This window comes from Lethenteron reissneri, unplaced genomic scaffold (genome assembly GCF_015708825.2).
Source record: "Lethenteron reissneri isolate LAM-NWPU_2019-01 unplaced genomic scaffold, ASM1570882v1 scaffold_1938, whole genome shotgun sequence".
In the NCBI taxonomy this organism is placed as follows: Eukaryota; Metazoa; Chordata; class Hyperoartia; order Petromyzontiformes; family Petromyzontidae; genus Lethenteron; species Lethenteron reissneri.
Genome location: NW_026891705.1, coordinates 482,976 through 554,849, shown reverse-complemented (window position 1 = coordinate 554,849; position 71,874 = coordinate 482,976). Strand labels below are relative to the sequence as shown.

The 71,874-nt window shown below is 48.6% G+C and overlaps 2 protein-coding genes across 7 annotated transcripts; one reads left to right on the top strand and one right to left on the bottom strand.

Annotated features, from left to right (window-relative positions):
* The first annotated feature begins 13,562 nt into the window (after nt 1–13,562).
* LOC133339661 (uncharacterized) lies at nt 13,563–28,270 on the top strand. Of its 3 annotated transcripts, none has more exons than XM_061547820.1 (6): nt 13,563–13,839; nt 22,316–22,370; nt 24,004–24,188; nt 24,719–24,920; nt 25,701–25,911; nt 27,063–28,270. In XM_061547820.1, exons 2-6 carry the CDS (start codon nt 22,331–22,333, stop codon nt 27,142–27,144), a joined length of 720 nt encoding a protein of 239 aa, XP_061403804.1. In that variant the 5' UTR covers nt 13,563–13,839; nt 22,316–22,330; the 3' UTR covers nt 27,145–28,270. The 3 variants fall into 3 exon arrangements, with proteins under 3 accessions (XP_061403804.1, XP_061403806.1, XP_061403805.1); XM_061547822.1 differs by lacking the exon at nt 13,563–13,839 and adding an exon at nt 19,311–19,398 and having other exon boundaries at nt 22,319–22,370; XM_061547821.1 differs by lacking the exon at nt 13,563–13,839 and having other exon boundaries at nt 22,275–22,370.
* Nucleotides 28,271–54,788: 26,518 nt separating this feature from the next.
* On the bottom strand, nt 54,789–64,133 carry LOC133339637 (myelin protein P0-like). Of its 4 annotated transcripts, none has more exons than XM_061547788.1 (6): nt 63,780–64,133; nt 62,895–63,060; nt 58,749–58,906; nt 57,464–57,656; nt 56,597–56,638; nt 54,789–55,374 (listed from the first exon to the last, which is right to left on the bottom strand). In XM_061547788.1, the coding sequence occupies exons 2-6, from the start codon at nt 62,917–62,919 to the stop codon at nt 55,160–55,162; spliced, it is 633 nt and encodes a 210-aa protein (XP_061403772.1). In that variant the 5' UTR covers nt 62,920–63,060; nt 63,780–64,133; the 3' UTR covers nt 54,789–55,159. The 4 variants fall into 4 exon arrangements, with proteins under 4 accessions (XP_061403772.1, XP_061403769.1, XP_061403770.1 ...); XM_061547785.1 differs by having other exon boundaries at nt 54,789–55,395; nt 63,780–63,879; XM_061547786.1 differs by having other exon boundaries at nt 54,789–55,395; nt 63,741–63,803.
* Nucleotides 64,134–71,874: the final 7,741 nt, after the last annotated feature.

The following is a 71,874-nucleotide window of genomic DNA, read 5'->3' as shown; positions in this document are numbered from 1 at the left end:
GGCAGTCATTTTTTCCACATGTTCCCAATCCGATGTGGACATTGTTACACTCAAAGATAAGTGTGATTTGTAGAGTGTCTTGTCTAACTGATCTAGTTCGGTGCGCGTAAGTCTGATTTTCTCTGAGATAAGAGCTAAGCTAGTTCTAGACAGAATTCGTTTCGCATTAGAAGAAGTTACAGCAGCAGATGTTAGTGTAAATGCGTTTGGTATTACCTTAGAGTCGCGGCATCTCTTCAGAAAGGTGAGAGACTCGATTAGCTGAGCCTTCTTATCCCGGAGCTTGTTGAAGGATCTCAAAGTTATGTGGAAACCCTCCCCGTAGAGGCGGTTAAATTTCGATTTAAAGCTTTCGTGACTGCAGGGATTCATCTTCTTGTTTCTTTCGGTAAAGTCACGTAGAAGGGAAGTAATAAAATAATAAAAATAAAACATAATAAAACAATTCTCACGACGTTTCGGCTACAACGCAAGCAGCCGTCTTCAGGTGAAGAATGAGACACTACCAAACTAGGAGCTTATATATAAGCTGCATTGGGGGTTGAAGAGCGCCTTAACAAAAAGAATGTGCATGTGAAGAGGAATTTAGCATATTCATGGGAAATGCGTAGGCGTTGGGCGGGGGGGTGTCAAAGTCATATTATGCCCATGCATTATGCAGGATCAGCAGCAACCAAGGGGGGTGCAGGGATTAGCAGTAACAAAGGAAAGGAATGTTAATGATATGTAGCTGCAGTTACTCAACAACCACGTAGAAAACTAAAGTATAAACTACATAAAAAACTAAAGTATAAACTGCATCGCACCATCAGTATACTTACTATACTCTATAATAAGCTGAGTTACTAACAGCAAGTAATACATTACAATTCTACCTCGTAAAAATTCTATAATATGCTTCCATCTAAACCTTATTCTCTTACATCACACGAGCATATACCGTACTATATACTGCCATAGATAAACCCAACATTAAATTATATACTGTATTGCTGTAAACCAACCTATATCTTATACATTTAATATAACACTATGTATTATTCTACACACCCTAATGTGTATCGAAATGGTTTATTACGTCCTTCCAATGATTGCTGAGCCAGAATCCATCTTCTCGGTTAAAATTGTCTCTGTGTTTGTATATGTGGATCGCCTCATGAACGAATCTCTCATGATAGCCAGATGGCTTGCAGAGAACCTCTGTCTTGGAGAAGTCAATATCATGTGAGCCCACTGAGTTGTAACAGTGATCTGCCACGGCTGAGGTGTTTGTCCTACCGTGTTTCAGGTCAGCTTTATGTTCACGGATGCGGTCCGAGACATGTCGTTTGGTTTCCCCAATGTAACTGCTACCACAGAGGCAACTTAGTTTGTAGACGCCAGGGTACTGTATGTCTGGAACCACATCTTTTACAGACGGTACCAGATCACGGATTTTATGTACTGTGTTGAATCGGACCTGGATCTTGTGTTTAATCAGGATTTTGGAGATCTTTTTTGTGACCCCAGCAATGTAGGGTAAGGTGATGGTCTTGAAAGGCTCCTCAACAGGATCCTTCTTGATGGTTGGAGTGATGGCTTTGCGGATTGTATAGTCGGAGTAACCATTTGCCTTAAGAGCTTGGCGTACGTGTTTGAGTTCACTGGAAATGTGTTCATGGTCGGAGATGCATTGGGCTCTATGATATAGAGTCTTGATGAGGGAATTCTTCTGGGATGGATGGTGGTGGGAATCCGGTTTTAGATAAGCATCCGTGTGGGTGGCTTTCCTGTAGACAGAGTGGCTCATTGAACCATCAGGTCTCCTTTTGATTAGGACATCCAAAAAGGGTAGCTTGCCATCATTTTCGACTTCCATGGTGAATCTGATGGCTGGGTGTATGGAATTGATGTGGTCGAGAAATTGGTCTAGAGCAGGCCGGCCATGTGGCCAGATGACAAAAGTGTCGTCTACGTACCTCTTCCATAAGGTCGGGCGTAGAGTGGCAGTCTGGATAGCGTCCGTCTCAAATTTCTCCATGAAGATGTTGGCTACAACCGGAGATAGGGGGGAGCCCATTGGGGTGCCCTCAATTTGCTTGTAGAAGGTTCCATTCCAGGTGAAGTATGTATTGGTTAAGCAGTGTCTCACCAGGGGGGGTACCCCAGCATTCAGTCCTTGATGAACCAAGTCTTCAATGATTGCGATGGTGTCAGGCACAGGTACCTTGGTGAACAAGGAAACCACATCAAAACTGACAAGCAGGTCGTCTGGGGACAGGGCAATCCCCTTGATTGTCGATACCAGGTCAGTAGAGTTTAGTACTGCAGAGGTGGTTTTTCCAGTGAAAGGCCGTAGGATTTCGGACAAAAAACGAGCCAGTTTGTAAGTGGGGGAGTTGATAGTAGAGACAATGGGACGAAGAGGTGTATCTTCTTTATGTATCTTTGGCAAGCCGTACAATCTTGGTGGTCTGGCTGCAGAAGGTTTCAACGAGAACTGTTTGGTCTGATCAATTAATGCGGTTGAAGCAGAAATGATGTTGTTGGTTTTGGAGACGAGGCTGTTGGTGGGGTCTCTTTTTATTTTTGTATAGCTGCCATCGTTTAATAGTTCTTGAATTTTGTTGTTGTATTCTATTTTGTCCATGATGACAGTGGCATTGCCTTTGTCGGCTGAGAGGATGACAATGTCATCCCTCTTTTTTAATTGAGCTAATTCAAAACGCTCCTCTTTGCTGATGTTGCTAGCTGGCATCTTAGCGTTTTTGAGGGTTACAGAGATTTCAGATCTTGCTACGTCTGCAGCGATGTGACTCAAGCCCTTGAGAGCTACATCTACTCGAGCAATTATATCATTAACTGGTATGTGTCTAGGTGTGACTGCAAAGTTTAGTCCTTTAGCTAAAACGGATTTCAAACCTTCAGAAATAGGACTGTTACTGCGATTAATTACGACTTTGTTAATATCTAGCTTTTCAATGTGTGGGTCCGGTTTCTTGTTTGAGAGGCGATTGAATTTGGAAATCAAGTTGTCCTTACATTTAGTCGACATAGCGGCAGCTGAAGAGGCAGTCATTTTTTCCACATGTTCCCAATCCGATGTGGACATTGTTACACTCAAAGATAAGTGTGATTTGTAGAGTGTCTTGTCTAACTGATCTAGTTCGGTGCGCGTAAGTCTGATTTTCTCTGAGATAAGAGCTAAGCTAGTTCTAGACAGAATTCGTTTCGCATTAGAAGAAGTTACAGCAGCAGATGTTAGTGTAAATGCGTTTGGTATTACCTTAGAGTCGCGGCATCTCTTCAGAAAGGTGAGAGACTCGATTAGCTGAGCCTTCTTATCCCGGAGCTTGTTGAAGGATCTCAAAGTTATGTGGAAACCCTCCCCGTAGAGGCGGTTAAATTTCGATTTAAAGCTTTCGTGACTGCAGGGATTCATCTTCTTGTTTCTTTCGGTAAAGTCACGTAGAAGGGAAGTAATAAAATAATAAAAATAAAACATAATAAAACAATTCTCACGACGTTTCGGCTACAACGCAAGCAGCCGTCTTCAGGTGAAGAATGAGACACTACCAAACTAGGAGCTTATATATAAGCTGCATTGGGGGTTGAAGAGCGCCTTAACAAAAAGAATGTGCATGTGAAGAGGAATTTAGCATATTCATGGGAAATGCGTAGGCGTTGGGCGGGGGGGTGTCAAAGTCATATTATGCCCATGCATTATGCAGGATCAGCAGCAACCAAGGGGGGTGCAGGGATTAGCAGTAACAAAGGAAAGGAATGTTAATGATATGTAGCTGCAGTTACTCAACAACCACGTAGAAAACTAAAGTATAAACTACATAAAAAACTAAAGTATAAACTGCATCGCACCATCAGTATACTTACTATACTCTATAATAAGCTGAGTTACTAACAGCAAGTAATACATTACAATTCTACCTCGTAAAAATTCTATAATATGCTTCCATCTAAACCTTATTCTCTTACATCACACGAGCATATACCGTACTATATACTGCCATAGATAAACCCAACATTAAATTATATACTGTATTGCTGTAAACCAACCTATATCTTATACATTTAATATAACACTATGTATTATTCTACACACCCTAATGTGTATCGAAATGGTTTATTACGTCCTTCCAATGATTGCTGAGCCAGAATCCATCTTCTCGGTTAAAATTGTCTCTGTGTTTGTATATGTGGATCGCCTCATGAACGAATCTCTCATGATAGCCAGATGGCTTGCAGAGAACCTCTGTCTTGGAGAAGTCAATATCATGTGAGCCCACTGAGTTGTAACAGTGATCTGCCACGGCTGAGGTGTTTGTCCTACCGTGTTTCAGGTCAGCTTTATGTTCACGGATGCGGTCCGAGACATGTCGTTTGGTTTCCCCAATGTAACTGCTACCACAGAGGCAACTTAGTTTGTAGACGCCAGGGTACTGTATGTCTGGAACCACATCTTTTACAGACGGTACCAGATCACGGATTTTATGTACTGTGTTGCATCGGACCTGGATCTTGTGTTTAATCAGGATTTTGGAGATCTTTTTTGTGACCCCAGCAATGTAGGGTAAGGTGATGGTCTTGAAAGGCTCCTCAACAGGATCCTTCTTGATGGTTGGAGTGATGGCTTTGCGGATTGTATAGTCGGAGTAACCATTTGCCTTAAGAGCTTGGCGTACGTGTTTGAGTTCACTGGAAATGTGTTCATGGTCGGAGATGCATTGGGCTCTATGATATAGAGTCTTGATGAGGGAATTCTTCTGGGATGGATGGTGGTGGGAATCCGGTTTTAGATAAGCATCCGTGTGGGTGGCTTTCCTGTAGACAGAGTGGCTCATTGAACCATCAGGTCTCCTTTTGATTAGGACATCCAAAAAGGGTAGCTTGCCATCATTTTCGACTTCCATGGTGAATCTGATGGCTGGGTGTATGGAATTGATGTGGTCGAGAAATTGGTCTAGAGCAGGCCGGCCATGTGGCCAGATGACAAAAGTGTCGTCTACGTACCTCTTCCATAAGGTCGGGCGTAGAGTGGCAGTCTGGATAGCGTCCGTCTCAAATTTCTCCATGAAGATGTTGGCTACAACCGGAGATAGGGGGGAGCCCATTGGGGTGCCCTCAATTTGCTTGTAGAAGGTTCCATTCCAGGTGAAGTATGTATTGGTTAAGCAGTGTCTCACCAGGGGGGGTACCCCAGCATTCAGTCCTTGATGAACCAAGTCTTCAATGATTGCGATGGTGTCAGGCACAGGTACCTTGGTGAACAAGGAAACCACATCAAAACTGACAAGCAGGTCGTCTGGGGACAGGGCAATCCCCTTGATTGTCGATACCAGGTCAGTAGAGTTTAGTACTGCAGAGGTGGTTTTTCCAGTGAAAGGCCGTAGGATTTCGGACAAAAAACGAGCCAGTTTGTAAGTGGGGGAGTTGATAGTAGAGACAATGGGACGAAGAGGTGTATCTTCTTTATGTATCTTTGGCAAGCCGTACAATCTTGGTGGTCTGGCTGCAGAAGGTTTCAACGAGAACTGTTTGGTCTGATCAATTAATGCGGTTGAAGCAGAAATGATGTTGTTGGTTTTGGAGACGAGGCTGTTGGTGGGGTCTCTTTTTATTTTTGTATAGCTGCCATCGTTTAATAGTTCTTGAATTTTGTTGTTGTATTCTATTTTGTCCATGATGACAGTGGCATTGCCTTTGTCGGCTGAGAGGATGACAATGTCATCCCTCTTTTATAATTGAGCTAATTCAAAACGCTCCTCTTTGCTGATGTTGCTAGCTGGCATCTTAGCGTTTTTGAGGGTTACAGAGATTTCAGATCTTGCTACGTCTGCAGCGATGTGACTCAAGCCCTTGAGAGCTACATCTACTCGAGCAATTATATCATTAACTGGTATGTGTCTAGGTGTGACTGCAAAGTTTAGTCCTTTAGCTAAAACGGATTTCAAACCTTCAGAAATAGGACTGTTACTGCGATTAATTACGACTTTGTTAATATCTAGCTTTTCAATGTGTGGGTCCGGTTTCTTGTTTGAGAGGCGATTGGATTTGGAAATCAAGTTGTCCTTACATTTAGTCGACATAGCGGCAGCTGAAGAGGCAGTCATTTTTTCCACATGTTCCCAATCCGATGTGGACATTGTTACACTCAAAGATAAGTGTGATTTGTAGAGTGTCTTGTCTAACTGATCTAGTTCGGTGCGCGTAAGTCTGATTTTCTCTGAGATAAGAGCTAAGCTAGTTCTAGACAGAATTCGTTTCGCATTAGAAGAAGTTACAGCAGCAGATGTTAGTGTAAATGCGTTTGGTATTACCTTAGAGTCGCGGCATCTCTTCAGAAAGGTGAGAGACTCGATTAGCTGAGCCTTCTTATCCCGGAGCTTGTTGAAGGATCTCAAAGTTATGTGGAAACCCTCCCCGTAGAGGCGGTTAAATTTCGATTTAAAGCTTTCGTGACTGCAGGGATTCATCTTCTTGTTTCTTTCGGTAAAGTCACGTAGAAGGGAAGTAATAAAATAATAAAAATAAAACATAATAAAACAATTCTCACGACGTTTCGGCTACAACGCAAGCAGCCGTCTTCAGGTGAAGAATGAGACACTACCAAACTAGGAGCTTATATATAAGCTGCATTGGGGGTTGAAGAGCGCCTTAACAAAAAGAATGTGCATGTGAAGAGGAATTTAGCATATTCATGGGAAATGCGTAGGCGTTGGGCGGGGGGGTGTCAAAGTCATATTATGCCCATGCATTATGCAGGATCAGCAGCAACCAAGGGGGGTGCAGGGATTAGCAGTAACAAAGGAAAGGAATGTTAATGATATGTAGCTGCAGTTACTCAACAACCACGTAGAAAACTAAAGTATAAACTACATAAAAAACTAAAGTATAAACTGCATCGCACCATCAGTATACTTACTATACTCTATAATAAGCTGAGTTACTAACAGCAAGTAATACATTACAATTCTACCTCGTAAAAATTCTATAATATGCTTCCATCTAAACCTTATTCTCTTACATCACACGAGCATATACCGTACTATATACTGCCATAGATAAACCCAACATTAAATTATATACTGTATTGCTGTAAACCAACCTATATCTTATACATTTAATATAACACTATGTATTATTCTACACACCCTAATGTGTATCGAAATGGTTTATTACGTCCTTCCAATGATTGCTGAGCCAGAATCCATCTTCTCGGTTAAAATTGTCTCTGTGTTTGTATATGTGGATCGCCTCATGAACGAATCTCTCATGATAGCCAGATGGCTTGCAGAGAACCTCTGTCTTGGAGAAGTCAATATCATGTGAGCCCACTGAGTTGTAACAGTGATCTGCCACGGCTGAGGTGTTTGTCCTACCGTGTTTCAGGTCAGCTTTATGTTCACGGATGCGGTCCGAGACATGTCGTTTGGTTTCCCCAATGTAACTGCTACCACAGAGGCAACTTAGTTTGTAGACGCCAGGGTACTGTATGTCTGGAACCACATCTTTTACAGACGGTACCAGATCACGGATTTTATGTACTGTGTTGAATCGGACCTGGATCTTGTGTTTAATCAGGATTTTGGAGATCTTTTTTGTGACCCCAGCAATGTAGGGTAAGGTGATGGTCTTGAAAGGCTCCTCAACAGGATCCTTCTTGATGGTTGGAGTGATGGCTTTGCGGATTGTATAGTCGGAGTAACCATTTGCCTTAAGAGCTTGGCGTACGTGTTTGAGTTCACTGGAAATGTGTTCATGGTCGGAGATGCATTGGGCTCTATGATATAGAGTCTTGATGAGGGAATTCTTCTGGGATGGATGGTGGTGGGAATCCGGTTTTAGATAAGCATCCGTGTGGGTGGATTTCCTGTAGACAGAGTGGCTCATTGAACCATCAGGTCTCCTTTTGATTAGGACATCCAAAAAGGGTAGCTTGCCATCATTTTCGACTTCCATGGTGAATCTGATGGCTGGGTGTATGGAATTGATGTGGTCGAGAAATTGGTCTAGAGCAGGCCGGCCATGTGGCCAGATGACAAAAGTGTCGTCTACGTACCTCTTCCATAAGGTCGGGCGTAGAGTGGCAGTCTGGATAGCGTCCGTCTCAAATTTCTCCATGAAGATGTTGGCTACAACCGGAGATAGGGGGGAGCCCATTGGGGTGCCCTCAATTTGCTTGTAGAAGGTTCCATTCCAGGTGAAGTATGTATTGGTTAAGCAGTGTCTCACCAGGGGGGGTACCCCAGCATTCAGTCCTTGATGAACCAAGTCTTCAATGATTGCGATGGTGTCAGGCACAGGTACCTTGGTGAACAAGGAAACCACATCAAAACTGACAAGCAGGTCGTCTGGGGACAGGGCAATCCCCTTGATTGTCGATACCAGGTCAGTAGAGTTTAGTACTGCAGAGGTGGTTTTTCCAGTGAAAGGCCGTAGGATTTCGGACAAAAAACGAGCCAGTTTGTAAGTGGGGGAGTTGATAGTAGAGACAATGGGACGAAGAGGTGTATCTTCTTTATGTATCTTTGGCAAGCCGTACAATCTTGGTGGTCTGGCTGCAGAAGGTTTCAACGAGAACTGTTTGGTCTGATCAATTAATGCGGTTGAAGCAGAAATGATGTTGTTGGTTTTGGAGACGAGGCTGTTGGTGGGGTCTCTTTTTATTTTTGTATAGCTGCCATCGTTTAATAGTTCTTGAATTTTGTTGTTGTATTCTATTTTGTCCATGATGACAGTGGCATTGCCTTTGTCGGCTGAGAGGATGACAATGTCATCCCTCTTTTTTAATTGAGCTAATTCAAAACGCTCCTCTTTGCTGATGTTGCTAGCTGGCATCTTAGCGTTTTTGAGGGTTACAGAGATTTCAGATCTTGCTACGTCTGCAGCGATGTGACTCAAGCCCTTGAGAGCTACATCTACTCGAGCAATTATATCATTAACTGGTATGTGTCTAGGTGTGACTGCAAAGTTTAGTCCTTTAGCTAAAACGGATTTCAAACCTTCAGAAATAGGACTGTTACTGCGATTAATTACGACTTTGTTAATATCTAGCTTTTCAATGTGTGGGTCCGGTTTCTTGTTTGAGAGGCGATTGAATTTGGAAATCAAGTTGTCCTTACATTTAGTCGACATAGCGGCAGCTGAAGAGGCAGTCATTTTTTCCACATGTTCCCAATCCGATGTGGACATTGTTACACTCAAAGATAAGTGTGATTTGTAGAGTGTCTTGTCTAACTGATCTAGTTCGGTGCGCGTAAGTCTGATTTTCTCTGAGATAAGAGCTAAGCTAGTTCTAGACAGAATTCGTTTCGCATTAGAAGAAGTTACAGCAGCAGATGTTAGTGTAAATGCGTTTGGTATTACCTTAGAGTCGCGGCATCTCTTCAGAAAGGTGAGAGACTCGATTAGCTGAGCCTTCTTATCCCGGAGCTTGTTGAAGGATCTCAAAGTTATGTGGAAACCCTCCCCGTAGAGGCGGTTAAATTTCGATTTGAAGCTTTCGTGACTGCAGGGATTCATCTTCTTGTTTCTTTCGGTAAAGTCACGTGGATTGCCATGGGCTATGGCCCATAGCCCATAAGTTCAACCAGTCCTCTTGACCCACACCTCCCAACGGTAAACATAGACAGTAGTAAATATGCAATCTCAAGGCACATCTGGAATTGCAGAGCATAGTGCACGTAAGACACAGTCAATAAATAACGTGCCAAACAGTCCCAGTGTGGGAACCTCTTTGAGTCGTCAGACTCGTGCATTCTGTGGGCAATGCACACAGATTCTGGTCCCTTAACACCACACACACAACTGTTATTACACCACAACCACACTCCAATACCACCCCCTCTGGCTCACACATACACAAGGAAACACACACAACTCACACACCCACTCAGGTTCACACACAGACACACAATGCTGACACATTAAGTGGAGCAGGAAGCGGCTGTAGGGAATCTGCAGGGAGCTCACGGGAGATGGAAAACAGCGGTGGTGCAGCCCAGGTGAGGAGAGACAGATGGAAAGATGGAAACGTCTGGAGCCTGGACACGAGCAGGGGGAATCTGCGGTGAGAGCGGCGGGGTGCCATGGAGTTGAGGATTCACGAATCACAGATTTGTGAGATTCCCCTGAACCCACTGGGCTATGAAGTGGCCATAAAAAGGTAGTGGGGCAAGTGGGACTGACTCCGATCTGCGTGAATTAAAGGTTACTCCAGTTACCTCCCACGTGTACAAAACAGTGTCTTGCGACTCATGGATCCTCGTTTAATGATTGGGTGAGAATAAGCGACCAGACATTGAGGGGTTGACTGAGGGTTTTGACAGAAGGCCTTGTTGGCTGGAGTGGAGAACATGTGGTGGGGAGTGCAGGAGGTCCCTGATGTTCATCGTCTCGATATACGCACACCCTACCTTGTTTCGCACTCACGTCGCTGACATGTTGAGGAACGTAATGTAACATTTCATAAACAATGTATGTTAAGTTAACATTTTTTTAAAAAGCTGTTCATGATTTAGAGCTTTTTTCCACTAAAAATAGTTTTCTGCTAGAGTCTTTGCATAAAACTGTCCCAAATTCGTTTTTCTGTTAAGAAAAGGAAAACGGTTTAAAGTGTAGAGGGCTGCTTCGAAATGCTAATAAAGCTGGTTTTCAATAAAGTGCTTGATAAGTTTAAACGCTGTTTAACAATTGTTGAACTCATAATTGGTTATAAATGTGTGTACACTGTGTTGTAAAGTTCTGTACACATAGAGTATGTAGTTGTCTGTACATGTAAAGTACGTATTTTGGTTGCTAGGAATGAAACACAACACATTTCCCTAAGGTACGGTCCCTATCCCTACCTTATTCCATTGTTTCTTATGGGACAAACTGCTCCACTTTGTGTCGCATAGGCAATGTTTATGCTCTCACAGTCCCCATCTTCCCTCCATTAACACGGAGTAGTATTACTATGAGGGAAAAGTCCCTGCTATACATCGTATTGTTATAAGTCGCAACATTTCTGTCTATAACCCTGACCTATATTGGGGACCCCCTGAACAGAGAGACGAGAGGTAGTGGAAAGTCTATGGAGGATCGTGTCGGTGCAGAGTGCGATGTCTCAGTCGATTGGGGACCGGATTCGGAGCCAGTGGGGGGATCTGAGGATTGGGATGATGAAATTTAATTTACAGAAGCTGTGATGGGAGGCAGCAGTACGATTCTGGATCGTGTGGAATTTAGCGGTGAGGGATTTGAAGTGGTCAAAGAGGAGTGTGGAGAGTCACAGAGAGGGAGAGAGATGACAAAAGCAAGGTCTGTAAACAATCAGCTCATGAACCACAGGCAGTCAGCACTGCACTCCCGCATGGCACTGTGGGTAAGAGCGGCTCCACGTGCCGGCCAGGGTGGTCACGGGGGAGCCCACAGAAGATTTCTTCAAACGGCGTCCCTGCCTTTGTCTCCGTTGTCCCCCTTGTGTCCATTCACCATCATCAGTGGGTGCCCATTCTCCTCCACATCACCGTGCACATCTGCTTGCCCATCGCCACTGAGGAACAAGAACACGAGTTTACAAACCGCACGGTGGCTGCACCCAGCAACAAATGAACACAGTTCACGGGGAATGAATGCTAAGAGCGTTATCAGCGGCCCTCATTCCGTGCGAGAGGATTTCAAAGTGTGACAGGGAGAGGGCAATCTAACTTCCTGCTATCTTTCGGGACGCCCAGAGATCCACTCCACTCCTACCAATATGGTTGTCGTAGCAGCTACGTCCCAGTTACAGAGACAGCCCTCCAAGAATTTAATCTTCCAAGGAAGTTGAGCCACACTGCCCTTCCCTGTGGACTTGCAGCAGAGCAGCAGATTCTGTAAAACTGGTCTCACGGTGGTCTGGATTCCTGTTGTCCACGCTTGTTTTATAAATATAGGAGATCAAAGGCTATTGGTCTTGCGTCCACCCTCCTCATCCATCAGACTCTCACACACCCCAAGCTGTAATTTATTCCACTCTGTCAGACCCCTGTTTCTATCTTTTTTGTTTTGTTTATACATTCGCATAATTTTGGGAGGTGAAGCAGCCCCCATTGAAACTGTTTTTATTTCTTTAGTTTTCATATTACTCGTTGACCTACATCGCATTAGCAGAGAGGCCGGCAGTCTCCATGCATTCTCACCTGGTAAATACCGGCGATTACTCTGACTGCCTTGACCGTCCATTCTATAAGAATACAAAAGCACTGCAATGGACTCCTCCCTTATTACAGACCAATTCAGACCTTATTGGTCTCTCTGTGCCCTTATAAATCTCAACGTTCATCCTACAAAGTCCCATCACAAGGCAGAAACAAAGACAAAAATGTCGTGTTTTTTTGCTCGTATTGAAACGGCTGTACGCCGTATGGACCTGAAAACTCAATTTCCTTGTACAGGAATACAGGTGAACCGTATGGGTTGACAGGTATAGGTCAGTGTTTTTTGTGAGATTTGGTCTCCTGATGTTTGGGGTATTTGAGGCACACAATGACACACTTTGGCTATACCAATGAGTCAAGTGTGGAAGAAAAACAATTCTGCCACTTGTAGAATCAAGAATAAATATATGTCCCAAATTCTTCACCTTCTTTTTATGGTCACCAGAAAGCGTAAAGGAATCCCATGTGGGCAACATGGGATATCTTTCGCAACGTTCAGTCACGACACAGACAGCAGATGAACTCCAAAGTTGACCCGGACTGCAGCTCTGGAGACGTCCGCCCATGCCCTCTGCGAGTCTCTCTGGATCCAGGAAGCTCAGCGGTGTTGTCTCCTCCAGCCACGTCTAGCCCCACGGGGTGCTGTCACCTCACCATCACCACCACCGAATGCGTAGGCAGTGAAACAACGACAGATTGGGCCAGAGGTTAGCATCGCCCTCACAACACCACGGTGGCTAGGAGATGTAAACTACCTCGCCTCGTATACAGGAGGCCATGTGTTCGATCCAGACGCCTGCTGTATATTTGAAGTTTATGTGCCTCTCATCAATACGGTGGCTAGGAGATGTTAACTACCTCGCCTGCTATACAGGAGGTCGTGGGTTCAACCCTGACGCCTGCTGTATATATTGGTCGCGTGGATTTGTCTTCGGGCTTTTCCGCCTCATTTATAATTAACATCACGCGTTTAGAGTATTTGGCTGCTGCTGCTATAAGAGCCGCTTCGTTAAACTTTCATTTGTGGTGGCCAGGCCGCTTCAGCAAAAAAGAGCGACTCAGTACGGCCGGGGCCTTTCCTGTTGCAATCAAAATGTTGCTGAGTCCGCCACGGGCTCTACCAACCACGCAGAGGCATGAGGGGTGGGGCACTTTGTCGTTCGGGCTGCACTGTAAACTGTGCAACTTAAAAATAAAACGTGTGATTGCGTTGACAGTGGACTTAGACATATTTTTGTTGAGTGCTTTACTCGGTGTGAATACTCTGTAGTGTAGGAGTTGGTACAATCAGGTGAAGCATTTCATCAATAACCCCCCCACACACACAGTGAGAATGGACGCGCCCAGCTTCACGGGCGCCATCTTTAGGGCATTGACCTTGAGTGAGGCGGTCGTGTCTGTGAGCTCCCCTCGGCTTCCTCACCACCCTCACTCTCATCACTATCATCCTCACTACCCTCACTCTCAGCACCACCATCCTCACTACCCTCACTCTCAGCACCACCACCCTCACCACCCTCACTCTCATCACCACCACCCTCACTATTCTCTCATCACCACCACCCTCACCACCCTCACTTTCATCACCACCACCCTCACTCTCATTATCACCACCACCCTCAACTACGTCCCAGCAACAGAAGCTGTAGGCCTCAGCAAGGTAAGGTAAAAGTTAAAATGTAAAAAACAAGCCTACCTTACCTTTTACCTTACCACAATACAATCACTCTACCCTACCTTTTACCCTTTAGCAGGTAAGGTAAAAGGTAAAAAGTAACGAGCCTACTTTTACCTTTTACCCTTACCCCATACAAATAACCCGATTACAGGGTAATTACTGAGGTACTACTACACATGAACAAGGTTTATAACGGTAAATGCTGGGTAGAGCGCTTCATTCGTATAGAATACTCTCGATGATTACAATTTTACACGCTTGTTGTCGTCTTTGTTGTCGTTGTCGTCTTTGTTGTTGTCGTCTTTGTTGTTGTCGTATCCTCAAATATTGTAACTCAATTTTAACCCACTTCCCAATGTGGTATCGACTGCAAACTTGGTATACTTATGTCATACTGATGACAATATATTCTATCATAATATATATATTTTAAAACATTTTTTTATAAGTTATGCTTCGGCTTGTGTCTAATTGTCCACGGTAAACTGACGTTAGCTGTAAATCACCACGGTCCCTTACGTTATGGCAAGCTTCCGGGCCACTTCCTGGAGTCGTGGAGTTCTGCCATTACGAGTACATTTCATAAAAGCGTGTTTTTAATAAAGTTTTTTAAAAATATTACTTATTAAATGGAAGCCACGGACTGCGCCACGGAGTTTTTAGCAGTAAACAAGGTACCGTATTTACCGGGTAATACTTCGCGCTACCTTTACCAGACCCTTGACCTTACCCCTTGGCATGTCGACACCTTTACCCTTTTACCCGGTAAAAAGGGTAAATTACCTTACCTTGCCGAGGCCTAAGCAGCCACCATTCGCAAGTGGTGGTGACGTCACCAAGGCGCCTGTGCCAAGCTAGGTGCATGTTGAGGCTACCACGTGAAGTGTCGACGGCTCTCTGCTGACAGGAGGTCACGGGACAGACTGCCATGGGTTGACGGTGTGCGTGTGGGGTGGTGGTAGTTGGTGTGGGTGATGGTACTTTGTGTGGTGGTGGTTGCTGAGTGTCGATGGTGGTGAAGAGGCAGAGTCGACTTCCTTTGCAGTGAACGACAACACACAGGCATCCACACACCACCACCACCATCCACACACCACTACCACCCATTGGCTGTGAGTGAATTCTCCATCACATTGAGAGACCCGAAGATGGTCCACTCGGAAGCAACCTCCCAGCTGTGCCCCCCCACAATGTGAATGGACGCGCCCAGCTTCACGGGCACCATCTTTAAGGCGTTGACCGTGAGGCTGTCGCATCTGTGAGCTCCCCTCGGCTTCCTCACCACCCTCACCCTCATCACCACCACCCTCACCATCCTCACTCTCATCACCACCACCCTCACCACTCTCACTACACTCACTCTCACCACCACCACCCTCATCACGACCATTCTCACCACCCTCACTCTCACCACCCTCACTACCCTCACTGTCATCACCACCACCCTCACTACCCTCACTCTCACCACCCTCATTCTCACCACCCTCACTCTCATCACCACCACCCTCACTATCCTCACTGTCATCACCACCACCCTCACCACCCTCATCACTACCACCCTCACCCTCATCACTACCACCCTCACTACCACCCTCATCACCACCCTCACCACCACCACCCTCAACTACGTCCCAGCAACAGCAGACGCCATTCGCAAGTGGTGGTGACGTCACCAAGGCGCCTGTGCCAAGCTAGGTGCACTTTGGGGCGACGTGAAGTGTCGTCGGCTCTCTGCTGACAGGAGGTCACGGGACAGACCCAGCAGGTGACATGGGTTGACGGTGTGGGGTGATGGTGTGTGGGTGGTGTGGGTGATGGTACTTTATGTGGTGGTGGTTGCTGAGTGTCGGTGGTGGTGTGGCTGGTGGTTAAGAGGCAGAGTCGACTGCCTTTGCAGTGAACGACACCACCACCACACACCCCCCACACACCACCACACACCCACCCACACATCCACACACCACCCATTGGCTGTGAGTGAATTCTCCATCGCATTGAGAAACCCGACACTCGGAAGCAGCATCCCAGCTGTGCCCCCCCTCCCCCCACAGTGAGAATGGACGCGCCCAGCTTCACGGGCGCCATCTTTAAGGTGTTGACCGTGAGGCTGTCTCGTCTGTGAGCTCCCCTTGGCTTCCTCACCACCACCCTCACCACCACAACCCTCACTACCCTCACTACACTCTCCACCACCCTCACTACCCTGACTCTCATCACCACCCTCACTATCATCACCACCACCCTCACTACCCTCACTCTCATCACCACCACCCTCACTCTCATCACCCTCATTCTCACCACCCTCACTCTCATCACCACCACCCTCATCACTATCCTCACTCTCATCACCACCACCCTCACCACCCTCACTGTCATCACCGCCACCCTCAACTACGTCCCAGCAACAGCAGCCACTATTCGCAAGTGGTGGTGACGTCACCATGGCGCCTGTGCCAGGCTAGGTGCACTTTAGGGCGACGTGCAGTGTCGACGGTTCTCTGCTGACAGGAGGTCACGGGACAGACCCAGCAGGTGCCATGGGTTGACGGTGTGCGTGTGGGGTGGTGGTGGTGTGTGGGTGGTGTGGGTGATGGTACTTAGTGTGGTGTGGATGGTGGTTAAGAAGCGGAGTCGACTGCCTTTGCAGTGAACAACACCACACACCCATCCACACACCACCATCCACACACCCTTACCACCCATTGGCTGTGAGTGAATTCTCCATCGCATTGAGAAACCCGCGGAAGTTCCACTCGGACGCAGCCTCCCGGCTGTGCTCAGAGAGATCCCTACAATCAGCCCGAAGTGGCACAGATCCCAGTCGTGGCGGATAAATTGAGTACCACTGTCAGAATCGACTGGGGGTGGCCCCACAGAGGAGAGAGTCTGGCCCCCGACAGGGCAATGTGGAATTTCCGGCACCGGCTCAACCACCGCTCCCGAGAGCAGAAGGCGACCCTCCACTTTGCCGTGGCGAGGTTCCACGTGGAAGAGACGCGCGCGGCCTTCCGCGGATCTTTAAAGCGAGTGGCTGGACCAGCGTGGCCGTGAGCATCACGTGTGATGGTGTCGTCACTGTTAACAAAACTTAGCTTCTCAATTTGCTGTTTTGGATGCACTGGGCCCCGCCACGGGAACGTCCCGTGCCTCTGCATCGCGCGGTCTCTCAATAAATCACTGAGGGCAACGGATCCGTGAGGCGATCTCCCAGCTGTGTGGAGTCGCCCATAGCACCAAACACTCAGTAGGAGCACTGTGACCCCCCTCACCCCTCTCTCTTACACAAACTGGGTTGTAGACACGTAGAGTGGGACAATCACAGGCGTAGAAAACAGACTGAGAGATGCCAAGATGTGAAACTTTACAACGAACCCCGAGAATACATTGAGTGATAGCCACACATACACAAGCCCACATCGACACACCGTGATGGACATACAAGCACACAACGGCGTTTCTGCATAACAGCGGCAGCCGCTGCTACCACGATCACGACGACCGCCCCTGCCGCAGCGACAGTCGTGCCACTTGCACTGCTGTGCGACTGTGGAGCAGCAGAGACACAGACGGCGGTGTCAAGAACCTACACAGAGAGGGGGGCTCAACGAGACCCCCACCCAGCGACTCAAAACGGCTTCACGTGCAGCAGGGAGAGAACACTCGGCTTCATATGCACCAGGGAAAGACCACTCGCTCAACACGGCTTCACTTGCAGCAGAAAGACACTAAATGCAGGGACACAGACCAGATTCGCTTCCATCAAGAGTATCTGCCGAGACTACAATGACCGCTGTCCAGCTCTGCACCTTCTGGGACCCTTGACCACCCAGCCACCACCGTCTGCACGAGCGACTGTACGAGTTACAGCGCCACCGCGTGGTGAGCACGACGCTCTCATTCACCTGCAGCCGTCACGTTCAGCTCCACCTCTCCTTCGCCCTGCTCGTCATCTGTCCCACAGCTGTAACAGTAGACATGGCACGTAAACATGGGGCCGAGGATCCTGGAGATGTTGAAGAGCCTAATGGAGCATTCGTAAAGAGCCAAAGGGAGCAGTTGCCCTTCTCTCCCGCAAACTTGGACACGAGGCACAAGATGTGAATTGCAGAGCTGGAATGATAAGGATACCGACTCCTGTGGTAAGCCATTTTGTAGAGCTCGTGGGCGGCTGACCTGCTTTCCGAGATGGACGCGAAATTGTTGTTCGCCGAGTATTACTGGCGATGATGCAAACCATTTTAAAATCCTTTATATTAAGTTCACTTGCTTGCTTGCTTGCGCGTTTACGACCGTGCAAATCTTTCGGTCGTTTTTTATTTAAATCCTTTATATTAAGTTCGTTTGCTTGCTTGCTTGCGCGCTTACGACCGTGCAAATCTTTCGGTCGTTTTTTAACCCACTTCCCGTGATCCAATCGAGCTGACATTTTCCACACAGACTCGTTGTGCGTGACAATTTTCGTGAAAATGTTTTTCCAAAATTTTACACTTTTTAGGAAAAAAATAAATTATATTTAATTACCAATTGCTTAATGGTTCCAGGCAATCATCTGACCCATAGGTGGCAGCCATCTCAAGCCAGAGGACGAGAGGACTCTTTCCGCCACGCATATAAAGGATTTATAGTGAAAAACTTTGTTTTTACGGGTTAATTTTTTTCACACTTGATGCTGCGGAGGCACATTTCTGGTGGTATTGTTGCAAAGTCTCAAGTATTAACATTTTTTTTGAAGCACCCTGTCTTGGCTAGATAATTATTGAACACAATTTATCATTCTGTTGCGGGATTAATTTTGTCCTCATGTAGTGAAACACAATCCTTGTGAAGATAGTACCCCGTGTGCGAGGGAATTGAGGGGCAGTGTGGTAAAAGATGTGGCACCACAACAGGGAACTCCAGGGATGAGACTTCCAACTCGTGGTGCTGAACGTGAATACCAACAGCACCACTGAGTGGACAAGAGGTCCGCCCCTACAGCTCGTAGGTGTCACGAGTGTGAGTAGTGGACAGTGAAAATAAAAAACATGCAAAAATAAGATTAGTAGGTATTTACCCTTTCTGGCAATAAACCAGGGAGTTGTGTTAAGATAATCTTTGGTTCTTTTGGTAAAGTCACGTAGGTATAAAATAAATAAATCACGACGTTTCGGGCACAACACAAGCATACGTGACTTTACCGAAAGAACCAAAGAAAATGGATTCCTGCAGTCACAAAAGCTTCAAATCAAGATGGTGTTAAGATGTTCAAACACCAAATAGAATAAAACCATTTGCAAGGAATAATGTCTGCATTAACCACACGTGCTTGTGGTTAACATGTGAGTCGCGTTAAGGGGAGGAGGGGGGGCTGGAGGGGGTGAGAGCGAGGCGCTGCTCTGGCGGCAGGGAGTGCGACGAGAGCGGAGTTCACTCCTCCCCCAGCGGCTCCCAGTGGGGGAGCTCAACCCCAGCCCGGGGAACATGGCGGTGACCGCGTTGGTGATGTCGGCCGTGGGTGAGCGGTGACCCAAGTTCGACTGCCGCTCGCGGCCACCAACATCGGTGACGAACGTCTGAACCCGGTCCTGGGCCTCCCCTACGTCGACTCGGCCTCAAATGAGTCGGGGAAATCGCCACTGGGGGGTGACTCAAAACGTCGGAACGGCGCCCTCCGCTCATGTGCCGTTCGTCCTTTAATAGGCGCTCGCTAACAGCGCTTGCACACCCGGCAGTCTGCAGAGACGGTAGTTGGGGCAGCGGGCGACGACGATCATGGTGGTTGGTGGTGATAGTTGTGATGGTGGTTGGTGGTGATAGTTGTGGTGGTGGTTGGTGATAGCGGTGGTGATGGTGGTGACGGCAGGCCAGGCTGCGTTGGCTGGGCTATGTAGCCTGCATGCCCAATCACCGCATGCCCGATCTCCGCATGCCCAAACAGCATTTGTTTGGCCGGATCGAGGGGGATAAACGGGCGCGGCACGGGCGAGAGAAGAGATGGAGTGATGTGGTACAGGAGGACGTGGAGCTGAGTGGACTTGCCGATGACTGGTACCAGCGGTGTCAAGATCGGCCTCTGTGGAGGAGGCTCGTGAAGGACGCTACTGGATAGTTGGAGGCAGTCGCCCTCCAACAACGGAGGGCGGAGGAGCGACGCTCACAACGAGCGGAGCGCCGGGTAGCTAAAGCACAGCAAGTTGGCACAGTAGGGGGCACAGGTGGTACATCAGCTAGTCATCTCGGTCATCTCAGTCGACCCATGGCACCTGGGTCTGTCCCGTGACCTGGCCTCAAGGTGCACATGGCCTGGCACAAGCGTCGTGGTGACGTCACTGCCACTTAGTGGCGAATGGCGGTTGTTGATAGTGGTGGTGGTTGTTGATGATCATGGTGATGATGGTGGTAGTGATGTTAGTGGTGGCGATGATGGTGGTGGCGATGATGGTGGTGGTGATGATGGTGACAACGCGAAGCGGGATTCGTTGTAAAGAGGTCGAAGCAAGAGCGGTCGTGATCGAGGAGCGCACTCACTTCCACCTCCGAGTCGCACGCGGCTACACAAATCATCACACCCCCCCCTCCCCCCGTGAGTGGTGACCGACGCAGTCACCGCTGTTGGCACGGCTCGAAGCGGGACCCGTGCGGGAGGTTTCACGCAGACGACAACGCTCAGCGCAGCAGGGAACGACTCCACCGTGACCATTTAAAGAGGGCGTCCTCTCATGCAGCAGGACGCGTCCATTCTCACGAAGGGGGAGGGGGGTAATGGCGACCACGCAATGCCACCACGTCCCGTGTAGATCTGTAGTACTCTAGGTTTGGGTTTTGTGTGTGGGGTTAGAGCACGTAAATATAAATGTGCCGTTAAACCAGCCGCCACCCGACACAGACAATTGGTAAGCTTTGTGTCACGTAAGCAGAACGTGCCAATGAGTTCCGAGTACAGGTTGGGGTGCAAATCCACAACATTTACAATCTCGGCATTTACAACCTTATTAACAATGGTATCTGTCGGGTAGTGGCGGGTTTAACGACATTTATATTTACACGATCTAACCCTCCAAAAAAAACTACAATACGGATGATATTCCTCGCGAAAGCGTGGTGTAAAACTGACGTACGTTGACGTTATACTATCGTGTACTGTTCACTACACCGGCGAATATCGAAGTGGCACGCTAATATACACGCGTTACTGCACTGTCAACACCATAGCAAGTTGTTGTTTTTGTTTACAATTAGTTGGTATAAACTCCACGGAGTCCCGTGTCGGGGTGGTCGCTGCCGTCTAAACGGGAACACCCCCTTCCTTAGGCGGGAGTTGGTAGAGGCCGACGGATGGTTTAGAAGTGGATACTTCCGATATGAGGGGGTGGGTGGCCAGCACCACGCCCGGCCGCCTTTGTCTCCCCCAGTGGCGTTCTTTACACATCGCCCCTCGGTACTGATTTGAGGCTGAGTCGACCTAGGGGATGCCGAGGACCGGTTCAAATATTCGCCACTGTTATTGGCGGTGAGCAGGAATCGAACTCGTGCTCCACATTGCCGGCCTTCATAGGTGCTCGCTAACAGCACTTGCCCCGACAGTCTGTTAAGGCTTTACGGGGGATCTTTGTCTTTGTGTGTGTAGATGTGTGTGGCTGTGTAGGTGTGTGTGTAGATGTCGTGCGTTGGTGTGGGTGTGTAGATGTGTGTGGGTGTGTGGGTAGGGGAGAGCGATGGTGGAGTGGTTAGCGCTACGCTGCGCTACGAACCCGGCGATCTGGTTTCGATTCCCGCTGACGGCCAACACCAGTGACGATTATCTGTACCGGTCCTGGTCCTCCCCCCAGGTCGACTCAACCTCAAATGAGTACCTGGTGTTGTAGTGTAGTGAACATTGCAGCTGGGGAGACAAAGGCGGCCGGGCGTGGTGCCGGCCACCCACCCCCTCGTGTGCCGTTCCGGCCTTCACTTGCCCCAACAGTCTGCTCAGGCTGTACGGGAGATCTTTGTCTACAAATATCTCTGTGTGTGAGATGTGTCAAGAAGAAAAACGAAACAAATTGTCTGCTCCTTGTTCTTCTTTGAAAGGTTCCCAGCCTACGCAACATCAACGCCGCTTAGCTACGGTTGGCTCCGTACGGCGCGAAAGAAGTTCAACATCCACACGAACCAGATGCTTTGTCGCGCCTGTGTGTGCAGGATTCGACTGCAGTGTCCAGTTCAGGCAGCAGGGCTCGGGGTGTGATTCGGTGACAGGATGACTGTGCCTTGGCATACACAGAACATCGTTTTATTTCACTTGTAAACCAGTGCCCATGCAGCACGATGACAGTGATAATTTATATTATTGCAGATGGGAAAACCAAATCCAAAAGATGCATCTCATCTCTGACGTTACAGATGTTAAGATGTAGAAGCGGAGTGATGTGAAAGTGAGGGAGCATTGGAGTGAGGCCGTGAGATGGACTAATGACTCATTCTCTTTTGTTATCATCAGCAGACAGAGCCGACCATGAAGCTGGTCCTCATCCCAGTGTTCATCTCCCTTCTGGGTGAGTTCACACCCAGAGCCACTCACCCAGCACACATTGGACGGTGCCCTTTCGTTAGCCAGGTGAGAGTTCACTGTTACCTCCCTCGCCTGGAATGGAGGAGGTTGTGGGTTCAATTCTGACCCTGACGCCTGCTGCTGTATATTTGGAGTTTGCGTGTCTCTCTCCCTGTGGTCACGTGGATTTGTCTCCGGGTTCTCTGTTTTTTTCCTCCACATTTATAATCAACGTGCATTTCGATTATTGTGCGGATGTAAATTTCAGCACGACAAGCCACTTCGTTGAGCTGTCATTTGAGGCCAGGTCACTTTTTGAAAAAAATAGCTACATAGCTGAGTGGGCCTTACCTGCTAATTAGAATAGTTTTTAATTAAACCACGGTGACGATGAGGTCACGGTCATGTGACCCCTGTGACACCGCCCTGGCCCTGCCAGTGGCTCCCGGGCCGCGCGCTCCGCTGAGACTCGGCTCGCGAGTGGCCGCTCTGAGTCTGGGCACTGACGGTGGGGGAGGCAGCCCTAAGATTTGGTCGAGGGGGAGACGTTTCACTGCGCTCACCAGGTGAGCGGCCTTCCTCTCCGATAGCTGATGCTACGCGGAGCTCACCGTGTTGTAGCTTCTGTTGAGGTCGTAGTTTAATTTATCTATTCTCCACAATTACAAATGTAGATGGTGTAGCACTCCTGAGTTTAACGGCACTTTCAAGATCTCTCGGTGGCCCTGTTACCACTGGACGAACCTTTGCAGAGTGGCGTAACGAGTGTAAGCGATGTCTCTGTAGATTTAACGACATTTTAGTAATCGGAATGGCTTTTACCTTGACTGCAATTGAATACTAAAAATGATGGATGTGTTTCGGACATTCATTCCAAATATACTCCTAACCTAAAAAATATGCATCACTGATATCACTAAAATAATACTAAAGAACATAAAAATTAAACACGATTGAGTAATAATTAATAAATGATAAATAATCAACCCTTTGTGACGGTGATGTGCAGGCGTTGCTGTTGTGCGCTGTGGGGGTAGCGTGACGCTGTCGCCGATGGGTGATGCAGCCTCCCGTGCACTTCTTGTTTGACGATGTCATGGTGCATGCCGCAGTGAAATTTTGTTCACTTGGAAATTAGATTTTCTAACTCGAAAAGAGTTAATAATTTGTCAGTTGCGTTAAAGGAGAAATTTCGTAAACTGAACCATACAAATAACCCAACTGGAAATGGATACCCATAGTCATTTATATACATTCATTAATTCCCTCCCCCCACACTTCACGCAAGTTCGCTCACAAGTGTTGTCATCACATCTACCCCTCTATTTAAGGAACGAAACAGGAGGATATCTCCACAAATCTGGCTGTCGCCTGATGATGCCGGGGGTAATTTCTGGCGTAACGTCGTACTCAGATTGGAAATGTTGTCCCTTTGCTCTCCAACACACCGGTTAGTGCTGTACTAGTGACGAATTGGCACGTTCTGTTTACGTGACAAACCTTACTAATTGGCTGTGTCGGGTGGTGGTGGGTTTACCGACACATTTATATATTTGCGCGATCTAACCCAAAAAAACTGTATTATAAACTGAGGGATACTCCTGTATCTGTAACGAGTGTGACCGGTCTCCCTGTAGATGCGGCATCGATTGCGAAGCTCCAGATCACTCTTCCGCAGAGTCTGTCTGTGACGGAGGGAGAGAACGTGACTATTCCCTGCTCCTTCTACCCACCGGCAACCCACCTGGACCACATCGTCCTCCAGTGTTTCACGATGCCCAGACACTACGCAGAGAACATGACCAGAAAAGAGATGAAGAAGGTGACGGCCGCACTTCATGTCAACCGTGAATAATTATCTCCGTACATGATGTCTACGTCAACACTAACATAATAACAAAGTTACGTGGTGCCCTTTAATTACCCAGAAATGTCCCAATTAGTCTCACAACTCCATTTCAAGAAGGCACTGCTCTGAGATCTTTGCCCAATGACGGTACATTAATGAGAGTTTGGCTTCATGTGGAGGGAAACCAGAGTACCTGATGACACTCGTGTTTAATACGAGGGGGATTACACGCAATACTCTACACAGATTCAAGTCCACAGGTAGACCCACTCTCAACACGCTACGCAAACTCAACATTGATATTTTGCCATCCCCTTGTCGCCTTGCAGCCGAAACCTACAACGCTTGGTGTTCCCAGGAGGTCTCCCATCTAGGTGGTAACCGAGCTCAAGCCTGCTGAGCTAGCGACATCCAACGAGCCCAGGGGCATTCAGGACGATTTTACCGTGGGCATCGTGTGCCATTGTGGTTGACCTTCCATATTGTGGTTTGTGTCATTGCAGATTTATCAATCGGGGGATGAAATGCACCCCTTGTGTATCGTTAAGTCTGTGGGAGACGTGCTGATGGGAGACTGCTCCATCGGCATCCCCAACTTCCCCGGGAGCTTCGGCCCCGTGCTTCTGTGCCGCATCGAATGTTACCGATGTAACGCGGAGAACACCAAGGTGCAAGGGGAGGTGGTGCTGAACGTGATGGCTGCAGGTGAACAAGAGCTGAGTGTGGTGTTGTAGCTGATACAGCCACCCTTGCTGCTATAAAACTCCTCACCACTCTAACTAGTTAACTTTGGCAACATGATTACCTCGTATTAGTTTGTTCACATTCATTATGTTGGTGATTTGCTTTGCTTTACTTTTCGCACGCATGAAGACGAGGACTACACGAGTCCTCTAATGCTAACGCGCGATGTCAGTTATGCAATGAATAATGCACGGAATATGAGGATGTGGTATAATTTATTCGCCTTAACAATTGGCAAAGCACTCATTTAATGGATAATGCACGTTCGTTTTACAACTTTCATTATTTAGTTTTTTGTTTTATAATTTATCAGATAAAAAATGTAAAATAAAATGATCACCGTTCGTCACGACGTTGTTCAAAACGGATGAAGCGATTATGGGGGAACCTGCGTTGCACGGTGCACGAGATCCAACTGATTCTAGATTTGACTGAAAGGGTCCAACCTCTTTGGTTTTTTCGGTAAAGTCACGTAGGTAAAAAAATTTTTTATCACGACGTTTCGGAGGCAACACAAGTTTATGTCTTCAGGTGGCACCGTCACAGCAATTTTGCTTACCGAAAAAAACAAATAGTAGAGATCCAACTGGTTGAGGCCGGGAGGTCAAGGGTAATGGAAAAACTGGTGCAGGACTAGAGTGGGCATTTGTACAGAGCTGAGTGAATCTCAGCCAGGAATGGTGCTGGTTGCGAGGTGGGGGTCACGCTGAGCGCCCCCTCTCTGTCTCTTTGTCTCTGCAGCCCCACAGTCACACGGTGGGGGCGTGAGTGACGCCACCCTCGCCCCTCGAGAGGAGACCTCACACAAGGGAGGGGTGGTGGCTGCCTGGGTCCTGCCTGTCGTCATCTCCATCATCTCCGTCATCTCCATCATCATCATCGTCGTCTCCGTCTTTGTCTGGAAGAAGAAGAAACGCCATCGGTCTTCAGGGCTCTGCCTCCACTCACCCAGGTACTTCCCCTTCTCCAGCCCAGGCACCCGCCCAGCCCAGCCGCTGGTGAATGAGCGTGGACGTCGGCAGACGGGCTGAGCTCTCTCGGTGGCCTTCCACTCGGTGTCACTGACGAGGTTTCACGTTCACGCACCGCCGGGTCTGGGTTCACAGCGGCTGTGCTGGGGATGCTGAGCCAACACCGAGCTCCTGGCTGACTCGTACAATGTTTTTATCAACGGCTGTGTTAGCGACAACAGAATCTGAATCTTTATTCAGGCCGGAGGAATCCGATGAGCTGTGAAGATTTTTTCACAGATGTTCAGTAGGGGGCGAGTCAGCAAGATACAACGCCGTGGCTATGAGATGTTAACTACCTCGCCTGGTACAGAGGATGTCGTGGGTTCCATTCCGACCCCGACGATGCCTGCTGCTGTATATTTTGAGTCTGTGTCTCTCTCTCATCATTACGGTGGCTATGAGATTTAACGACCTCGCCTCGTATGGAGGAGGTCGTGGGTTCGATCCCCACCCTGATGCTTGCTGTGTATTTGGAGCTTGTGTGTCTCTCTCTCTCCCCGTGGTGGTCACGTGGATTTTCTTCCGGCTCCTCAGGTTTTTCCCCTCCACATGTACAATCAACGTCACCACGCGTTTAGAGTATTTTGGGCGCTCCTATACATTCCCCACGTGATGATGATGATGATATCGGCCACTGCGTCGAGCATATCATTTGTGATGGCCAGGTGGTCGCTTCTGATAAAGAGCGACGTAGCTCAGTGGGCCTTGCCGAAGGTGCCCCCCCTTTCAGCCCAGGCACCACGACCCCCCCCCCCTACCCAGCTCCTGATGAGTGAACGTGGACGAGGCATTTCCCAACCGCAGTCCGATGACCCAGTGCCTAAAAGCATCTGGACTGCCAAGTGGACATTTAACTGATCTGCCTGCCTCGTGTGGCTCTGTGCTACCAAGCAACCACGATTTATATTAAGCTGTAAAGTGCGTTACTATCGTAGTTTTTTGTTTTAGTGAATATTGATTGTATTAAGCGATGAGGTTTAGTCGTTACCGAGGTTATTTAACCCCCGGGGTTTTACATGGAGCTTTAGTCAATGGCTTGTCGTGTTACCGGGTGGTTTGCTCACGGATGCTTTTGTTTCTCGTTTTACAGTGCCACTCCATCCATAGTCTCAGGAGAGAGTGCAGCAGAGGGAGGACAGCTGATGGGACCTTCCAAAGGAGTTGTGGGATGAGCGGCACCATCACCCAGGCATGAAGACTGGAGCCTCCCGAGCAATTTTATGTCGCTTCCAACACTTTAGTTAGAATAGAGTTGTTTTGTTACTCGTAGTTTTGTTGCTTCTTCTGCCTCAGTCTCGTGCCAAAAACGTCGGCATGAGGGCAGGGCTAGTACTCTGGCAGTTGTGAAGTTGTTTTGGTAATTGCTGTCAATCTGATCAAAGTGCGTGGGATCAAAACCGCTTGATATTTACAATCTGCACTTGAACACCCTCACGGGCAGCAACAGCAGCAAGCAGTAAATTATTTTGAGACTCGTGAACAACGTAACCACTTTAGCGATGTGCACAGAGACACGTTCCTCTGAAAACGGGTCGGCTCTGCCGCTCGGTTGAACCCACAGCGAGCCAGACCGAGCGTCTCCGTGCCGACCTCTGTGTTGTTGTGAGCTGGCCAGTGCAATTACATTTCCTGTGGCAGGGTCCAGTGTTGACTACGCAATACTGCCGCTAGTTCTACATTCCCGTGGCCCATCCGGTGGTCATATCTATGATGTTGATGAGTGATGGTACCGATCGATGATGTGTGTAGGGTACTTTACATGTGTGCTGGTCAAGTTTTTATGCATCGACTGATTGATTGAGACGGTTTGTTACACTCGCAGTACTCGGCACCTTACGCACAATCACCGTTTCCACTCCTCGCTCAAGGCCCCGGCCTCTTCTCCCTGGTCCCCATCCTCCCCGTACCCATCCCTGTCCCCTTCCCCTCTTTCCCCTCCTCTCACACGCCACCTTTATCTAACCTCATTGTACCACGTGTAAAGTGCCTTGGATGTAAGCTACGATTACTTTACCATTCGTTTATGTCTAATGTAACGTTTGCACTGCACCTGTTAGCAGTGGAATAGAATAGAATGCACGAGCGATTTGGATGACATTGTGACGATTCAACCCCTGTGTGTGGAGTCGTTTCCTGACTATTGACCACGATGCTGCTACTGGTCATGAACTGTTGCCAACCGTCTGTGCCTTGGAACTGCTAAAGTGTTGTACCAACTGTATTGCCTTGAGCCGCAAACCTCAGGGAATTTTATATTCGAAGAGCGCACACATGTTTATATATTTTAAAAATCCAATTTTTTTTTCAAATGAAGCCATACGGTCACGAATGCATAATATTTATCTACATGAAACATTGTCACGTGTCGCTTAATAAATGTTGTTTGCCTGCAAAACCCGCGTTGATGTCTTCTTGCCCTGAATACGAGCGCAGTGGCATGGCGCGTCTCGTGTGGTGCGTCCACACGAATGCCGTGGCGGTGTTGTGTGGGTGAGCCGCACCCCGTGAGGGACACTGCGACAAAGGGGCCCCACCGCGGCATCGTCAGTCGCCGGGAAAGGCAGCGCCGCCCGCCGCGTGCTTGAGTTCACTGGCAATGTGTTCCTGGTCGGAGATGCATTGGGCTCTATGGTGTAGAGTCTTGATGAGGGAATTTTTCTGGGATGGATGGTGGTGGGAATCCGGTTTTAGGTAAGCATCCGTATGGGTGGCTTTCCTGTAGACAGTGGCTCATTGAACCATCAGGTCTCCTTTTAATTAGGACATCCAAAAAGGGTAGCTTGCCATTATTTTCGACTTCCATGGTGAATCTGATGGCTGGGTGTATGGAATTGATGTGGTCGAGGAATTGGTCTAGAGCAGGCCGGCCATGTGGCCAGATAACAAAAGTGTCATCTACCTACCTCTTCCATAAGGTCGGGCGTAGAGTGGCAGTCTGGATGGCGTCAGTCTCAAATTTCTCCATGAAAACGTTGACTACAACTGACAAGCAGACGACCTGCTTGTCAGTGTTGATGTGGTTTCTTTATTCACCAAAGTTCCTGTACCTGACACCATCGCAATCATTGAAGACTTGGTTCATCAAGGACTGAATACTGAGGTACCCCCCCTGGTGAGACACTGCTTAAGCAATACATACTTCACCTGGAATGGAACTTTCTACAAACAAACTGAGGGCACTCCAATGGGCGCTCCCCTATCTCCGGTTGTAGCCAACGTTTTCATGGAGAAATTTGAGACTTTTACTTCACTGTGAGTTGTGTAACCTGTACATGTTTCATTGATATTGTCACTGTGAGACTGTCTTTATCTCAACCCAATACACGGTGTAAGTACAATAATATAGTTAAAGCCTACAAACTCAACTATTTTTATTTTACCAGGTAAGGCCCCACTGAGCGATGTCGCTCTTTTTCAGAAGCGACCTGCAGGCCACTACAAATGGCAGCTCAACTTCGTGGCTGATCACCATGATGACATTTATTGCAGCCAAACAATCTGAAGGCGCGATGTTGATTCGAGATCACGAGGAGGGAGACACCGCAAACTCCAAATGCACAGCAGCTGTCAGGATCGGGATCGAACACACGACCTCCTGTATACCAGGCGAGTTGGTTAACATCTCCTAGCCACCACGGATCGCCAAGCCCTTTGCCCCTGGCTAGAGGGGCTGTGCAGAGCGCCCTCTAGTGGAGGCTCTTCCGCCTGCAGTGGCGTGAGCGAGCAGTTGCAAGGGCTGCACCTTCATAGTTTATCTTTGTTACCTTGAGCGCCGTGTTTTTTTATTCTCAAGCGATCCTGACTGATGATGAGCCACTGAATGTCGAAACCAGTCCAGAATGTTTTTTTTCTTGTAGTTAAACCACCAAGGGTGCTGCTAAAATTGTGCACTCAGAAATATTTTTGTGGCTACATTTTATTTTTGTATTTTTGATGTGGAGGGGACAAATGAACGTGGGACGAATCCGCTGGGTTTTTGGTCGATGTGGATTTGTGCAGTGGCGTGGTTTGACCGCCAGGGAGAAGTGCAGCTGCGTGATGAGTTTCAGTGATTCATAACACAGGCGGTTTGGGTTGGATCGCGTGAAAATAAACGTGTCGTGAACCCACCACCACCCGACACAGCCAATGAGTAAGGTTTGTCACGTGAACAAGAAACGTGCCAATTAGCGCCTAAAGCACATCGGTGTGATGGAGAGGAAGCCCACAACAATTCGAATACGACGCTCTGCTTGCGATTACAACCACTTGTGGCAAATCACCCGACGGAGTGGGATGGAGGGGGGGGGGTGGGGAATGGAGGGGGCGGTGGAGGGGGGGGGGGAGGGGGGTGGAGGGAGATTCAGGGAGAGGGAGATAGAGAGGGATAGAGTGGGGTGGAGTGGGGTGGAGAGGGATAGAGTGGGGTGGAGTGGGGTGGAGAGGGATAGAGTGGGGTGGAGTGGGGTGGAGAGGGATAGAGTGGGGTGGAGTGGGATAGAGTGGGGTGGAGAGGGGATAGAGTGGGGTGGAGTGGGGTGGAGAGGGATAGAGTGGGGTGGAGTGGGGTGGAGAGGGATAGAGTGGGGTGGAGTGGGGTGGAGAGGGATAGAGTGGGGTGGAGAGGGATAGAGTGGGGTGGAGTGGGGTGGAGAGGGATAGAGTGGGGTGGAGTGGGGTGGAGAGGGATAGAGTGGGGTGGAGAGGGATAGAGTGGGGTGGAGTGGGGTGGAGAGGGATAGAGTGGGGTGGAGTGGGGTGGAGAGGGATAGAGTGGGGTGGAGAGGGATAGAGTGGGGTGGAGTGGGGTGGAGAGGGATAGAGTGGGGTGGAGTGGGGGTGGAGAGGGATAGAGTGGGGTGGAGAGGGATAGAGTGGGGTGGAGTGGGGTGGAGTGGGGTGGAGTGGGGTGGAGTGGGATAGAGTGGGGTGGAGAGGGATAGAGTGGGGTGGAGAGGGATAGAGTGGGGTGGAGTGGGGTGGAGAGGGATAGAGTGGGGTGGAGTGGGGTGGAGAGGGATAGAGTGGGGTGGAGAGGGATAGAGTGGGGTGGAGTGGGGTGGAGTGGGGTGGAGTGGGGTGGAGTGGGATGGAGTGGGATGGAGTGGGATGGAGAGGGGTGGAGTGGGATAGAGTGGGGTGGAGTTGGGTGGAGTTGGGTGGAGTGGGGTGGAGTGGGATGGAGAGGGGTGGAGTGGGGTGGAGTGGGATGGAGAGGGATAGAGTGGGGTGGAGTGGGATGGAGTGAGGTGGGGTGGGGTGGAGTGGGATGGAGTGGGATGGAGTGAGGTGGGGTGGGGTGGAGTGGGATGGAGTGGGATGGAGTGAGGTGGGGTGGGGTGGAGAGGGATGGAGTGGGGTGGAGAGGGGTGGAGTGGGGTGGAGTGGGATGGAGTGGGGTGGAGAGGGATGGAGTGGGGTGGAGAGGGGTGGAGTGGGGTGGAGTGGGGTGGAGAGGGATGGAGTGGGGTGGAGAGGATGGAGTGGGGTGGAGAGGGGTGGAGTGGGGTGGAGTGGGGTGGAGTGGGGTGGAGTGGGGTGGAGTGGGGTGGAGTGGGGTGGAGTGGGGTGGAGTGGGGGTGGAGTGGGTGGAGTGGATGGAGAGGGGTGGAGTGGGATGGAGAGGGGTGGAGTGGGGTGGAGTGGGATGGAGTGGGATGGAGTGGGATGGAGTGGGATGGAGTGGGATGGAGTGGGATGGAGTGGGGTGGAGTGGGGTGGAGTGGGGTGGAGTGGGGTGGAGTGGGATGGAGAGGGGTGGAGTGGGATGGAGAGGGGTGGAGTGGGGTGGAGTGGGGTGGAGTGGGGTGGAGTGGGATGGAGAGGGGTGGAGTGGGGTGGAGTGGGATGGAGTGGGATGGAGTGGGATGGAGTGGGGTGGAGTGGGGTGGAATGGGATGGAGTGGGATGGAGTGAGGTGGGGTGGGGTGGAGAGGGATGGAGTGGGGTGGAGAGGGGTGGAGTGGGGTGGAGAGGGATGGAGTGGGGTGGAGAGGGGTGGAGTGGGGTGGAGTGGGATGGAGTGGGGTGGAGAGGGATGGAGTGGGGTGGAGAGGGGTGGAGTGGGGTGGAGTGGGGTGGAGAGGGATGGAGTGGGGTGGAGAGGGATGGAGTGGGGTGGAGAGGGGTGGAGTGGGGTGGAGTGGGGTGGAGTGGGGTGGAGTGGGGTGGAGTGGGGTGGAGTGGGGTGGAGTGGGATGGAGAGGGGTGGAGTGGGATGGAGAGGGGTGGAGTGGGGTGGAGTGGGATGGAGTGGGATGGAGTGGGATGGAGTGGGGTGGAGTGGGGTGGAGTGGGATGGAGAGGGGTGGAGTGGGGTGGAGTGGGATGGAGTGGGATGGAGTGGGATGGAGTGGGGTGGAGTGGGGTGGAGTGGGATGGAGTGGGGTGGAGTGGGGTGGAGTGGGATGGAGAGGGGTGGAGTGGGGTGGAGAGGGATGGAGTGAGCTTGAGCCAGGTCCCTGCCCTTGAGATGAACGTTCACGTTTGTGCCGTACAAAACGAACCCCTCGCCCCTCGCGAGTGTTCACTTGCCTGCAGTGGAGCTTCCCAGCTGCAGGCGTTTCGTGATAAGATGATTAACAGACAAGACTCGGTATTGTTGAAAACATCTTATATTTATCTCAGTTTATGGGTCTCTAGGACCAGAGTTTTTTTTTTAATAGAAATATTTCTCTTTTACACCAGCAAATGACTAAATCGTGGATTTTTGGCCAAAGCTTTAAAAATATATATTTTCTACATATTGACTTAGAACAAGGATTACAATCGTAAGTATTTTAAATATAAAAACAATAGACCTGAGCGCCGAATATTTCTCAAGACCAAACATGTGCAGCATGGCACTAAGAAACTAATCTCTTCCAAGCAGTCACAGTGTGGATCTTCTAGCGCAGTGGTTCCCACCCTTTCTGGAGCCACGTTCACTGTCAACCCTCAAAACAAATTGCGGAATAACTTGCAGTGTATACAAGAAAGGTTTCGTGAATAAAATCGGCAACAGTTCTGCAGGGCAATTAACATGGCCGTGTGGTCTACAGCTCACAGGTCGGGAACCACTCCTCTCGACCCACATCTCCCAACAGTAGCCATGAGCAGGATAGACTCCTGAGATTAATGCTTCCCAGTCGTACAGATACAACACACATTAGTTTGTGGCAAGTTTAAGGCGCCTACGATGCAGTCTCTTCTGGGCCCAACATTCCAGAGTAAGAACCTTTAGGGTCCTGAGACTTGTGCAACGCACGCACGTTCAGGTCCCTTCACAGTCAAAGAACCCCCGTATAGCCTCAACAGACTGCTGGAGCAAGTGCTGTTAGCGAGTAGCAGCTCCTATAAAGGCCGGAACGGCACACGAGGGGGTGGGTGGCTGACACCACGCCCGACCACCTTTGTCTTCCCAGTGGCCTCGAGACTTGTGCAAGGCACGCACATTCAGGTCCCTTCACAGACACAACTCAGACCTGCACCGCAACTATGGCGCAAATATTAAAGCGGAGAACATTCATACTTAGTACCCGTGATCAACACATGGTTAAACATGCGGTATTTAAAAGATTTAAAAAATGAATGTCACACGGTGGCCAATTTCACACCAGTGTAGACAAACGCAACTCGCATGTAAACCGCGCGGCAGACAAAGACGAACCGAGAGGGAGAGCGGCGTCGCTTGGACAACCTTCCCCCTCTCACCATCCACAACGTCCGGTAGGAGCGTGCCGTCTGTGCCACGGCAGCCAATTTAAAAAAAATACAAACCCGCGAATTTCATATTCTGTACATCTCCAATAGATTATACGTGAACGCATAGAGATTAGAGGGTAGAGGTAGGAGAACACGTGGAGGGGAGTACGGAGAGAGGAGGGGAGAGGTAGGAGAGCACGTGATGGGAGGGCAGAGAGATGAGAGGGTAGAGGTAGGAGAGCATGTGGTGGGGAGTACATGGAGATTAGAGGGGAGAGGAAGCGGAGAGTCTACGGAGGATCGTGAAGGTGGTGAGTGCAATCTCGCAGTCGATTCGGGATTTGATTTGTAGCCAGTGGGAGAATCTGAGGATTGTGATGATGAGGTTTCATTTACAGAACTTGTGAAATGAGGCAGCAGCAGGATTCTTGCCGGCTGGCTGCGATTCGCTGTTAATTAGTAAGGATCGACAAGGCAGGCCTACACTATCGCCCAAGGGTCTGTACCCGATTTATCTAATTCGATAGGCTCTAAGCGGATTTGTTTTTTCTATCTCTAATCCCAACACTCCTTTACCTCTTACTCACGGTTAGATGCGCACGGCGTTCCGTTGGTCTCGTACTCGCCGCTCACCTCGACGCGTCGCACGGACGGTCGAGTGGCCGAGCTGGAAGCCGTCCTGAGCGCTGACTTTTTGGAGCAAGAGAGCGCTTTACCCCTCTGTGCCCTCCCTTTATCCTTAACCCACATCAAAGAGCGCCGACCCCGAGGGCCCTCTCGGCCAATCAGGTCACCACGCCCGTTCAGCCGCATTCCTGGTTTCCCTAACGATAGGTCCTCCGCCGATTACGGCAGCGGCGGTGGTCCACGGGCGCCTTTGTTATGCCAATCAGCCGCGGTTTCCGTAACAAAGGCTCGCCGCGGCTGCTAATCAGCTGCCCCCCCCCCCTCCTTGGCTGTCCCTTCGTTCGTGGCTGTGGCCCCCTGCCGGCCTTGTCGATACGTGTGTGGGGGGGTGCGTTTCAACCGTGGTGGCTGGACAGCCCCCGCCGTGACCATGCAATCTCAACCTGGGTCACAGCACCGCGGTGCGAATCAGCATCGGGGGAGGTCGCCCAATTCCCTGGCCGCAGGAAACCGTGAAGATTATCCCTATGAGGGCTTTCGGGTAAAAACCTGCCGGCCAGGAGACCTCTCCTCGGCGCTCTATGTGGGAAAATATGTGAGGGTGTGTTTATGTGGGGGGCGGTGAGGGGGAAGCGGGGTCGGCCCCGTCGCTTGGTGGTGACGAGGTCGTAGATGGGGCGCCCGCCGAGCGGCTTCGCGGCGGCGGCATCACACAGTCACTGTTACCACGATCACGACCACCACCACTACCGCCACAAGCCCCATCTTGTCTCTGAAGTGGGGACTTGCTGTGGGCGAGGTCTCCCCTGCCGCAGTGACAGTCGTGCCACTTGTACCGCTGTGCGGCTGTGGAGCTGCAGAGACACATACGGCGGTGTCAAGAACCAATACAGAGAGGGGGGCTCAACCAGACCCCACTCGCACTCAGCACCACCACCCTACCGAGCAACTCAACACGGTGTCACATGCAGCAGGGAGAGACCACTCACTCAACACGGCTTCACGTGCAGCAGGGAGAGACCACTCACTCAACACGGCTTCACGTGCAGCAGGGAGAGACACTCAACACGGCTTCACGTGCAGCAGGGAGAGGCCACTCACTCAACACGGCTTCATGTGCAGCAGGGAGAGACCACTCACTCAACACAGCTTCACGTGCAGCAGGGGACACGACTCACTCAGCACGGCTTCACGTGCAGCAGGGAGAGACCACTCACTCAGCACGGCTTCACATGCAGCAGGGAGACACGACTCACTCAACACGGCTTCACTTCTCTTAGTGAGATTCTCTGCCGAGACACCTCTCTGTACAACGACCGCTCTCCAGCTCTGCACCCTCCACCCTGTCATCTCTGACCCTTGACCTCCCACCCACCACCGTCTGCACGAGTGACGGTGCGAGTCACAGCGCCACCGTGAGGTGAGCACGACGCTCCCCTCTCATTCACCTGCAGCCGTCACGTTCAGCTTCACCTCTCCAAACACCTGGCAGTCCTCCGTTCCACAGCGGTAACAGTAGACATCGCACTTAAACACGGGGCCCAGGGTCCTCGAGACGTTGAGGATCCTGAAGGAGCAATCACTCGTCTCGTCTCCCACAAACTCAGCCACTCCGGGCCTCGAATTTCCAGAATGCGAGTCGTAGATCTGAAACGGCACGAACCACGATCCTCCAAATTCTTCCGAATGTCCCCATACTCGCTGGATCTTGGTCACCAATCAGCGTTGAGCTTGCTCAATACTTTGACTGTCTGGGAATGTCAGGGGTTGTAGGCTTGGTTTGCACAGTAGCCAGGAGATGGCAGTTCAGCAATGGATTTGGTTTTCAGACAGTGTTAGAGTGGTTCTAGCTATGGATTTGTAGAACTGACTATGCATAGTTTTGAGTATTGCACCCTCATATGTGTGTGGGGTTTCTCCAGATTATCCAGCTTCCTCCCACATGAAGCCATACTTTCATCAACTCAATTGGCAGGACCCTGCTTTAAAAAGATGGTCTAGAGACTCAGTGCGACATTTATGGGTATTTAAGAAAGTTATTTAGTCATAATCTGGAATAAAAAAACCTCCAAATAGCTTTTTGTTACTTTCTGATACGTGGCGATGCAGACATCAAGTAGTGCATTGCATATTTAGGTTTAGAGTCGAAGGAGATTCTCACCTCGATGATATCCCATCTGGGCATCATCTCCGAGTAATGTGTGGGCATCATGACCCACTTGATGAGGAGGGCATTCGACTTTATTGGCGGTGGCGAGAAGGAGCATGGGAGAGTCACGCTTTCTCCCTCCATCACATTCACACTCTCCGGTAGGGAGAGCTGCAGCTTCCTAGAAGATGTCACAGCTACACGGACATAGAGAGAGACCAGTTACATTAGTTAGAGATGTCTCCACAGACAGAGATCAGCCATTCTCTGTCGATAATATAGATGTCTATATAGTGAGAGAGAGAGATCAGGAATACTCTCTCACTGTGTAGACAATACAGATGTATAGAGATAGAGACCGGTCATATTCGTTAGAGATGTCTCTACAAAGAGAGATCATCCATACTTTCTCACTGTAGAAAAAAAGACAGTCCCCGGGTTGTGGAAGGCTCGACTTCCGGAAATCCGACTTCACGGAAATGCTCACTTAAAGAGTGTGAAAATAAATCCTATGCTGTATGCGTAAATGTTTGCATTAGTTACGTAAGCGGAAATAGTGCAGTGAGGTTTGTGGATGAATACAGCAGAGCCAGGCATAAGGCGGGTGCAGTGTAGAGTCTTCCCCAAGGCGGTGTGTCTTGTACAGCAGCGGTTCCCAACCTTTTTTGGCACCAGGGACCGGTTTCATGGAAGACAATTTTTTTCACGGACCGGGGAGGGGGGGGGGTGTTCATCATTGGGTCTTTCCCCCTTTTCAAAGAAGCTCTCCAGCGACGTATGTTTTTTACTCATTTTGGCTACTAGGGGTTAGCGTCTGGGCTTACCAAAACTGTGACTGAGAGAAGTGCGCAGTGCGGGAAAGAGGCACGGACGGAAGTGGTAAATAAAATAATGGGCGGGCCACGCGCGGACTAAAATAAGTGTCGGATTCTGACTTCTCATAAGGAGCACGCAACCTAGATCCCTCGCATGCGCAGTTTACAGTCGGCTATATTCAGATGTCTTATGAGACCTGTATATCACGGTTTTATTCCAACTCAGTGGCGAAAACGCTCAGTGGAAAACCACCAGGACCATGAGGGCCCTGTGCTGGCACGGCTCGGCTGTGCCAGTGGGAAAGGGATCTGAAGGAGACCGACCATTCCATGTGTGCTGAGTGAGTGCTTCTTGGTGTGAACTCACGCAGGAGGGAGATGAACGCTGCGACCAGAACCCACTTCATGGTGCCTGTCTCCTGATGAACACAGAAGAGAGTGGTTCATCACATCTCTCGCTCCACTCACCACCTGCGGTTGACCCTAAGGTCTATTACTGGTAGGAACGAAGTGAACCAGCCTACAATAGATTTTATCGTCCGTCCGTCCGTCCGTGTAGCAACATCGCCCCCTACTGCAAACACTTGGCAGGACCCTACAAAAACCTTTAGACTCAGTGATGCTTTCCTGGCTAAACAAGTGTAACATTCCCTTATAATTCCCTGAGATAGCTTTTAATGAAAACATTTAAATTAAAAATTAACTCACAGCGGCCTAAAGCCTACAGCTAGGCCTAAAGCCTAAAACTAGGCCTCAAACTCTCCCTTCGTATCGTCCGATTAGGTGTAGCAACATCGCCCCCTACTGCAAACACTTGGCAGGACCCTACAAAAACCTTTACACTCAGTGAGGCTTTCCTGGCTAAACAAGTGTAATAATACATTATGTTTATATTCTTTGGTTATTCGTTCCTACCAGCCCACCCCGCAGGGACCTGTTAAAATTACAGTGTAGTTTATCATCCCCAGCTCTTGGTGGGGCGGCGCCCTATCGCCCCCTAGTGGCCGAACCGCGCCTGTACAGATCCACACTTATAGAGACCCACAGAGATCGATAGAGATCCACAGAGACCCATACTGGCACAGACCCACAGACACCCACAGAGACCCACACACATAGATATCCACAGAGACCCACAGAGACCCATACACACGTCAAGCGTAACGCCTGGGCCCCTTAGTACACGTGTAGTGCTCAAACCGACACGACAGCTTCTTGTCTTTCCTCGTTACTTTATTTCGCGTATGTCGCTCAACATTCCTTCCTTCAATTTCGCTCAATGTTCCTCCACTCACACCGATCCACAGAACTCTGCCACGCTCTCCGCTCGCTCGCCGCGTTCCGCCGGCCTCACTCGCTCCCCTCTACTCCTCCGTCGACTCTCCTCTCCGCTCTCTCCGCCACAGTTCGGCTGCTCTTTATCAGCTCCGCCGTCCCACTCCGTCGTAACTACATCAGCTTCTCTTCCCCCACTCCAGCCGCTTCATACCCTACGCCTCTCCACTGCTACCCTACGCTTCTCCGCTGCTACCCTACGCTTCTCCGCTGCTACCCTACGCTTCTCTGCTGCTACCCTACGTTTCTCCACTGCTATCCTACGCCTCTCCACTGCTACCCTACGCCTCTCCACTGCTACCCTACGCTTCTCCGCTGCTACCCTACACTTCTCTGCTGGTACCCTACGCTTCTCCACTGCTACCCTACGCCTCTCCACTGCTACCCTACGCTTCTCCACTGCTACCCTACGCTTCTCCACTGCTACCCTACGTTTCTCCACTGCTACCCTATGCTTGTACTCACTCTGCTGCTCCATCTCTCTATCCTCTGTCTCCTCCCAAACGCGAACTCCCGTCTCCTCCAAAATCCCCTGACTTTATCCCTGAACCAATTAATTCCCAATTAATCAGGGCATCTCCCGCGACGCCACTCGCCCCCTGCCCCGCTGCCACGTGGCATGTTTTTCCAGACACTGTGGCGCCTTTCTCCGACAACAACCCCTCTCGGCCAATCAGCGCCCTGCACCCTTAATTGCCACTTGCTACCATCCTCAGACATCACGCCACCTCAATTGGGACAACAACGACCAGCCAATCAGTGCCCTGTGTCCTCATGTACACCGCGTGTGCGCACACCGACCCCAGCGCGTGACGTGTATCTCAAGCACTACACATGCAGTGCATGCTTAAAACGAGAGCCTCTCGGAGAGTACAGTGCTTCTGTACAGCTGAGGCACTGGCTGGCACATTACAATACGCTGTGACATGATACAATATTCACCAACAAGTCAGTTCATTCTGCATAACAGGACAGTTTGAAGGACGTCATTATGGCAAGCCGTTCGTTATTTGACTTACCGTAACTCGCTATCCCTTTATTTTAGCGAGCTGCCCATTTCCCCGAGCTAGCTGCCCATATGATTGAGCTTGTTAACAGAAATTAGCTAGCTGACATTTTTGCCAGCTGCATTATGGAAATGAACTTCCAGTGACATTGTAAGTCAGTGCTTATTGAAAGAGGAACAGTCCCCTTCCAAAACTGCAGTGAAAAATACCCAGATCCCGTCCGAGATAGAAAAACTAGAACAATGAACTTCTGAACTGAACTCTTTGGTTCTTTCGGTAAAGTCACGTAGCAATTGTTTAACATGTCAGGAAAATACAATGGTCTACAGGTAGGCGGCAAGATAAGGTAATTTACCTGTTTCACCGGGTAAAAGGGTAAAGGTGTCGACATGCCAAGGGGTAAGGTAAGGGGCAGGGTAAAGGTAGTGGGAAATACTACCCGGTAAATACCCTGTTTACCGCTCGCTAAAAGCTCCGTGGCACAGTCCGTGGCCTCAATTTTAAATTGGAATCATCAAGAGTATTCTATATGAATAAAGCGCTCTACCCAGCATTTACCTGTTATAAACCTTTTGCATGTGTAGTAGTACCCCAGTAATTACCCTGTAATCGGGTAATTTGTATGGGGTAAGGGTAAAAGGTAGGGTAAAGGTAGGCTTGTTGCTTTTGACCTTTAACCTTTTACCTTACCTTGCCGAGGCTTATCTACAGGCCCAGCTGAAACAAAGAAAAACCTCTGATAGAGTCTGTGCCTTGCTCAGCGCATTCACTTAACTTAGTTGGTGTTCACACCTTAGACGGCAGTGGCCCAGAGGCTGACAAGTTTTTTAACATGTTGCAATCACTGTACACATTTTTCTCTTCATCCACGCACAGATGGGGGAAAGCCTTTTGGAAGACAGATGTCAGACTGGCATTCAAATCGCTGTCCAGTACTCGGTCGAGTGCAAGGGCAGAGTCAACCAAGGCACTGTGGAGAAATGACACCCACATTAGAGAGGCCTTCGGTGGTATGTGCAATAATGGTAATGAGAAAAGAGATACTCGAATTGAAGCCACTGGACTATGTGTAAATTGGAGACCTTAGAGACGGTGTTCATGGCACATTTCTGGGACGTCATACTTGACCGGTTCCACGCTATAAGCATGCACCTACAGACAAGTGGCATTGAGATCTCCGTAGCAGCACAGCTTTTGTCTTCGTTGAGGGATTTTGTGGCGGGACAGCGAGACCAGTTTGAGGCTTTTGAAAGGGCAGCCTTAGATGTAACAGGTGTCAGTCATTTAAGCACGATCTCCAGCGAAACAAGAAACACAAAACATTTGCGGATGAGAGCTAAGAGCCAGGTGTGACACTTGAAGATAGGGAGAAGTTCAGTATACTCCTTGGTTCTTTCGGTAAAGTCACGTAGAAAATAAAATCAAATAATAATAGAATACAACGTTTTGGTTGCAACACAAGCAACCATCATCAGGTAAGAATTAATGATAACACAGACATGGAAACAACATAGGCAGACACACACAAAGACACACCGAGCGAGACACACCAAGAAAAAACACAGACACAGCAACAACATAGGCAGACACACATGCAGTTTGAGGCTTTTGATGCCAATTTCGATACAGGCATGTATTGTCACCGGATCTGACTACGTGTGCAAAATGTTTACAATATTTGACCCAGACAAAGAAGAATCAAGTTAAGTAAAACCGTTGAAACAAAACTGAAACCTTTTTACAAAGATTCATGTCTGCATTAACCACAATACTTGCAGTCAAAATGCAAAAAAAATAAACACACTCTGATAATATATCCATTGTCCTTGAAACTGATTGGTCCACAGCAAGAGACAGCTTCCTTTAGTTTAGAGCCTCGTCTCAGTTGGTGCTAGACAAGATGACGCCAAAAGGCGTACACAGCTCAAAGACAATGCACTATCAAAGTAATGAGGGCTCGGGGTGAGCATCTACATCATAAGACCTCCTTTGCCATTTCCAAAATATAATAATAGGGTTTACGAGGATTCATGTCTGCATTAACCACAATACTTGCAGTCAAAATGCGTATATTATTAGTGTGTTTTTTCTTAGTGTGTTTTTTGTTTACATTTTGACTGCAAGTATTGTGGTTAATGCAGACATGAATCCTTGTAAAAAAGTTTCAGTTTTGTTGCCAGAAAAAAATGGGGGAAACCTCTATTATTATACGTTGAAAAATGATTCCGTGTTTTACTTTTATTGATTTCCTTACCTTGCCTATACTTTGTACTCCTGTCGGTGTTTGTGTACCAAGGCCGTAATTACAAGATATATATCCCCCCCAATATTCAAATATGCTCAAAATGTCCCCCTCCCCAATATATTGCTTTTAAATAGATTTCTGTTTATATGATTGTGGCTATGGTTGTACTGTTTTCATCCCTCACCTCTGCCATTACAGTACATACATTGAAACAAGAAAAGGTAAAAAATTAACCCGTAAAAAAAAGTTTTTCACTATAAATCCTTTATATGCGTGTTCAATGGGCCACAACCCAGCCCACATTGGTCTTTGAAACGGGCGGCTAGAGTCCTCTCGTCCTCTGGCTTGAGATGGCTGCCACCTATGGGTCAGATGATTGCCTGCCACCATTAAGCAATTGGTAACTAAATATAAAAAAAAATTCCTAAAAAGTGTCAAATTTTGGAAAAAACTTTTCACAAAAATAAATTGTCACGCACAACGAGTCTGTGTGCAAAATGTCAGCTCGATTGGATCACGGGAAGTGGGTTAAAAAACGACCGAAAGATTTGCACGGTCGTAAGCGCGCAAGCAAGCAAGTGAACTTAATATAAAGGATTTAAAAAATAAAAAACAGAGCAATGTAATACAATACAGTATAAGACATTATTGTTAAAAAAAATCCATCCCATGTGTTAGTGAATTTTTAAAATATTTTAAGCAGGAAATGAGTTTTCAAATTTATATTTTTTTCTGGGGGGGGGGGGGGCCGCCAGCCCCCCTGAAAGATTTGGTCCCCCCCAATGTTGACTCCGTGGCTACGGCCTTGTTCTGTACTGTCCGTTGTTGTAATTTTCTAACCAGCCCCTACTGGAAATTTGTGAAAAAGAGCTTTATAGCTCATCGGATTCCTCCAGTATCAATACATATTCGGATTCTGAGTGATATAGAAAGAAACGCGTAGAACTCACCACAGTCCATGCTGCGTTTTCGTCTCTCTTCTTGTCCAGCGTCTCCGTCTCTGTGGCACACGGGGGGGTGGGTGGCCAGCACCACGCCCGGCCGCCTTTGTCTCCCCAGTGGCGATGTTTACTACGCATCGCTACGCCAGGTACTCATTTGAGGCTGAGTCGACCTAGGGGAGGCCCAGGACCTGTTCAAAGAAATCGTCACCGATATTGACCGTGAGCGGGAATCGAGCTCGGGTTATAGCCGGGTTCGTAGCGCTAAACCACCGCTCCCCCTACACAAACAGGCGCGTACACAACAACAACAACTCCAACCACAACTCAGTGGCTCTCCTACAAAATTGGTACATTGTAATCAACACTGCCAATCTCCTGTGTGTAGAGTGGCGAGTGCTGGAGCTCTCTGGTGGGAGTTGCGCTGGTCAGCTGCTCCCCCCCTTGAGTGCTGCGGTCAAGAGCTGGGGAAAAATACGCGGTACGGGGAAACAAAACCACGACATGGTGGGTTCGTTATAATTCACCACAGCGAGTGTGCATGCTAACCACAATGGTTCGTGTTCACAGTGAGTGTTTCATTATCGTCACTGCAGCTGGCAGTTTTTTCCACGCCTTTTGTTTCTGGGTGCGTGACGACGAGACGTCGCACAGCGCCGTGGAGGGGGGAGACGTCCTCTGGGTCTCATTCAGCAAGCCACAGTGACCGGCGTGGTGAAGTATGGTCAAACTTCACCCCCCACGACCACCCCCCACGGCCACACACAGAGGCGTGGGGAGGCCCGGTTCCGGTGCTCACAGCCACCGCCCACGTGGTGGTCGCTTTTGTCGCCGACTCGAAAGTTGTCCTTGCACGAGGTGGGGGTGCCCACACTCTACCCCACCACACACACACAGAGGTGTGGTTGTGAGTGGTGGGGGTACCCACACTCTACCCCACCACACACACACAGAGGCGTGGTTGTGAGTGGTGGGGGTACCCACACTCTACCCCACCACCCCAGCACCACCACACAAACACACAGAAGCGGTGGAGGAGCAGAAGGAGGAGGAGGGGCGAGTTTCCAGAGGTGGGACAAAGTCATTGTTATGCAAGTCCAAGTCGAGTCTGAAGTCATCAAATTCATGACTCGAGTCTGACTCGAGTCCAAGTCACATGACTCGAGTCCACACCTCAGAGGTGGGACAAAGTCATTGTTATGCAAGTCCAAGTCGAGTCTGAAGTCATCAAATTCATGACTCGAGTCTGACTCGAGTCCAAGTCACATGACTCGAGTCCACACCTCTGCGAGTTTCCCACTTCGTAGAGCTGCTATAATTTGTGATGGCCAGGTCGCTTCTGACAAATAGCTACATAGCTCTGTGGGGCCTTTCTTAGTAAAATAAAAAGTAATTTAGTTTTTAGCTCGTTATATACCTTGCAAAATGGCAAATTAGTTAAAAAATCGATGTTCATTAATTCGTACATTTTCTCAGAACCACTTTGGGTCAGGCAAGGGCATCATTGGATAAATTGAGTTTTTTACCACCGAAATCGTTAAAATCCAACGGTTATTTTTGTATTTTTTTGGTTGCTGACGCTTGCGATAGTGAAATATAATGGGAAGTTAAACGGCTGGAAAATTCATCACCACTCGAGAGAAGTATTGCTCACTGTATGACTGGTACCGGCGGTGTTAATGTGACCACAGCGGAAGGCGGAGGAGCGACGCTCACAACAACAAGTGAGCTCGTCTGGCAGGCAGGGCTGCGTTGGCTGGGCCATGTAGCCCGCATGCCCAGCCACCGCATGCCTAAACAGCTTTTGTTCGGCCGGATCGAGGGGGCGAAATGGGCGTGGCACGTGCTGGAGAAGAGATGGAGTGATGTGGTACAGGAGGATGTGGAGGGGAGTGGACTTCCCAATGACTGGTACCAGCGGTGTCAAGATCGGCCTCTGTGGAGGAGGCTCGTGAAGGACGCGACTGGGCAGTTTGAGGCAGTCGCCCTCCAACAACAACGGAGGGCGGAGGAGCGACGCTCACAACAACGAGCGGAGCGCGGGTGGCTAAAGCACAGCAAGTTGCTACAGTAGGGGGCACAGGTGGTGCATCAGCCACTCATCTCAGTCAACCTGTGGCTTCTAGGTCTGCCCCGTGACCTCCTGCCAGCGGGCGTTCGACACTTCACGTGGCCTCAAGGTGCACATAGCCTGGCACAAGCGTCGTGGTGACGTCACCGCCACTTAGTGGCGAATGGCGGTTGTTGTTATATCTGTGTGTCTATCTGTGTGTGCGTCTGTGTAACGTATAGAATGGTGGGTGGCGGTCCAGAAATTCCAAACGTTTTCAAAATGGCCCCTACTTTAATAATTACAACAAAAACACATTGAATAAGTTTCCTCTGGTAAACAGCACTTACACAAAACAGCCTGTTAAAAAGCTATACTGGGGGATCTTTATCTTAGCAACTTAGACTCAACTAAACTATTTTTTTCACCAGGTAAGTCCCAATCAGCTCTATGTAGCTCTTTTTTTTCAGAAGCTACCTGGCTATCACAAATGGTAGCTCAACGAAGTGGCTTGTTATCACGTGGTCATCTGTGTAGCATGTTCATTCAAAGTGTGGAGGGGAAAACCGGAGGAGCCGGAGAAAAATTCACGCGACCACCATGGGGCAAGAGAGAGAGACGCAAGCTCCAAATACACAGCAGGCGTCAGGGTGGGGATCGAACCCACGACCTCCTGCATCCCAGGCGAGGTAGTTAACATCTCCAAGCCACCGTGATGATGTTGAGAGACACAGACTCAAAATGTACAGCATCAGGCATATTCGGGGTCGGGATGGAACCCACGACCTCCTCTGTACCAGGCGAGGTAGTTAACATCTCCTAGCCACCGTGATAATGAGAGAAACAGACTCAAAATATACAGCAGCAGGAATTTTCGCGGTCGGGATCGAACCCACGACCTCCTGTGTACAAGGCGAGGTAGTTAACATCTCCTAGCCACGATGTTGTAACTTGCTGACCCGCCCCCTACTGGACATCTGTGAAAAAAAAACTTCACAGCTCATCGAATTTCTCCGGCCTAAATACAGATTCAGATTCCGATTATGTTGTCGCTGACACAGCTGTTGATAAAAAAAACATCGTACGAGTCAGCCAGGAGCTCGGTGCTGCCTCAGCATCCCCGGCACGGCCGCGTAGGTAAAAAAATTATTAATTTTAAAATAAAAAATATAAAACATCAAGACGTTTCGGAGGCAACACAAGCTTCCGTCTTCAGGTGGAACCGTCACAGTACGCTTGCTGTATCAAGTAAATGAGTACTCGATACAGCAATCGTACTGTGACGGTTCCACCTGAAGACGGAAGCTTGTGTTGCCTCCGAAACGTCGTGATTTTTTTTTTACTTTTGTAGAGGAGTAGAGGAGAGTGGTGGCGTCGCGTGCGCTGTCCGGTGCGGTGACATCACGGGACGTGGGGTCGCACGTGCTGGGCAGTGCACGTGATGTCACGCCTCAGAGGGTATTTAAGGGAGACCCCGTGACGTAAGCGGGGTCACTATAGGAACGGGGATAGTAAACAGGGTGAAGAGGGAACCAGGGATAGTGAGAGGGATCAAATAGGGAGTCTGGGGAGAAGCCAGTGGTAGCCGAAGAGGTGCTTCTCTCTCCGGTCGGTGGAGTCGGCAGACTCCACGATCCGACACGAGAGAGAGACCGGAGCTAGCCGGCAGGGACCCGGACTCAGAGTAGGACCCCCCTAGCCCCTGGGAGTTGTGTACCCTGTGTAGTATTGACCAAGAGTAATAAACCCTGGCGGAAGCCCCTAACTTACCTCCGTCTCCGAGTACGTCCGTCGGTAACTTCTCTACACTTTTATTAATTTTAATTTTTTACCTACGTCACGAAAGCTTCAAATTTAGAATTAATACGCTCAGGAAGAGACTCAGACCCAGCGGTGCGTGAACGTAAAACCTCGTCAGTGACACCGCGTGGGAGGCCACCGAGAGAGCTCAGCCCATCTGCCCACGTCCACGCTCATTCACCAGGGGCTGGGCTGGGTAATCCAAGTGCCTGGGATGGAGGGGGGCAACTGCGTGAGCGGCGGCAGAGCCCTGAAGACCGACTGTGTTTCTTCTTCTTCCAGACGAAGACGATGTTGATGACGATAATAATGATGGGGATGACGACAGCCAGAGGCCCCAGGACCTAGGCAGCCACCACCCCTCCCGTGTGTGAAGTCTCCCCGAGAGGGGCGAGGGGTGAGTCGCTCACGCCCCCCGCCGAGTAACCGTGGGGCTGCAGAGACACGCAGACGGTGACCTAAATATGCAGCAGGCATAGTCAGGGTCAGGATTGAACCCATGACCTAAATAGCAGGTGAGGGAGTTAACATCACCACACATTTTCCATGAATAGGTTGATTTGTGTATCTCAAAACACACACGGAACTACAAATGTCAAATAGTCGTTTTATAATAATTAGTATTACGTTATTAAACATGCTTATCCAGGAGAGTCTCATCAAGTCTCCTTTTCCAGAGGGGTCCTGGCAGATTTTTTTTTCCTTCTCATTCAACAGAATCCCAACCGAGTAATTTCCGCTCGTTCTGACCGTGACTCCGGGAACACCAACGGCCAGAGGTCGCAAACGGGTTTTGATTCCTTACCCGTACCCGTACCCGGCCGCACCAGGGTCGCATACCCGTACCCTACCAGAAATGAGTGACAAACGGTTACTCACCAGTGACTCACGGCCTACCCGTACCCGGCCGCACCAGGGTCGCAAACGGCTACCCGTACCCGTACCCGGCCGTGTATCGGGTAGGGAACGGGTATCGGGTACCCGGTTGCGACCTCTGCCAACGGCCCCGCTCTTGCGAACGGACGCCACGGGATTCTTTTGACCTGAACGACCTACGTGACGGAGACGGCCCGTGCTATTTTTTTACGCTCACAAATAATCTTATCCCATCGTAATTTATATGGCGCCTTTATGAAGGCACTTTGCAAATAATGAATCAACGGTATAAGAACGCGTGTGAACGTAATGGTGGTAGGTGAGGTGAATGAAAAAAATGAGAGGAAGCGATGGGTGGCGATAATCTGTGATGATGCGTGGATTCGGTGAAATTGATGACAGTAAAGGATGGATAGATGGATTGAGTGAATGATACTAATGATTTCGATTTAAAGCTTTCGTGACTGCAGGGATTCATCTTCTTGGTTCTTTCGGTAAAGTAACGTAGAAGGGAATTAATAAAAATAAAACATAATAAAATAATCCCAGCTTAAATATACGCTCCAAGCCTGGTGGTGTTTCATTCAGACGCTGTCTTTCTGACAGACCTGTTCTTCACCTGAGGACGGCTGCTTGCGTTGTGGCCGAAACGTCGTGAGAATTGTATTTTATTATGTTTTATTTTTATTATTTTATTATTTCCCTTCTACGTGACTTTACCGAAAGAACCAAGAAGATACTCATGATGATACGCGCACTGCGGTAATGACCAGGGCGGCCATAGGGGATTCGAAACCTCGAACCCTTCGCAACAATGAGCGGCACCACCGCCGGTCCCCCCAAATGCAAACTACAACACTCGGCAACCTGCCCAGCGAAACGCCATGGTGCTCAAGTAGTAAATATTGTGGGTTTACTCTCCAGCACTCAACCGGCGGGCTGAAGTGGTCACTAATTCGTCACGGTTTTGTTTGCGTGACAAACCCTACTGGGTTGGCTTGGGCTGGTGTTGGCGGGTTAACGACACATTTATATTTCGATATAAAGCTTTCATGACTGTAGGGATTCATCTTCTTGGTTCTTTCGGTAAAGTCACGTAGAAGGGAAATAATAAAATAATAAAAAGAAAACATGTTTAATTTTAATAAATAAAAATATTTATTTTATTTTATTATTTCCCTTCTACGTGTCTTTACCGAAAGAACCAAGAAGATGACACATTTATACTAAACGAGATCTAACCCCAAAAAAACATCGATTATGGATAATGGTGATCGCGAAAGCACTGCTACCACTACTACTACGTGTAAAACCGGTGCGCCTCATTCTACCCGTTAGACATTCATCTGCGTCAGGGCCTTTCAACGGAACCTTGCAAACTCCGCATCGCTTTCAGTTACTCGTTCAAAGCCGATGGCCACAGATCGCCCCGCATTTGCTCCCGGAAGCCGAGCCAGGGTTGAGCCAGGACAGCGCCTGGAATTATTATTATTATATTATTATACACGATTGCAATTTGTGCTCATATACTTTCTAGATTTGAAGTTTCCGTGACAGCAAGGATCCATACTCTTTGTTTCTTTCGGTAAAGTCACCTAGGTGAAAACATTAAATTAAATTAAAAAATAAAATTTTCACCTACGTGACTCGACCGAAAGAACTAAAGAGTATGCTTATATACTTTGTTTATGTTTAATTTATTTAGTTTCAGTGACTTGCATACCTTTCCTATACTAAACTATTAACAAAAAAAAATACCAGGTAAGGCCCCACTGAGCTATGTAGCTCTTTTGCAGAAGCGACCTGACCGCAAATTATATCTAAATAAAGTAGAGTACCTGTTTCTAAATGTGGAGAAGAAAACCCGAAAGACCCGGAGAAAAATCCACGTGACCACGAATATACAGCAGGCGTCGAGATTAAACCCAAGACCTGTATACCAGGCGAGGTAGTTAACATCTCACCCACTCCTAACAGTATTTGTATTAACACGTAGGCTTTCACGACCAATATTATTCATAATAAACGAGTTTGGGTTAGATTGCGTTATTTATAAATGTGTCGTAACCCTCCACCACCCGACACGGCCAATCAGTAAAAAATGTGTCACGTTTACAAAACACAAAGTAATTTAACATCATTGTAAGTGATGTCAAATTGTAAATTATGTTAAATCACTCTTCAACACACAGGTGGGCTAAAGTAGTGAACTATTTGTCTTTTGTAAACGTGACACATGTTTTACTCATTGGCCGTGTCGGGCAGTGGAGGGGGTTACGACACATTTATAAATAACGCGATCTAACCCAAAAACGTTTATTATGAAGTATTTGTATTGTTATAACTTTATGACCCCATGCCCCCTTCTGGACATCTGTGAGTAAAGAGCTTCATAGCTCATCGGATTCCTCCTGCAGTCTAAATAAAGATTCTGATTCTGGACGGGAGAGCAGACCTGCGGCGTAACTTTGTTGTCCTGTACTTCTATGCTCCCACATCTAAAGTCCCCGTCGCCACCATCGCCCACTGACCAGCACGGTGCAGAATGGTCAGAAAACTGTCACAGCACCCACGCTGTGGGGGAGACCCTCATCCAGCAGTGGAATGAGAAAGGGCTACACGGATTCCACCAGTATAGATACAGATTCTGATAAACGTGAAAGTGTTGTAACCCCATGAGCTTCACCCGGCACAGCCAATTGTCGAGGTTTGTCGCGTGGATGATAACACGCCAATTAGTTACTGCTGCTGGTCACGATCACCAAGCGAGATGTCGTAATTCTAGATTTGAAGCTTTCGTGACTGCAAGGATTCATATTCTTGGGTTTTTTCGGTAAAGTCACGTAGGTAAAAGATTAAAATTAATAAAAGTAAAATAAAAAATAAAATAAAATCACGACGTTTCGGAGGCAACACAAGCTTCCGTCTGTAGAACAGAGGGAGATCATACAAACTCCACTCACTCTGTAGGACAGGGGGAGATCATACAAACTCCACTCACTCACTTTCTAGTACAGAGGGAGATACTGTAATACAAACTCCACTACTCTGTAGGACAGGGGGAGATCATACAAACTCCACTCACTCTCTAGTACAGAGGGTGATTATACAAACTCCACTCACTCTGTAGTGCAGAGGGAGATAAATGAAACTCTCCCACACGTATCTGTGGACTTAACGCCACGAGTCGCTTCCATCGCCGGACATCACCAGCTGGGATCACTCCTTGTACAGTATCGCATGAAGTACAGTACGGGCAATCGGCCCCCACTTTGTGGGGGAGGGAGGCTCTCATCCAGCAGTAGATTGACAAAGACCGCCGTGCCTGTGTTGAGATGATAGCTACTCACTATTCGGTAACCTGCAGTGTCACTACGTATCAAAGGGGCGATGCAGCGTTACCTATCTGGGGAAAGCGGCCGGGGTCAAGGAGAGGTGAGAGCGGATCGAAATCACAGATTCCCGCCAGACAAACGGCCAGGGGTCAGATAAGGTGAAAGCGAATCAAAACGACAGATTGGGAAGGACCAATCAGAGGGTTCCACGAGGGAGCGTGGGCTTGGACAGAGCCAGCCACAAACCGGTATAAAAGGGCGAGCGCTGAGAGCGCGAGGCAGATCTCCACACACGAAGACCGAAGCCTGGGCTGAAGATAGATAGGACCCTGGACCAGGCCTTCCAGCCCTTCTAAGGTCTGAGGCTCAGCGTGACCAGTGGTCGGGGATCCACCGAGCCAGCGGTGGGTCAGTTAGCCTCCCCTAGGTCCCAGCCGGAGGACGCTAGGTTATGCGGGTAGACTCGTGTGTAGTTCCCGCCAAGCGCGGAGGCTGTACCTCCTTAGGTTAACGGGTAAGGGGACCGTATACCCCTTGTGTGTTAGGGACCGTGTCGGAGTAAGACATTAAACAGTGTGTGCCTTAAAGGAGTTTATTCGTCCGTGATTCAAGACACGACACATGTACAAAGACCGCCGTGCATGTACAAACACAAAGATTCCCCGTGAAGTTTTCGTATTTATCGCTGGGGGCAAGTGCTGTTAGGAGCGAGTAGCAGCAGCACCTTTTCGGCACTGTGGCACATGAGGGGATGGGTGGCCAGCACCGACGCCCGGCCGCCTTTGTCTCCCCAGTAGCGATGTTACCCACGCACCACACCAGTTACTGTGCTCAAATATGTGAGGCCAATCAACCTATTCAACTATATTATTAAAGAAAAAATACTTTACCAGGTAAGGCGGGGGGGGGGGGTCAGACATTTGTGACGATGTTTGACAAGGGGGGGGGGGAGGTTTGAGAAATGTGACGTCACATCAAAATGCGCAACTTTAAATTAAAAAGACAACACGTTCTACTTCATTAAATAGACGTTTTAATCAACGTTTTCTCTTACAACATCAGAGTGCAGCGCCACATTAAATACGCCCTACAATAACAACAGTTTAAAGCGATTTGAAGCATGTTTTATATTTGGGGGGGGGGGGGGGGGGGCAGAGCTTTGTGACGTCATATTTGAGGGGGGGTCTGACTTTTTGTGACGCCGTGTGATGAAGGGGGGGGGGGGGGTCAAAAATCGTCCAAAATCGCGTGACGTCATTTATGGACGGCCCCTAAGGGCCTCTGAGCTTTGTAACTCTTTTTGAGAAGTGACCTTTCTACTGATCGCAGCTCAACACAGTGGCTAATTACGTGGGACGTGATAGCATCAGCCAAACACTCTAAACGCGTGTGGCGATGTTGATTCTAAATGTGGATCGGAAAAAATCGGAGGTCCCGGAGACAAATCCACGCGACCACCACGGGGTGAGAGCCAGACGCAGACTCCAAATATACAGCAGCAGGCGTGGTCAGTCTGGGATCGAACCCACAACATCCTGTAGGCCAGGTGAGGTAGTTAACATCTCCTAGCCACCGTGGTGATGATGATAACAGGCGAGGTAGTTAACATCTCCTAGCCACCGTGGTGATGATGATAACAGGCGAGGTAGTTAACATCTCCTTGCCACCGTGGTGATGATGATAACAAGCGAGGTAGTTAACATCTCCTAGCCACCGTGGTGATGATAACAGGCGAGGTTGTTAACATCTCCTAGCCATCGTGGTGATGATAACAGGCGAGGTAGTTAACAACTCCTAGCCACCGTGGTGATGATAACAGGCGAGGTAGTTAACATCTAGCCACCACGGGCAGAGAGAGAGGCGCAGACTCTAAACAAATATTGTTCAGCAATCGAATCGCTGGCGGTGGCGGGGGTGGTGGTGTAAAACGTCGTATTTCCAAGCAATCCAAAGTGAATGTACGGACTGATAAGGCTCGGATTGTTGTGAACTGCGCGGAGTTTCGCGTCACAAAAGCGGCGCCCGCCACGCGAACGTTCGAATGGCCGCCATTTTTGTTTCGTTGAGCGACTGAAGGGGGGAAACGCAGAGGGGACCCCTCTGACGTGGTGACAGCGACTTTAAACACCACCCCGTGTACAATTGAATAAAAGAAACACACTGCAACGGTAAATAACAAGAACCCCCCTCCTCGCCCCCCACTTGATATAAACCCAAAGGGGTTCATGTATTTCTTCTATATTTATAAAAGGGAAATGTGTGAATATGTGTGTCTGTTCGAAATGTTTAGCATCCTTCCCGACATGCAACAAACTTGAAATTTGGCATGTGGGTAGCTTCCAGACTGTACACAATGCAAAAAGTATAAAAATAGACTTTTGTATTTTGGGGGGCGGGGGGGGGTGCGCAATAATGGATATATTTTGCACGGCAAGTGAGCGGTGACGTCACATCTGTGATGTCACCCGCACACGGCAGCGTCACGCTGTGCGCCTGATCACGTCACGCATCCCCCCCCCAACCGACTCAGTGAGGCCTCCCTGCGGCTGCTCTAGGCGCGCGAGCCCGCCCGTGACGTCACTGGAGGGGGGGCGCTCGTGACGTCATGTAGGGTGGGGTGCGGGCGATCGTGACTTCGCAGGTGGGTACAGGCGCTCATGACGTCATGTAGGGGGTGGGTGCGGGCCTCGTGACTTTCGGGGTGGGGGGGGGTACTCGAGACGTCATGTAGGGGTGGGGGGGTCGCAGGCGATCATGACGTCACGAGGGATGTGCAGGAGTTCAGGACGTTTTGTGGGGGTGGAGGGGGGAGGTGTGGGTAATCGGGACATCACAGGGGAGTAAGGGCGCTCGTGACGTCATGTGTTGGGGGAACGATCGTGACGTCACGGATGTGTGCGGGCGCTCGTGACGTTTTTGGGCAGGTGCCGGCGCTCGTGACGTCACGGTGTGAGGGGAGGGGGTGCTCGTGGCGTCACGGGCTCTCCCTATCCCAGTGTGACGTCACCCCTCGCGGGCATGAACATTACAAGATGGCGGGGTCATGTGACCTTCCTTGCCAGTATCAAAAAATAAGAATAGGTTTTACCCTTTGTGGCAATAGAACAGGAGGTGGTAATATGTTTAAACACCAAACTGACACCTTTTCAAGGAATCATGTCACTGCATTAACCACACACGTACTTGTGGTGAACATGCAAACAAAAACATGCGTTGGTAGTATATGATGCATTGTTTAAAACATTTGTTTTGATTGAAACATCTCAAACTGCCTATTTCTCTCTCTAAAATTTACCAGGCTCTCATAGGTTTATTCGCTCTTTCTCTCCCTCGGTCGCTTCGGGGTGGATTTTCATACAAGTCTCTCTAAAATGTACCAGTCTTGTTGGGTCTTTCAGTGACATGCGAATTTCTCTGCTCCAGCTGCTCCAGCAGACCCACCTCTCTCTGCCCCCCCCCTCTCTTTATTTAAGGCCTCGACACAAAGGCATTGGGTCTCTGTGTGTCTATGTGTGTGTCTCTCTCTGCTTGTGTGTCTGTGTGTTTCCGTGTCTGTGTGTCGTCTCTCTCTCAAATTTAGTTCTACCTAATGACGGTTGCTTGTGTTGCAGTCGAAACGTCATATTCTATAAAAAAAAAAATCTAAATGACTTTACCGAAAGAACCAGAGAGTATGATGCATCGTCTTTGAAACTGATTGATCCACACCAGAGACAGCTTTGTTTAGAGCCTCGTCTCAACCAATGCCAGACCAGAGGATGCCAAATGGCTAACAACACAAGGACAATGCCAATATCAGGACATTTATAGCTCAGGGTGAGCAGCTACATCATGAGACCTTTCTTGCCAGTATCAAAATATAAGAATAGGTTTTACCCTTTCTGGCAATAAAACAGGTCACGAGTAGACATTCCCAGCTTAGGAGGTCACGAGTAGACATTCCCATCTTAGGAAGTCACGAGTGGACATTCCAGTCTTAGGGCTCAGACTGAGCAGACATTTATTGACACCACTTATGTTGCTGTATGAGGGACAATTAGGGCCTTGCAGCAAAAACACACAAAGTTATAGGGTTTACCAGTTTACACACTTAGTAGTAGTAGTGCTTTCATAACCAATATCCATAATAAACGTTTCTATGGGTTATATCATGGGGACCTTTTAGCCACTATAAAAGTATGAAAAATTAGAAAAGGTGTTTACTCATTCTGGCAATAAAACAGGTGCTAATAGATTCAAACAGAACATCGATTATATGAAGTACGGCATTAACCACATCCTTGAAAGCAGACTGAGTAGTTCTCCGTCTGTCCGGCCGACGACGCCACCCATGCTGAAGAAGAAGTTAATTTTCACCACCGACACCGCCATCGCCGCTGAAGATGTGAATGTGCACCACCGAAGCGGGCTGGCCACCGGGATGCTGGCTCATCAGGGCGGGATGGACGTCACCGCCGCCAGCGCGGGCGAGATTCCTCCTCCGCTTCGCTCGGATCGCTAAGCCCGCAGCCACGATCGCCAGGACGGAGGCGACGCAGACGCCGATTACCACGTTGCGACCTTGTTTTTCATGTCTGGAAACTAAAGGGCAGAAAATAAATCAATATACTATCAGTCCACACGCGCACACACACGCTTGCGTGCATTGGGTTTGCGTGACTCTTTTGTGCATTTTTGTCCTCAGGAGTGTTAACAATTTTCCGGGTCTCTGTGTGATGAGTCTATGGGTTACTGGGTGAGTCTCTGGGTCTCTGTGAGAGTCTGTTGGTCTCTGTGTGGTGAGTCTATGAGTCTCTGTGTGATGAGTCTATGGGTCTCTGTGCGATGAGTCTATGCGGTACTGTGTGATGAGTCTATGGGTCTCTGTGAGAGTCTATGGGTCTCTGTGTGATGAATCTATGGGTTACTGTGTGAGTTTATGGGTCTCGGTATGGGGAGTCTACGGGGCTCTCTGTAAGTCTATGGGTCTCTCTGTAAGTATATGGTTCTCTCTGTACGTCTATGGGTCTCTGTGTGATGAATTTATGGGTCTCTGTGTCATAAGTCTATGGGTCTTTGTGTGATGAGTCTATCGTTCTCAGTGTGATGAGTCTATGGGTCTCTGTGTGGGTCTGTGGGTCTATGTGTGAGTCTATGGATCTCTGAGTGATTCGTCGATGGGTCTCTGTGTGATGAGTCTATGGGTCTCTGTGTGATGAGTCTATGGGTCTCTGTGTGATGAGTCTATCGTTCTCAGTGTGATGAGTCTATGGGTTTCTGTGTGATGAGTCTTTGGGTCTCTGAGTGATTCGTCTATGGGTCTCTGTATGATGAGTATATGGGGCTCTCTGTGTGATGAGTCTATGGGTCTCTTTATCTGTCTATGGGTCTCTGTGTGATGAGTCATGGGTGTCTGTGTGATGAGTCTATGGGGCTCTGTGTGGGGCTGTGGGTTTATTTTTGAGTCTATGGGTCTCTGAGTGATACGTCTATGGGTCTCTGTGTGATCAATCTATGGGTCTCTGTGTGATGAGTCTATGGGTCTCTGTATAACTGTGTGAGTCTATGAGAGTCAATATCTCCCTCTCTCTGTGTGTTAGTCTTTGTGTGTTTGTGTGTCTCTCGGAGTCTCTGTGTCTATATGCAAGTCTATGGGTCTCTAAATGTCCGTCTCTGTCTGTGTGAGTCTATAGAAGGGGAGTTTGGTGGCAGGTGACGCTTTAACGAAGTGACCCCCGACTGATTCCCGTTGGCGCGCTGTGGTGCTCAAGACGGAGTAACAGCGACCAAGATCTCCACTCACCGAACGACGACTCTGAGACGTCTGGTGGAATGGTCTGCGAACCTGAAAAATAAACAATAAACCCATGGGCAATCGATGTGTAACGACGCCAAAACGCGGTGTTCTAGGAGCCCTTGATTTGACGTGGCACCAACCCCTAGGCCACCAACCCCTTCGTGTGCCACATTGCCGGCCTTCATAGGTGCTATTCGCGAACAGCAACTTGCCCACACAGTCTGTTAGAGGCTAGACGGGGGATATTAGTCTTTGTCTTTTAGGTGTGGCCGTGATAACAATGCACTGACAAAGACAAAGATTCCCCATCACATAGCCTGAACAGATTGTTGGGGCAAGCAAGCAGCTATATATAGACCGGCACAGAACACGGCAGGGTGGGTGGCCAACATCACGACCGGCCGCCTTTGTCTCCCCAGTAGCGATGTTTACAGACCGCACGAGGTACTCATTTGATGCTGAGTCGACCTGGGAAGGATCCAGGATCGATTCAGATAATAGTCACTGGTGGTGTTGGTGGCTGCAAGTGGGAATCTAAACCCAGTTCACCGGGTTGGCAGTGCAGCGCTGACCGCTAGGCCACCGCTCCCCACGATACACCAACAACAACTGCCATTCGCCACTAAGTGGCGGTAATGTCCCCACAGCGCTTGTGCCAGGCTATGTTCACGTTGAGGCCACGTGAAGTGTCGAACGCCCGCTTCCAGGAGGTCACGGGGCAGACCCAGGTGCCACGGGTCAACTGAGATGACAAGGATTACTGGCTGATGCACCACCTGTGCCCCCTACTGTGCCAACTTGCTGTGCTTTAGCCACCCGGCGCTCAGCTCGTTGTTGTGAGCGTCGCTCACAGACACACACACACAGACACACCTTGTTGCACGGTCAGTTGAACGGTGGTCTTGTTCCTAGTGCCTTCACTATCGCAGAAGATTTCGCAGGTGTAGTTGCCAACGTCCTCCGGCCGCAGGTGGGTGATTACGATGCTGGCGTTGCCCACGCTCAGATCTCCCCGCCAGGTCGCACGCTTGTCTTTGCATTGGCTAATGTTCTTGCAGAAGAGGATCTTCCGTGACCAGACGAGGGGGTTACAAGTGAGACATGTCGGGGACAGGGCATTGGTGTGACAGGGACGCCTCTACTTATGAACATTCGACTTATGGACTTTCAGAGATGCGAACAAAGCGGGTCCCCCGGATGTCCAGCTGCAGCTGTTCGGACCGAGATTTGTACGTTCAACTGCGCCGCGCGATAGATGGTGGTGGCATCTACATCTGCAGAAGGTGAAGAACCAGTGGCATCTACATCTGCAGAACTTTAAGAACCAGTGGCATCTATATCTGCGGAACATGAAGAACCAGTGGCATCTACATCTGCAGAACTTGAAGAACCAGTGGCATCTACATCGGCAAAACATGAAGAACCAGTGGTATCTACATCTACAGAACATGAAGAACCAGTGGTATCTACAGAATGTGAAGAAACCGTGGCATCTACATCTGCAGAAAGTGAAGAACCAGTGGCATCTACATCTGCAGAACGTGAAGAACCAGTGGCATCTACATCTGCAAAACATGAAGAGCTAGTGGCATCTACATCTACAGAACGTGAAGAACCAGTGGCATCTACCTCTGCAGAACGTGAAGAACCAGTGGCATCTTCATCTGCAAAATCAGAAAAACTGGTGGCATCTACATCTGTAGAACGTAAAAAACCAGTGGCATCTACATCTGCAGAACATGAAGAACCAGTGGCATCCACATCTGCAAAACGTGAATAACCAGTGGCATCTACATCTGCAGAACATGAAGAACCAGTGGCATCTACAAGAGATTATACAACTTTTTAAGCTATTCCCCGTGTTTAGTGTACACGTCGTACAACACGTTTGGAATCGGCCAAGACGAAGAAGCAGTCTTCACTGCTTCTTCTTATACGATTTCCCACCGAGGGGCGGGTTTCTGTGGGATCACACGCGTCCCACAGCCCCCCTTCCCTCAGGAAGCCTGGCCAGAGATGACACGATCACCAGCACCGCTAAGTATTTTATGTCGGACGGTTTGGTGTGTGTGTGCATCAATACCACCACCACACATGCATACAAAATCCTGCTCAGTTTCATAACCCCCCCCCCCCCCCCCCGGCTTTTCTGTCTTACCGGGATGCAGTCGTTCAGCTTCCACAGCACACTGATCACATTGTTGGCGGCCTTGCGCGGCTCAAAGTAGCAGGGCAGCGTCACGTTGGACCCCAATGTCACGGATTCGTTGAAGTGGGCGTCGTGGGCCCAGATGGTGGAGACCAGCACCACGGTCACTGAGCGAGGGGCACATGCAGCACAAACCAAGACAAAGATCCCCCGTGTAGCCTTAAACGGAATGTTGGGGCAAGTGCTGTTAGCACCTATAAAGGCCGGCACGGCACACGAGGGGGCGGGTGGCCATCACCACGCCAGGCAGCATTTGTCTTCCTAGTGGCGATGTTAACACATCAAACCAGGTGCTAATTTTAGTCTGAATCGACCTAGGGGAGGCCCAGGAGCGGTTCAGATAATCGTCACTGGTGTTGGCCGTGAGCGGGAATCGAATTCGGGTCGCCGGGTTCGTAGTGCAGCGCGATAACCACTACACTGCCACTCCCCACACACACACGCGCACGTGCGCGTCCATAGGTACACATACACGCGCTTGCTGCAGACACACACAACTTTTATGGTGCGTACGGCAGTTAACAACTGAAATAATAAGGCAGTAATGCTGCGCGAAGAACGCCTTAGACCTGCAACACATTTGTATTTCACTTTACCCGCGATCAGCAGGCACACTCCGTTGCGCTTCCGCACACGGGTCACATGACAGATGTGACGTCACAGCTCACTTGCCGTGCAAAATATATGCATTATTGCGCCCCCCCCCCCAAAAATATACAAAAGTCTATTTTTATATTTTTTGCATGGTGCACAGTCTGGAAAGTACACACATGGCAAATTTCAAGTTTGTTGCATGTCGGGAAGTACGCTAAACATTTTGAACAGACACACATAATCACAAATTTGCCTTTTATATATAGTTAGCAGAGGTCGCAAACGGGTTTTGATTTCTTACCCGTACCCGGCCGCACCAGGGTCGCAAACGGGTACCCGTACCCGGCCGTACCCTACCCGTACCCGGCCGGGTACGGGTAGGGTACGGGTATCTCGTACCTGATTGCGACCTCTGGGATGAAGCCATGTTGCAGGCGCGGGTGGGTTGATTCTAGGAACTTGAATTGTGAGAAGAGACAAGACGTTGGGAAATGAGTGACAAACGGTGACTCACCAGTGACTCACGGCCTACCCGTACCCGGCCGCACCAGGGTCGCAAACGGGTACCCGTACCTGGGTACGGGTAGCCGGGTATCGGGTAGGGTACGGGTATCGGGTACCCGGTTGCGACCTCTGATAGATGATGATGATGTGAAACACATTCCGTTCTTCTTCCCCATGGGTGGGTGTCGACAACGAACCCTCCTCCCTGGCTCTACCAGGAGGTGGCGGTACAGCAGAGTGTGCGGCCTCATCTCCATCCCATGGGGCACCTCTCTTGCCAGTATCAATATATACGAATAGGTTTTACCCTTTCTTCATAATATAATCAACGTTTTTGGGTCAGATCGCGTTACTTATAAATGTGTCGTAACCCTCCACCACCCGACACGGCCAATCAGCAAAAAAAAGTGTCACGTTGACAAAAGACAAATAGTTCACTACTTTAGCCCACCGGTGTGTTGAAGCGTGAAACCACAACATTTACAATTTTATAAGTAACGCGATCTAACCCAAAAACGTTGATTATGAATAATATTGGTCGCGAAAGCCTACGTTTTAAAGTTTACCTTTTCTGTTAAGATGTTACAACACAAAACTGAAACATTTTGCCAGGAATCGTGTCTGGATTAACCACACACATACTGGTAATGAACACACAAACAAAACATGTTCTGGTAATATATGATGATGATGATGATACATTGTCTTTGAAACTGATTGCTCCACACCAGAGACAGCTTTCTTTAGAGCCTCGTCTCATATTGTAGCTGCTAACCCCGAGCTCTCAATCTCCTGATTGTGGCATTGCCTGTGTGCTGATCGCCTTTTGGCGTCCTCTGGTCGAACACTGGGTTTCTGTAGGTCTCTGTGAGTATGGATTTCGATAAGTTTGGATCTCTGTGGGTCTCTGTGAGTATGGGTCTCTGTGTGTCTCTGTGGGTCTCTGTGAGTATGGGTCTATGTGGAACTATACGGATCTCTGTGAGTATGGATTTCGATAAATATGGGTCTCTGTGGGTTTAAGTGGGTCTCTGTGGGTCTCTGTGAGTATGGGTCTCTGTGGGTTTCTGTGGGTGTAAGTGGATCTCTGTGGGTCTCTGTGTGTATGGGTCTCTGTGGATCTATATGGATTTATGTGAGTATGGATTTCGATAAGTATGGGTCTCTGTGGGTTTAAGTGGGTCTCTGTGGATCTCTGTGGGTCTCTGTGAGTATGGGTCTCTGTGGATATGTATGGGTCTCTGTGAGTATGGATTTCGATAAGTATGGGTCTCTGTGGGTTTATGTGGGTCTTTATAGATCTCTGTGAGTCTCGGCCACCCACCCCCCCTCGTGTACCACCAGTGCCTTCCGTCATCGGTGCTGCTACTCGCTGACAGCACTTGCCCCCTAACAGTGTGTTGTTAAAGGCTGTACGGGGAACCTTTGTCTGTACTGTGGGGAAACCCCACGATGTATTTGTGAGCGGGGTAATCCCGGGGTGAAGGTCTTTCGGGATATGACCTCGCCTCCAGGTAAGTGCGTGTACAGACAGGGTGGCCAGGGAGATGTTGACTACCTCGCCTGGTGTACAGGAGGTCCTGGGTTTGAACCCGACCCTGTCGATGCCTGCTGCTGTGAATGGGGCCGTCCATAAATGACGTCACGCGGTTTTGGCCGATTTTGACCCCCCCTCGTCCCCTCGTCACACGGCATCACAAAAAGTCAGACCCCTCTCAAATATGACGTCATAAAGCTCTGCCCCCCCCAAAAGCATATTTATATTTATAAAATAAAACATGCTTCAAATCACTTTAAACGATTGTCATTGTAGTGCGTATTTAATGTGGCGCTGCACTTTGATGTTGTAGGAGAAAACATTTATTAAAAAGGAGGCGTTGGAAAGCTGAAATTTAGCATAGAATTCACTTGAAAATATTCAACGTCTAATGAAACTGCAGATGTTCAGAATATTATATTGAAATTATGTTATAATTATAAAATATAAAAAATAATTATAACTATAACAAAAATGCTTGAAACTTTGTAGTGGAACGAAGCAAAATGGAGAGTACAATTATAACAATCACATATTCATACCTCAGAATGAAAAGCCCTGGTAGAATCATTAAAATAAAAATGTTTAATAATAATCATTCAAAAAAATTACAAAATGTATGCTTCTCCATTCTCCCATTGAGAAGCAAAATGCTTCTTCATGGAATAAATAAAAGGTGACCTTAGTAAATTTAAATAATCAAATAGTTAATAATGAAAATTGTTGTTATAACAATTCTATTGTTTATATTTATTTTAAGTTGCGCATTTTGATGCGACGTCACATTTCTCAACCCCCCCCCCCCTCGTCACACATCGTCACAAATGTCTGACCCCCCTCCCCCCCCCCTAGGTGTGTGACGTCATTTATGGCCGGCCCCTATGTGGAGTCTGCGTCTCGACCCTGACGATGCCTGCTGCTGTATATGTGGAGTCTGCGTCTCTCTCATCATCATCATCACAGTGGTTATGAGATGTTGACTACCTCGCCTGATACACAGGAGGTCGTGGGTTCGATCCCGCACCCTATTTGTAGACACACTCACTACTCACCATTCACACTCACCACTCACCATTAACACTCACCGCTCACCATTCACACTCACCGCTCACCATTCACACTCACTGCTCACCAGACACACTCACCATTCACACTCACCACTCACCAGACACACTCACCACTCACCATTCACACTAACCGCTCACCATTCACACTCACCGCTCACCAGACGCACTCACCGCTCACCATTCACACTCACCACTCACCAGATACACTCACCACTCACCATTCACACTCACCACTCACCATTCACACTCACCATTCACACTCACCGCTCACCATTCACACTCACCGCTCACCAGACACACTCACCACTCACCGGACACACCACTCACCATTCACACTCACCAGACACACTCACCGCTCACACTCACCGCTCACCAGACACACTCACCACTCACCTGCGAGCGTGGCCGGCCACGCCATGTCGCCCCCTCGTCACTCACGTGGCGCTACTGCTGCTGCTGCAGTCGCCGCAGTCTTCATGGGCAGCAGCGGCAGCTGCAGCAGGAGGCGCGGTCGGACGGTCCCCAGATGCTCCGCGGGCATTTGCAGCAGTCGCAGCAGCTGTAGCAGCAGTGACAGCAGTTACAGCAGCTGTGGCAGCAGCAGTGGTAGCAGCTGTTGCAGCAGTAGTAGTAGCAGCTGTAGTAGTAGCAGCTGTTGCAGCAGGAGAAGTAGCAGCTGTAGCAGCAATAGTAGTAGCAGCAGTAGTAGCTGTAGCAGCTGTAGCAGCAGTGATAACAGCAGTAGCAGCTGTTATAGCAGTATCAGTGTCTCTCTGTGTGTCTCTGTGTGTGTGTGTCTCTCTCTCTGTGTGTCTCTCTCTCTGTGTATCTGTGTCTGTGTGTATCTCTCTCTCTCTGTGTGTCTGTCTCTCGCTCTGTGTCTCTCTCGCTGTGTCTGTGTCTCTGTCTGTGTGTCTGTATGTGTGTGTGTCTCTCTCTGTCTCTCTTTCGGTATGTGTGTGTCTTTGTGTGTCTCTGTGTGTGTGTCTCTCTCTCTGCGTATCTCTCTATCTCTCTCTTTCAGTGTGTGTGTGTCTCTGTGTGTCTCTCTCTCTGTCTCTCTTTCGGTATGTGTGTGTCTTTGTGTCTGTGTGTGTCTCTCTCTGCGTATCTCTCTCTGTCTCTCTCTTTCAGTGTGTGTGTGTCTCTCTGTCTCTCTCTCTCTCTATGTCTCTATGTGTGTGTGTCTCTCACTCTCTCTTTCCGTGTCTCTCTTTCTCTCTCTCTGTGCGTGTCTACCTCTCGATCTGTCAGCACACTGACACCCGCACCACGAACCTTTCTCCGTGCACGACCGTGACAGCACTGAGCTCCACCGCTGTTTATAAACTCAACGCCCCCAGTTCACTCGAAAACCCCGATGTCGTTTCCTCTTAATTTCGCTCTATCTCCACCCCCTGGCAAGAAAAGCACCTGGGTTGTGGAACAATCCGTGAACGTTGTTTAGTGATGCCAGCGGAACGAGTGGGCGGACCATTGACAAAGCGCTTGGCGGATCATCGGATTCCACCCGTATAGTGTAGTGTATAGTGTATTGTAGTATATAGTAGTTTATAGTGTAGTGTATAGTAGTGTAGTGTAGTTTACTAGTACAACATTAACCGGTTGTGTGTGTTGGAGAGTAAACCCACGACAACATTTACTATTATAGTGTATAGTGTAGTGTAATGTGTAGTGTATAGTGTAGTAGTGTATAGTAGTGTAGTGTATAGTGTAGTGTAATGTGTAGTGTATAGTGTTGTAGTGTATAGTGTAGTAGTGTATTGTAGTGTACTAGTACAGCATTAACCGGTTGTGTGTGTTGGAGAGTAAAACCCACAACAACATTTACTATTATAGTGTATAGTGTAGTGTATAGTGTTGTAGTGTATAGTGTAGTAGTGTATTGTAGTGTACTAGTACAGCATTAACCGGTTGTGTGTTTTGGAGAGTAAAACCCACAACAACATTTACTACTGCCCAAGTAATGAAAACGATAAAAAAAAACCTTGACTTAAAGCTTTCATGACTGTTTGGGTCTTTCGCTGAAGTCACATCGGTAGAAAAATAATAACCGTTGTCAGGTGAAAAAATACTTACCTGGCTTTTCTTGGTTCTTTCGGTAAAGTCACGTAGAAGGGAAATTTAAAAAAGCATAATAAAATAAGTAATTATATTATATTCTTATATTATTTTATTATGTTTTATTTTTACTATTTTATTATTTCCCTTCTACGTGACTTTACCTAAAGAACCAATAAGATGAATCCCTGCAGTCACGAAAGCTTTCAATCGAAATTTTACCTGGCTTTGTCGGGTGGTGGCAGGTTTAACGACACAACATCGTAAATTTAAGCGATACAACCCAAACAAAAAACCTCTACTATGAAGGCTCTCCTCCTCCTACGTGTTCAACTAATATTGTGATCATTCTGAGTATTATTGTAATTGTCTAGATTTGAAGCTTTCGTGACTCAACAATCACACTCATCTTTGGTTCTTTCGGTAACGTCACGTAGGTAGAAAAATAAAATAAATCACGGTTCAGCAGTTGCACTGCTGGATTCTATTTGTTCCTGCCCGAGGACGATCGCTTGTGCTGCGATCGAAACGTCGCGATGTAATTTAGTTTATACCTTATACGTGACTTTACCGAAAGAACAAAATATTTTGATTTAAAGCTTTCGTGACTGCAGGGATTCATCTTCTTGGTTCTTTCGGTAAAGTCACGTAGAAGGGAAATAATAAAATAATAAAAATAAAACATAATAAAATAGTTCTCACGACGTTTCGGCCACAACGCAAGCAGCCGTCCTCAGGTGAAGAACAGGTCTGTCGGAAAGACAGCGTCTGAATGGGCACCACCAAGCTTGGCAGCGTATATTTAAGCTGGGTTAGAAGGGGGAAGAGCGCCTTGACAAAGGAATTTGCATATTTATGGGAGATGCATATATGGGATTAGTTACTACTTGTGGAATGCGTAGGAGATGGGGGGGGGGGGGGTTTCATAGTCATATTATGCCTGTGCATTATGCAGGATTAGCAGCATCAAAGGGAGGGAGTAGGGTTAGCATTAATAAAGGGAAGGAATGTTAATAGTATGGAGCTGCAGCAACTAATATGCTTATAGACTATACATTGTAATATTACACTATCTATTATTCTACCCACCCTACTGTATACCACACTGTTGTATATTCACTATACAATTACGATACTATATACTACCTTATACATTGTATTAAACATTACACTTTTATGCTATTTATTATTATACAATCTGCTATACACTATACCAAAGATTATTGTGATTGTTGATTGACGAATCCAGGATGGTCGTGCCGTGGATTTTTGGGGGGCCGTGACTGTTTGTGAGCTGCTGCTGCTACTGCTGGGAGATCATTTGTTGAATCGTAGTTTAATTTCCATCTCAGTATTGGACGATGGGTGAGTGTCTCTGTGTGTGTATCGCTATGGGTCTCCATGGATCTCCATGGGTGTCTGTGGATCTCTGTCTTCATGGGGTCTCTATAGGTTTCTGTGGTCTCTATAGGTCTGCGTGGGTCTTTATAGGTCTCTGTGGGTCCCTATATGTCTGTATAGGTCTCTGTAGATCTCTATGGGTCTCTATCGGTATGTATGGATATCTATGGGTCTCTATTGATTGACATCAGTATCTATGGATCTCTATGGTTTGTATGGATCTCTATAGGTATCTATGGGCCTATATGTGTCTTTATTTATCTCTATAGGTGTATATGGTCTCTGTAGGTATGTATGGTGATGATGATGATGATGGTGTGAGCCACTTCGTTGATCTGCTATCATTCATGATGGCCCAGACCGCTTCCGCAAAAAATTACTAACACATCAGCTCCCTGGGGCATTACCGGTTAATAATAAACTTGTAGATTGTTAGAGAGTTTATGATGTAGTCAAATCGAGTTTTTATTGTTGATTGCTCAACCACACACTCACCCATTCACTCGCCCACTCATCCATAAACACATTGAATCGCTCACTCACTCATCCTCCCACTCACTCACCTACTCACCCGCTCAATTACCCACTCATCTATTCACTCACAGGCTCACTCACCCTTTCATTTACATACTCACTCACCCATTCACTCGCTGAATCACTCACTCATCCACCCACTCAACGACCCACTCACCCACTCACTCACCCACTTACCCATTCACTTACCCACTCACTCACCCACACACTCACCCTCTCACTCGCCCACTCACCCAATCAGACACCCACTCACCCATTATCTCGCCGAATCACTCACTCATCCACCCACTCACCCACCCGCCCACCCACCAAATCACTCACACACTCACCCGTTCACTCACTAAATCACTCACCAGTTCACTCATCCACTCACTCACCCACCCAATAACTCAACGACTCACCCATTCACTCACCCGCTCACCCTCGCACCATTCACTGTGGGGTTCGTGCGACCGCCACCAAAGTGACGTCAACTTGTTTACATCTCCACACATGAACCCTCTGCTTGACGCTGTCTGTGGTAACGACTCATTTTGTTGTGGTTACATCATCAGTCGCAGTAACGGCGAACGCTCACTCACCTATCCATTCACTCACTCATTCACTCACCCAGTCAATCACCCACTCACTCATTCACTCAATCACTCACTCATTCACTCACTCACCCAGTCAATCACCCACTCACTCATTCACTCAATCACTCACTCATTCACTCACTCACCCAGTCAATCACCCACTCACTCATTCACTCAATCACTCACTCATTCACTCACTCACCCAGTCAATCACCCACTCACTCATTCACGCAATCACTCACTCATTCACTCACTCATTCACTCACTCACCCAGTCAATCACCCACTCACTCATTCACTCAATCACTCACTCATTCACTCACTCACCCAGTCAATCACCCACTCACTCATTTGCTCACCCATTAAATCACCCACTCTTTCACTCACCGATTCAATCACCCATTCACTCACTCACTCATTCACTTACTCACCCAGTCAATCACCCACTCACTCATTCACTCATTCACTCGCTCACCCATTCACTCATGCACTCACTCATTCACTCACTCATTCACTCACCCATTTAATCACCCATTTTATCACCCACTCACTCATTCACTCAACCATTCACTCACTCACTCATTCACTCACTCACTCATTCACTCACTCACCCAGTCAATCACCCACTCACTCATTCGCTCACCCATTAAATCACCCACTCACTCTTTCACTCACTCATTCACTCACTAGTTCACTCACCAATTCAATCACCCATTCACTCACTCATTCACTCACTCACCCAGTCAATCACCCACTCACTCATTCACTCACCCACTCACTCTTTCAATCACCCATTTACTCATTCACTCGCTCACCCATTCACTCATGCACTCACCCATTTAATCAACCATTTTATCACCCATCCACTCATTCACTCACCCATTCACTCACTCACTCATTCACTCACTCACCCAGTCAATCACCCACTCAATCATTCACTCACCCATTCAATCACCCACTCACTCATTCACTCACTCGTTCACTCACCAATTCCATCACCCACTCAACTCATTCACTCACTTATCCACCCACTCACCGGCTCACTCGCAACATTTACTGTGCTGCGCGTGTGAATGCATCCACGCGTTAACCATTTGCCCCTCCTGTACTTTGACCATCGCTGTGTCTTGGAACAGCTCCATTCGTGACGGCACGAAGTAGTGGCTACATCATCGTCGTCATCATCATCAGCAGCAGCAGCAACAGGGAACCCGGTCCCCCCCCCCCCTGCTCACCCCCCCCCCCCCCCTCCTGCTCACGCTCCACTTCCTCCACCCCCCTATTCACTCGCTCATCCACTTACCCATTCACTCACCAATCTACTCACTCACCCATCCACTCATTCACTCACCCATCCACATACATACTCACCGAGCCACTCATTCACTGACTCACCCACTCACTTATTCGCTCACTTACCGACTCACTCATTCACTCACTCATTCATTCACGCACTCATCCGCTTACTCATTCACTCTCACCCACTCACTCATTCACTCATCCATTCAATCCTTAACTCATTCACTCACTGCTATACATTTCCACGTGATGATGATGATGGTATCAGCCACTTGGCTGAGTTGATATCATTTGTGATGCCCAGCTTTTGAAAATAGCGACACAGCTCAGTAGGGCCTCACACTTAGTAAAATAAACATAATTATTGTTTTTTTTTTAAATCCTTTATATTAAGTTCGCGTGCTTGCTTGCTTGCTTAGGACCGTGCAAATCTTTCGGTCGTTTTTTAACCCACTTCCCGTGATCCAATCGAGCTGACATTTTCCACACAGACTCGTTGTGCCAGACAATTATTGTTCGTGAAAAAAAATTCCCAAAATTTTCCACTTTTTAGGCAAAAAAAATTATTTTACATATATTCAAACAGAACGCATTCATGGCTTTGGCTGAACGTCACAGTATAAGAGCCCAGAGCGTAACCCCTCCACAGGCCGTGGTGGAGTAGCGCAGGTGGTAGCACCCTCGCTTCCCATGTCAAAGGTCGCGGGATCGATCCCCGCGTCCTCCACAGGCGAATATATTTTTAAATCCTTTATATTAAGTTCGCCGCCACGTATATAAAGGATTTATAGTGAAAAACTTTGTTTTTACGGGTTTACTTGTTACCCTTTTATCTGGCATCAAAACTGACACATTTTTTACAAGGAGTCATGTTTGCATAGACCACAATACATGGTCTATGCAAACATGACTCCTTGTAAAAAAAGGTTTCAGTTTTGTTGCCAGATGAAAGGGTAAAAAAACAATTATCATATTTTTCTACTGGCAAATGAGGTTCCAATGGTGTAAAATAAACATAGTTTAGGTAAGTTATAGATCTATATGGGTCTCTGTGGGTTTCTGTGGGTCTCTGTGGGTCTCTGTCTGTCTCTATGGGTCTCTATGGGTCACTATGGATCTATGTGGATCTCTGTGTGTCACTAAAGGTCACTATGGGTCATTATGGATGTCTATGGATCTCTATCAGTCACTATGAATCTCTATGGCTCTTTATGAGTCTCTATAGGTATATATGGGTCTGTATGTGTCTCTACGGGTCTCTACGGGTCTTTGTGTCGACGTGGGCCTTCATATCTACGGCAAACACCTCGCAAAATAAAGCGAATTTTAGTCGTGTGTAGGACTTATTGCTACCAGAGCCGCGATTACAATCCCCCCCCCCCTCTTCCTCTTCCTCCACTGGTTTCGAATTCTCGACTCGCCACGCCGCAGTTTCACTTCTCACCGTCAAGCCCCGAGTTGCGGTTTCACAACCGCGAACTGTTGATTTGCTACGGCTCATTAACAACGTGTGGTTTTGGGGGACGAGACCACGATAGCTCTCGATATGGGGTGGCGGTGGTGGCGGTGGTGGTGGCGATCACTCGCGGAGCCAGTGGGGGGGGGGGGGTGGCACGTGCCCCCCCCCAATGATCCGATCGATATGAGGGATTTCGATGAGATCATTGGGGTATATTGGTAATAAATCGGCATTTTGCGAGCCCTACTGCCACTGTGTAGCATTTTATTACGTGCCAGGAACTCTGAGATGATAGGGCAATAGTCTGAGTCCATAATTGTCAATAATAAGTAACGGCAAAGCGGTTATAAGTGACTCACAGAATTGTGCGCAGTTGCGTATCGGGTCCACGACTTCCCTGAAGGCATCAGCAGCTGCAGCGAGCGCGATGCCGATCACACAACGCGGTTCGAATCCGACCCTCGATCGATGGCTGCACCATCGCCGCACACGCGTCGAATACAAAGCAATGGACAACTCCTTACTTACTAACAACTTCTTACTAACAACTCCTTACTTACTAACAACTCCTTGCTTACTAACAAGTCCTTACTTGCCAGCAACTCGTTACTTACTAACAACTCCTTACTTACTAACAACTTCTTACTTTCTAACAACTCCTTACTCACCAACAACTCCTTACTAACAACTCCTTACTTACTTACAACTCCTTACTTGCTAACAACTCCTTACTAACTCCTTACTCACTAACAACTCCTTACTAACAACTACTTGCTTACTAACAACTCCTTACTTATTGACAACTCCTTACTTACTAACTACTCCTTACTTACTAACAACTTCTTACTAACTCCTTACTCACTAACAACTCCTTACTAACTACTCCTTACTTACAAACAACTCATTACTTACTAACAACTCGTTACTTACTAACAACTCCTTACTTACTAACAACTCCTCTATCATTTTTCATTGCTGGAGGGGTTGCCCCCCCTACCTGGAAATCCTGGCTCCGCCATTGATGGCGGTGATGATGGTGGTGGTGGTGGCGGTGATGGTGGTGGTGATGGTGGTGGCAGTGATGGTGGATCTCCATAGAGACCCAAAGTGACTCAAGAAACCCACACAGACCTATAGAGACCGATAGTGACCCACAGTGACCTACAGAGATCCATAGAGACCCATAGCGACCCACAGAGTTCCATAGAGATCCATAGTGACCCACAGCGACCCACAGAGATCCATAATGACCTATAGAGACCCATAGAGACTATTAGAGATCGATAGAGATCCATAGTGACCCACAGAGACCCACAGAGATCCATAATGACCTATAGAGACCTATAGAGACTATTAGAGACCGATAGAGACCCATGGAGACCCATGGAGACCCATATAGATCTATAACTATACCATGTTTATACTTGTAGGAACCTCCTGGTTACACCAGCCCACAGGGGATTATTGTGTCCGTCCGTCCGTCGTGCAGGGAGGGGCTGGGTGGGGAGAGAGGGAGGGGCTGGGTGGGGAGGGTGGGGCTGGTAGGGGAGGGGCTGGGTGGGGAGGGGCTGGATGGGGAGGGTGGGGCTGGGTGGGGCGTGGAGAAGCTGGTCACCCCGTGGTGCCCTTATAAAACTCAACGTTTAACCTACTCACGCCGGCTTGTGCCCGCCCTCACAGTCGGGCATATTTGCGGAATACACCACGCCGCCGTTGACCCTGCAGGCCATTGACCGAGCAACCCAACGTTCCTACCAGCTCCCTCCGCAGGAGGAATGTGTTTTATGTGACAGCATGTGTAAGGCCGAACTGAGATGTGTAGCTCTTTTTCAAAAGCGACCACCCTGGCCATCACAAATGATAGCAACTCAAGCAACTGGCTGATGTCATTATCATCATCACGTGGATATTAATAGCAGTGAGTGAATGGGTTAATGATTGAAAAGATGAGTGAATGAGTGAGTGGGTGAGAGTGAATGAGTAAGCAGATGAGTGAGTCGGTGAGTGAGTGAATAAGTGAGTAAGTGGGTAAGTGAGTGAATGAG

What these genes read in the sequence shown, in the direction of transcription:
- LOC133339661 (XM_061547820.1), top strand. Translation starts at nt 22,331, where the DNA reads ATGAAGCTGGTCCTCATCCCAGTGTTCATCTCCCTTCTGG. An exon ending in AGTGTTCATCTCCCTTCTGG is followed by an intron (nt 22,371 to 24,003) that starts GTGAGTTCACAC and finishes GTCTCCCTGTAG; the next exon opens with ATGCGGCATCGATTGCGAAG. An exon ending in CCAGAAAAGAGATGAAGAAG is followed by an intron (nt 24,189 to 24,718) that starts GTGACGGCCGCA and finishes GTGTCATTGCAG; the next exon opens with ATTTATCAATCGGGGGATGA.
- LOC133339637 (XM_061547785.1), bottom strand. Translation starts at nt 62,919, where the DNA reads ATGGCGTGGCCGGCCACGCTCGCAG. An exon ending in AGCTGAACGACTGCATCCCG is followed by an intron (nt 57,657 to 58,748) that starts GTAAGACAGAAA and finishes TGGTCACGGAAG; the next exon opens with ATCCTCTTCTGCAAGAACAT. An exon ending in TCAACTGACCGTGCAACAAG is followed by an intron (nt 56,639 to 57,463) that starts GTGTGTCTGTGT and finishes TTTATTTTTCAG; the next exon opens with GTTCGCAGACCATTCCACCA.